Here is a 72,089-nt window from a genome sequence, read left to right on the forward strand (position 1 = left end):
AAGAGTACTCAACAATTGGAAGAATGTAGGTCTTATACGCTCTCTCCTTTATGCTAGCTGGGTATTTCCTCAGGTTGCGTTGAAGGAAGCCGAGAGTGCTGTTACTCTTTTTACAGATTGTCACAAAACAATCACTATGTTTTATTTAGAAAAGAATTCAATTTACTTTAGAGCAAAGTTATATAATAAATAACTGTAATGGAAACTGTCAGTGTGAAAATATCAAGCATTTATCCCCAAGAACAAGAGAAAATAAGCCAAACATTGCATACATGTAGACTAAAAGCTTCAGTCTCTGTATTTGGTTGTTCCTCTGAACTGCGTTGGCTCCACTCACCAATACATAGACTGAAGTGCTGTTGGCCTGTAAGTTAAGACAACGTATTAGCAGTAAGGTTAGATCTAACATTCGGGGGAAACCCGATTTTCGGATCGTTTTTTTGTACATATTAATGTCACATTATGAAAAAGATATTACACCCGACTTGACAAGAAAATATATAAAATTCAGAAATATTGTACCGCAGACCACAGTTACCGTTACGTTAGTTCCTTTCAAATGATGCAGTCATCCTTGATCCTTTCATTGGTCATCGTAAGTTGACATCTTTATAGATGACGTTATCATCCTTACCTTTACCAGTCGTCATATCGCGATTGGTGCCACTGCGTTGCGCTTGTCTGTGCGTGCGCTTGGAACTTGTAACTCACATTGATTGGCCAGGATAATCAGAAAGCCTTCATAAAAATCTAACTCAAAGAACGTAATATCTCATAGATCTACGATCAACAACCTTATCGTTTTCGGGAAGTTATCCCCCTAATGTTTGTTGATATCTTCTTCCTCAAATGTTGGATTGTTTGTTTGTTTTTGTTTTTTTTTTCATAGAAAAAAGGAATGAATATAAAAGAAATAATTAAAAAAAATAATAAAAGATAATAATACTAAAAATTGTTATCCTACTTTTCATACATTGGGTGGCAAGAATAGTCAATCATGACTTATTGCCAAATAAAAACAAGGAATGGAATGGAATGGAATGAGGGCAGCAACACATGGCTGCCATTATTCCTGTCTACTCGGCCCCTAAATTTCAGGAAGGCCAAGTTGTCTGGTGGGTGTTTCATAAAGCTCTTTGTATTAAGTTAAGACATTAGACATTTGTCAGTGGTGATTATTTAACGCAAGGTTCTACATTCATTCTTAAAGTAGTTCTCAACTTACGAACGAACAGCTTTATGAAACACCCACTAGAAGTGCTGATCAAGTTGACCTGTTGAGCTGTCCAGAACCCCACCTTATTTAAGCTTAAGTTTTAATCAAAAAGTTTATGAAATAAGGGAAGAGAGTAGTGCATGCATTGCCCGGGGGCCAGTCAATGTATAGCTGTACACACGCGTGGCCAAATTATTTCCATACACCCCCTAAACGAGTTTTTCTCTGTGTGTGAAATAACCCCCTAAACAAGTTTTTCACGGGCTTTATGGTACACATTTTGGCCCCTATACAAGTTGTCGCCAGAATATAACCCCGGGAAAAAAAAAACATACCCTAAACACGTTTGGCTAGTCTTAAAAAAAAAGCTTTGGAAGAAACATACCCTAAATACGTTTCACCCTATGATTGACCATTGACCAGTCTTTCAAAACTACCCCTTTTTTTTTTTAATCTGTGTTTATGATACCCTTAACGAGTGCACGCGCGGCCAACATCCAAAACTGAAAAAACACCCCTTTAAACGCGTTTTTTGGTCACGCGTGTGTACAGCAATATATTTGACTGGCCCCCCCCGGGTGCATTGGATGTCTGTAACCCGCCTCCACTCACACGTATTGCGAGGTTAGTATTAGTATACTAACCTCGCACCATGAACCGCGTTTGGCGGTGGATTTCTAACTAGTGGGTCGCGCGTGCTGCGATCCCACTTCTGGTGTCCACAACACATGACTTCTATGGTTTGATTTTTCTGTGCGCGGCGGCATGTAATGAACCCTGGCTTGAAGTTGAGGCTTGAGTGACCCGGCTCTGTCTCCAATCATCAGACAGAGAGCTAGGGCGCAATCGTAAGCCATAGCAACGTTTGCACACTAAATTACAGCTCCACCCCCTTCCCCACCCCGTCCAACTGTAACGCTCCAGGCTAGCGCCATCCGAGACCGAGTTCTGAAAATATGTCTCTAAGAGTAAGACTAGAGTAAGACTAAGAAGTAAGATGAAGTCACCCAAGTCCGACAGAGTTCATTAGTTTTTACATGCCGCCGCGCACAGAAAATTCAAGCCATAGAAGTCGTGTGTTGTGGACCCAAGAAGTGAGATCCCAGCACGCGCGACCCACTAGTTAGAAATCCACTGCCAAACGCGGTTCGTGGTGCGAGGTTAGTATACTAATTATATACTAATAGTAACCTCGCAATACGTGTGAGTGAGATGAAGTGAGAGACAGAGAGCATGGATTAAGGCCCAAGCCAAGGGATTGGGGAGGAGAGATGAAGAAAAGACAATAAGAAAAGAGGAAGATGAACAATGCGACATTGTCATTAGATTCGGATCGCAATACTGTCCATTCTGACTGAATTCTTGCACATGTTATTGAAGTTATTCATCAGCCCAATACTCACCAGATCCAGCACGGTGTCTACAATATCACGGTTCTCGATCTCCCCCACCTCAATCAGCCCGATCAGGACCCCAAACTTCATCTTGGCCGTCCCGGTCGAAGGCATGTTTTTAGCTAGAATATCCTTCTTCGAAGTGTCTGCTTCCACTGAAGCCTCTGTTGCCATTGCGTAGGTGGCAAGTTATCACAATCCGAGGGTAGAATTACGATAATTCCTTGCAATATAATAGATATCCACAAAATTCCGAGAGCTAATTTTTACTGCAGTATCACCGAAGATGATACATGCAGAAATGCTAGCAGCTAGCAGCCATTATTTGGTATATTCTGCAGGTGTGTTTTGTTGCCAGTTTGAAAATCTATATTTGTGATTAGGTAAAGAAAATAAAATGATAGTTTTTCATTATTTTTGTCAAATATTTTTGTTTGAAAATATACTAAATAAAAACAATTTATTTTTGATAGTTTATTAATATTCAATAATATATCTATTGATTAAAAAATAAGTTGTATAAACGAGAAGAATTACTGAGGAAAATCATTAGATTGGCATCATACACAGAGCACGAGAGCAAAAAAATTCATCGTTTGATCCTCAAAATCAAGACAAGGGGTGCAGGGCAAAGTGGAATTACCCCACTTACGTTATCGTACCATATAAATAATCTTTTTTTATGTTTTTTTTTAAAGGTTTTTTTTTCGATCAGATTTGCAGTTTACTTCAAGATTTTATTTAAGGCTTAACTGCATATTAAAGGTCCATGAAAAATATCAAGAGGTACAACAGGTATCAACAGTAATTGCAGACAGTTATTAATAATTTATTTTTATTGTTCATGTAAAGTATTTCAATAATGTTATGATATACTTTACTTTTCATCTTTGTGTATACTTATTGTTCAAGCAATTGGAAACCGAACTTCTTTGTATTGGTACATTGACCAATAAAGAAATTTCAATGATATTCTTAAGTGCAAATAATGATAATAATACATAACATGTATAAGGTGCTTACTACGGGCGTTTCTAAGCACACTGTGTTCTGTTCATGGTTTATACTTGGGGAAAAAGACACAACTAAAAGATAGACCTGGAAGCTCGACTGCTAATTCAGCATTCTTCCAGTATTTGCGGTAAGGTAAGGTAATACAAATAATCAAAGCTGGTGTGAACCTCCAAACAATGATAAATAATCATAGTTATAAGAGAAACCAAATGAAATGTTAATATTTTGAATTTTATTATCATTCATTTCATTTATCAAGTCTGCAAAGAAGTATTGTTCTAATCAATAATTTTTCATCTTATTTTATTCATTTACTGGTACAAAAGCAAATAAAATAGTCTCTTAAAATTTTACGAAACTTAAAGTGTAAACGGGTGTGAGTATTTAATAGTAGTATTTCAAAAAAAGTGGCCAAAAATTTGAAGAGACATATGGAAGCGAAAGTTCTAATAAAATACGAGCGGGCGAGCCAAAATGTTGATCTACATGTACTCTAATACAAACTTCTTTTTTTTGGATAGATTTTGACATAACATTCAGAATAGGATAACTGGGACCATATCTCAAACCCCCTCCAATATGTAGCCAGTAGAGTGTTCACAAAGATTTTCACAGCAACACAAAGGCTTCCTGTTTTCCCCCTTTTCTTCTTTTTTCCTTTCATCTGCATGCTACATTTTTTATTTATTTAGAAATCCCACAAATGCGTATATGACTATTCCTATATTGATTACTAAATTATAATTGAGTTTATGTGTATGTCTTAAAACGGTAACGTTGTGGAAGATTATGAAAATTTACAGGAATTTTGCGATTTTACATTTTTAAAATTATTTTTATCGGTTACATCAAAATATCTGCGTGTTGTTTGTATATATAAATAATGAATAATAAAAACTATTCTTCTGAATAGAACTGCCTGCAATTTCCTGGTGAGTGTTTCATAAAGCTGCTCGTAAAGAATGACTGGTAAACCTTTCTTCAGCGTTAAACTCACCAATGAACATTAATGGAATATCATTCACAAGAAAGGGCCACACGTCGTTAAGTCACTCTTAACTTACGAACAGCTTTATTAAACGGCCCCAGGATATAATCTTTAATTGTCTGTATATAGCTTTCTTATATCCTTTCGATACAAGATAAGTTATCAAAGAGCCCTAACAAAAAAAATCCTCCATGCAGAAAGGGATCTAGATACGAAACAATTCCACATATAAATTGTATTTATAATGGTTTAAAAGATATGCAATGGCCACTTCACATATCTGTGATTAGACTTTTAGATTGTACTCCATTTATAACTCACACTGTTAAAGGTCAAGTCCACTCCAACAAAAAATTAGCTTGAATGTAAAATAAGAAATTTATGACATTTTAAAGATTCGCTTAATTTCACAGAACAGTTATATGCACATCCTGGTCTGTATGCAAATGGGGGGACTGATGAAGTCATCCACTCACTATTTCTTTTGTATTTTATGATATGAAATATGAAATACTTCCATTTCTTCCTCATTGCCACGTGAAAAAAAATTGTATTCCTCCCTGAACATATGGATTACAATTGTCTGAACATAATGTGGTTAAGTCAAATTGGTCTTTATTGCCAAATCTGAAAAAAAATGAAATATTGTATAATCAAACAATAAAAAAAAAGATTTAGTGAGTGGAGGACATCACCGACTCTCGCATTATTTTGTATATCACTGAGTTGTGCATAGAACTGTCTTGTGAAAAATAAGCGAAAATTTAAAATGTCATAACTTTCTTATTTTACATCGGATTTTGATAAAATTTTCTGTGCTGTGCTTGTTTGATTTTTCTCTATTTATTCAAATACACATTTCCTGGGATGGACTTGACCTTTACTGATGCTACCAAAATAACCAAACTTAAGCCAGGCTTTTCGGGACTTTAACAAAAATGTGATTTCATTTAATTTCTGTGTTGTAAAAAATGTTGAATCATGTCAAATGATTTGAAATAGAATAACTAAAAATAAACAGTGCATTGAAATTCAGACCCCCCCCCCCAAAAAAAATGAAGAATTATCTATAACAAATGACTTATTGCAAATCTAAGAGTATCTTTTTTTTTTTTGGGGGGGGGGGGCAATTCATAGTGTCTTCAACGCATACCATCAAGAGTCATTTTGCTGGTGGCATTATTTCAATTAAAGAAAAAAAAGAAAAGCAGCTGTTTCGAAAGTTCCATGGCCTTTGATATATGGTACCAAGATAAATAAAAGTAACAAACTAATTCTATAGAGTTATGTTGTTTTATAAGTAAATTCTGTTTGGATAAATACATAGTAGTTTTGGTGATACGCCAGGTAATATAGCTCTTCTGAACTTTCAACCGACGGCTTGGGCCTTGCATGGGGAGGGTTCTTGAGAAGAGTTATGGCCTATATGGCTTCTTCAACTGGTTTTCACATTCCAGACCTCTCCCTGTGAAAAGGCTCTGATACTGTGGGCAAACATGAACCATCCAATGTCAACTGCATCCCTTTGGCATTTCCCCCACAAAAATACGGTAGTTACCCCCACCTTTCTTTTGTTCTTGGTGCCACGCCCATTTATATTGCGCAATTCTTTGATCATGTGACAGGTATCACGACCTTGTAAACAATTGACGATCACATGACACCGTGAACGAACCTGCAGAAGTCGTTGAATTTGAAGATCATCAAGATGGACGCAAAAATTGTATTATTAGTGAAATTTATCATTCTGTTCTTACTGTATATCAGCCCGACGAAGGCCCAAGAATTCCCACCGGTAAGTATCTATGTTTTGTGCATTTCACTTTAAGATTACTCTGCAGATGCAGAGTTTAAACTGTAAACGTGCATGCATGCTCACTCACGACCGCGACCGACCGGTGAACGGGACTTGCAGGCCGCCCGCCCCGTCCCAGGCCGGAGCGCGGGATCTGAGCGGAGCTGAGGTGTGGCGAACTTCGCACTTCCCATGGTACTCAACAGTCTGTGCAGTAGTGCCTAGTGTAGACAGCTGGCAGCCGTCTGTTTCGAGGAGTTTTTTAACATTTTATTTTTTTTTAATTTCTCCTCATACACAGACGGCTCGCTAGCGTGCAGCCACCATTAGGGGACTTGCAATGCAAAATCCCCCCGTCGGGGCTCTTCAATTTTTGTCTTTAATGAGTAAAAATTTTGAAAATTCATGCGACCAAAATGCAAATTAATATTCCCTCTTGGCATCAATTTCCAAAAAACTGAGAAAAATCAAGTTAAAAGGAACAAAAACAGTGACTTACCTCGGCTGTCGCGCAAATTCACTTCCCCGTTTTATCTGATCTTAAGTACATAAACATATGGCCATTGAGTCCCCTGTACAGATCGCGCTAGAACTTCGGTCTCTGTATTTGGTGAGTGAAGCCAACGGAGTTCAGCTGAACAACCAACATAACAGAGACCGAAGCTTTTGGTCTATGCCTAGTGGTACTTGCTGAGTTTGAACTTTGAAATGTGTCAGAGAGAATGGTTTAATGTTCTGTTAGTATTGTCATGAAAATATCCATTTGCGCAAGACAAAAAATGTCACTGTTTTTGTTCCTTTTAACTTGATTTTTCTCAGTTTTTTGGAAATTGATGCCAAGAGGGAATATTAATTTGCATTTTGGTCGCGTGAATTTTCAAAATTTTTACTCCCTCCCCAACAGCACAGTTAATTGTACCTCTCTACACAGCTTTAAACAAGAGGTACAAAAGACCCAGCTCCGTTAATAACGGTGGTTGTTTTTACTTGCACGCTGTAAGCAATTTTTTATCAAATAATGTACATACACTTGCACGCTGCACTTCACCAGTACGACAATACACCAGACGGTGGACTGTACTGTTTCCAGAAGAAGAAGAACATATCGAGATAAAAGGTATTCTGAAAATTCTTTTATCTTTGCATTGTTATTAGTTTTATTACTTCCGTGCAAAATACAAGAAAATTTACAAGAGGTAGTAGTAGACTTGTTAAGAGGTTGAACGCTGCATTTTTTAGTACAAATGTCCCACTTGGCACAAATGTTCCTTGAGTCAAAAGAAAAAGATTCATCCAAAGAGACACGCTGTATCTATGCAAATAAGCAAGTTATTTGCATAAATTTGCATATTATGTCGATATAGTAAAAACAAGTATTTCAGAATATATATTTAACCAGAACTGCCCTAAAATTGGAAATAAAGACTTAGGGTAAGAAAGGGAAGAAAATTGTCATAAAATAATTGGGATATCCTTGTTTATTATTACCTAATTTACATAAATTATGCAAATTATAATTTAAAACAGAGTATTTTTTCATGAATCCTGAACTGCTTTTAAAAAACAGCAACTAATACACAATGTCAACATTCTACATGAAAGAGAATATATTAGCGAAAACATTGATATGCTTCATGACAGTATTATAGTGTCTTAATTTGCTTAGAAAGAGGGCAAATATGTCAAAATGTATGACGTGATATTGCGCTAAACGAGACCAAAACAATCTCTATGTCACAGTCACACTCACGAATCGGACAATAAAGCGATCAATGGTATGTCATTCGAGATAACACAATCTCAACACAATAGCTTCCATCGGCTTCTCGTATCGCTTTTGTTGGTGTGTCTGCCACACCGTAATCTATGATACATACGGACAAAATGCATTTCGGTATCGGTAAAACACTATTAATTTTGTTTTATTTGTTTCTAATTTGTTTCTCTTGGAAAATTTACAGGAGACATTGCTTTGCAGGTTACTGCTTTAATGAAACTCTGGCACATGAATCATGATGAATGTATCCTACCTCAATCCATATTTTAACTTTATTAAAATATATATCTTTTTGGAGACCCCGAGGTGGCAAAACTGCATCCCCCTGCATTCCCGCCACTTTACAAAACCAGTTTGACTTGTATAATCGACTTGGAAAAGACAAATGTATGAGACATCAGTCAACATGTTTCCTGAAGAAATTTTTTTTGGTTTATTTAAGCCTACGCCCACAAGAGCCCTCCGAATTTACCCCATCCCCTCTCCGTATTTCGACTTTAAATTAAAAAAATATCGTGTTTTAAAACCATCGGCAAGGCAAATTGCGTTTTTTGGTATAATAAAGCAACTTTTATATCTATATTTTTATATTTATATTCATCATTATTGATATTATTATTGTTCTGCCATTTGTAATAGTGCTCTAGCACAGTAAAGGCTATAACCCAACAGCATGTCTAGGATACCCTCTCCCTTTTTGGTTTCATGTATTCAAAAATAGTTTATTGTCTTTAGAACTCTTAAAAGATTACTTTTGTTTGTATTGATATCTTGGAATAGATTGAGGAGAAAATACTCTACAACTGACATGTAGAGGACCTGTGGTACATTGAAGAACAGCCACACAGCCCTTTATTGATTCCACTCTTATGTTAAATTTGAATATTTTTAGAGCCCAATCGGAACAAAGATGCATTTCTACTACACAAAGTAAAGCCTCTGCATTCTCCTCTTGAAAAAAAACAAAAAAACATAGAAGGCATTGTTTTATATCTCATAAAATAAGTTCGTGTACGTGACGGTGGCCTGTCGAAGTTGCCCAACCGTTTATTTTGTTTTGACAATATATATTTAGAATATCGTCTAAATGAAGCCCTCATCTGGAAGAGGGCACTTATTAAAGGCAGCATCTACATTATATAGAGGAGGCCCTGGCACTGGGAAGAGGGGGCTGAAGCTTGTTAAATTTCTTCGGACCAAAATTTTACATTGAAACTTTTTTGCTTTTCAAATTTACATCAAGAAATTTAACAAGCAAATAAACAAAATGGTTTGCACTACAAAATGAAGGGTTTTTTTTTTACAAGGGTTTCTTTTTTTCGTTTTGTCATATCTGCCGGAATTCCAGGGGGTGCTGTCTATGGAGAATAACACACGCAGCACAGCCCCCCCCCCCTTCAGAAAAATATTGCGGGTGCTTCAGCCCCCGCTTCCAAGTACCAGGGCCTCCTCTATATAATGTAGATGCTGCCTTCAATAAGTGCCCTTTTCCAGATGAGGGCTTCATTTAGACGATATTCTAAATATATATTGTCAAAACAAAATAAAGGGTTGGGCAACTTCGACAGGCCACCGTCATGTACACAAACTTATTTTATGCGATATAAAACAATGCCTTCTATGTTTTTTTTTTCAAGAGGAGAAAGTAAAGAGGCTTTACTGTGTGTAGTAGAAATGTATCTTTCTTCCGAATGGACTCTAAAAATATTTAAATTTTACATAGAGTGGAATCAATAAAGGGGTACTTTAGAGCTTACGTGTGGCTTTTCTTCAATGTACCACAGCTCTTCTACATGTCAATTGTAGAGTATTTTCACCTCATCTATTCCAAGATATGAGTTCTAAAGACGATAAACTATTTTTGAATACATAAAACCAAAAGGTGAAAGGGTATCCTAGGCATGCTCCTGTTGGGTTATAGCCTTTACTGTGCTAGAGCATTATTACAAACTGCAAAACAACAACAATAATAATAATAATAACAATAATAATAATAATAATAATAATATTAATGATAATAATAATATTAATATAGATAAATATGAAATATAGATATAAAAGTTGCTTTATTATACCAAAAACGCAATTTGCCTTGCCGGTGGCTTTAAAACACGATATTTTTTTTAATTTAGTGTCGAAATACAGAGAGGGGATGGGGTAAATTCGGAGGGCTCCCATGGACGTAGGCTTAAATAAAATAAAAAAACTATCTTCTGGAAACATGTTAACTGATGTCTCATACATCTGTCTTTTCCAAGTCGATAATACAAGTCAAACTGGTTTTGTAAAGTAGCGGGAATGTCGCGGGGAATGCAGTTTTGCCACTTCGGGGTCTCCAAAAGATATACATTTTAATAAAGTTAAAATATGGATTGAGGTGGGGTACATTCGTCATGATTCATGTGCCAGAGCTTCATTAAAGCAGTAACCTGCAAAGCAATGTCTCCTGTAAATTTTCCAAGAGAAACAAATTAGAAACAAATAAAACAAAATTAATAGTGTTTTACCGATACCGAAATGCATTTTGCCCGTATATACCATAGATTACGGTGTGGCAGACACACCAACAAAAGCGATACGAGAAGCCGATGGAAGCTATTGTGTTGAGATTGTGTTATCTCGAATGACATACAATTGATCGCTTTATTGTCCGATTCGTGAGTGTGACTGTGACATAGAGGTTGTTTTGGTCTCGTTTTAGCGCAATATCACGTCATACATTTTGACGTAATTGCCCTCTTTCTAAGCAAATTAAGACACTAATACTGTCATGAAGCATATCGATGTTTTCGCTAATATATTCTCTTCCATGTAGAATGTTGACATTGTGTATTAATTGCTGTTATTTATAAAACAGTTCAGGATTCATGAAAAAATACTTTGTTTTAAATTATAATTTGCATAATTTATGTAAATTAGGTAATAATAAACAAGGATATCCCAATTATTTTATGACAATTTTCTTCCCTTTCTTACCCTAAGTCTTTATTTCCAATTTTAGGGCAGTTCTGGTTAAAAATATATTCTGAAATACTTTTTTACTATATCAACATAATATGCAAATTTATGCAAATTACTTGCTTATTTGCATAGATACAGCGTGTCTCTTTGGATGAATCCTTTTCTTTTGACTCAAGGAACATTTGTGCCAAGTGGGACATTTGTACTAAAAAATGCAGCGTTCACCCCTTTTTTTGCAGTTAACAAGTCTACTATAGGGGGCTATTGTAACTTATTGTTACATGCGATATTTGTCCGTCTGCAATGATTATTTCTTGCTGCATCGTGCAAGAACATCATGTTTTACAAAAGGAGACATTTCAAAGACATTATAACGACGGATTGGTAGACTTATTATAAGTTGGTGTTCGAGGTGATGAATCTTTTCCGAGAAAATATGTCTCTGAGAAGAGAGCCACATGTATTTTTAGCACAGAAGCGTACAAGCATAAGCGTCGGGGGAGCAAGGAAATTACGCCTCATATCACCAATGCGCTTCATTATTTTTCAAAAGAGACTCTTCTATTGGTTGACCTAAGCATATAACCACTCTAGGCACCATGCCTATTAATTCCTGTGTTAAAAAAGTGAGTGCACGCGAATTTAAAGTTGGACTTAAATTACTAGATCTTACCATGGAGCTCCATGACGAAATCTATTTTTAAATTAGACCCTAGATATTACTTATGGAATATAATGTATAAATAGTACTCGCCTGGTCTTTTCTTGGGGTATTGAAGCCTTTTTGTCCAGAACTTGCTCAACTTTTGCGACTAACCTTGTCGCCATAGGGTTGTGCACATCCTTGTTTAATACTGGTTGTCACGTGACACGGCAATGTCGTTAGGCTGTTTGGCCTGTATTCAAGGCGTTCTGTCCGTTATGATTATATATTGAAGCAAATTACATCAGGTATAGGCCCCTATCAAGTCAAAATCGATACAGGGATCGAGAGAGGGGGGGGGGGTGGAGCCAAAAATTTCCCAGTCACATGGTATGAAAATGATATTTTTTATGATTGTCCATGATCATTAGGGCAAACCAGTGTGTGGCAGTAGCGTGATGAGTAAAAAAAAATAAATAAAAGAAAGATACCTCTGGCTCTGGATATTTAGCAATTAGACCTAATTATAGAAAAACATAACGTTAAGGTTTTGACCCCTTCCCCCAAAAAAGGAAAAACAGTTATAAACTAAGTTATACACCCCCCTTTCTCATTTCGCTTTTTCTTTTCTCTTTTCCCTCCTTATTTTTTTTTGGGGGGAGGGACCTTTTCGGGGGGCACCGCCCCTAGCTACGCACCTACCAGATGAAGAGGCGAGCGAGCAAAATTTGTGTCACTTTTATTACAAATATAAATTTTGCGATAGATTTTGACATAACATTCGGGATGATTCTCGCATGCATTTTTCTTTCCTTTTGCTTTTTTATGGCCTTTTATTTCTCTTCCCTTTCTCTTTCTTTCTTTCTTTCTGTCTTTCTTTCTTTCTTTTCCTTCCTTCATTCCTTTTCTCTTATCCCGTTTTTTTTCCGGTGAAATCCACTGGGGATCAAGGGCCAGCCTGCATGCCCCCGGCGGTTTACGCCTCTGCCGTTGATGTAAGCTATATATACGCATGATCTTAATCTTCATTATGATTCAAACTAGAGGCGCATCCAAGATTTTCCAAATTAAGTAGGGGGGGGGGCCCGGGGTGAATTTTCTCAAGTAGAATTTGACAACTCCCAAAAAAGGTTCTTACTAAAAAAAAAAACGGTCATTATTGTCTCGCGTAATATTCAGCGAGAAAAAAAAATGGTCACTCAAAATGAAAGTTATTTTGTCTGCGTAATATTCAGCAAGCCCCCCCCCCACAAAAAAAAAGAAAAGAAAAAAGGGAAAGTCATTTTGTCCACGCGATATTTGGCAACCCCCCCCCTAAAAAAAAGAAGAAAAAAAAAGGTTTTAACTATAGCAATGATCGAAGGTAATTTTGTCTCGCGTAAAATTTGACAAATGAAAAAAAAAGATTGTCACTAAAAAAATGAAGGTAATTTTGTCCCACATAAAATTTGGCAAGCCCCCCCCAAAAAAAAAATGGAAAATGGTTTTTAACTAATAATGATCAAAGGTCATTTTGTCTCTTGTAAAATTTGACAAATAAAAAAAAAAAGGTTGGCACTAAAAAAATGAATTTCATTTTGTCCCGCGTAAAATTTGGCAAGCCCCCCCCCCAAAAAAAAAAATAAAAAAGGTTCTAACTATAATAAGGATCGAAGGTTATTTTGTGTTGCATAAAATTTGGCAAATTAAAAAAAAGGTTGTCACTGAAAAATAATAATAATAATAAAAAATAGAGGTATATTTACCCAGGGTAACCACTTCAGTTCTGAAAACTGTTCTCCCAGCGGGCCCTGCTATTATTACCCGGGCTTTAGCTGGGCTAAAAATGAAGGTCATTTTGTCCCACGTAAAATATGGCAAGCCCCCCCCCAAAAAAAAAAAGAAGGAAAATGGTGTTTAACTAATAGTGATCGAAGGTCATTTTGTCTCGCGTAAAATTTGACAATTTAAAAAAAAAAAAGTTGTCACTAAAAAGAAGTTCATTTTTTCCACCATTATATTTGGCAAGCCCCCAACCCCCACCCCCATAAAAAGTTTTTCCCTAAAAGTGATGTATAGAAAGTCATATTGTTAATTTGTTCCCAGTAAAATTGGGAATTTGACAAGCAAAAAAAAAAAAGGCCAAAAAGAGAAAAGAATATGAACGAAATATCCCCATTACAAATAATGCTGTACGTGATTCTCATAAGGGAGGGGGGGCACATAACTAGTATTAACAACATATTTAATTCCAAAATGTTTACTATAAATCTCAAAAGGGGGAACGGGCAGAAATGCTCACCCACAACCCCCCCCCCCCCCCCCCGATCCGCCACTGATTCCAATCAATAATGACTTTTCTCTGCAATACTGATGCTTTGAAATCAAGATACTGAAGATTGATACGCTTAACATAAATTATGAACGTCTGACAAAAAGATAACCAACCGATCACCTGACCGATCAGCTGACCAGTACGCGTATCACTTCGGAGTTGATCACTCGTCGCATGTGTGTGGAACGCTCACCGAAAATCAACAAAAAGGGCCTGAAATGTAAGTTTAACAATAATCCATTTTAATTTCAACTATCTACGTTAAACCATTGACCAGGCTGAGGTAAATGATATTTGTATCATTTTCTTTAAAAAAATGAAAATTTATCATGGAGGGGAGTCATTTCTCAAATATTTCCTTTTTTAATACAGTGTTTATTAGACCAATATTTGGAAAATATTTCTTCAGTTATCGACCTTTCAACTTTGAGCATTCATGGAAAGACAAGGCATAATTCCTATGTTTTTTTTTATCTTCCAGTTTACTGAGGACTGTCGTACTGATGCCTACCCACCACCGGTCAACACCAAGGTTGGGACTTATGTTCTGAATCTGGACCAAGCACCAGAAGACAGATGGACTGGACTCGTCAAACCAATGGCAGACAAGGTATCATCATCTCAAATTATTCCAAGGCTATCCAAGGTCGTAACCTCCGATACCACCACAAATGGTCTTGATGCCCTCCATATATTTGTAGACTTAAGACCAAAATAAGATGCTATTTTTGCATGTGGCCTTGGTACCCTGTGGTATTCCAGTGCATGTGTCCCATTGAAGTACATTTCAAAGGAACATTTTACTGTTGATGTCCTTGTTTAATGGCCTTTGACCCCCCCCCCCCCCCCCCCCGTAAGCACCGCCTTCTCCTTCTTTTACATAAAAAAAAAATGGCCTAGCCCTTTTGATTTCTTAACTGGAGCTCTGGATAAAGCTTGTTTTAAAAAACCATCCCCAAGGAGGCCACTCAACTATATATCAACTTACACACACAGAGTTTTTCGAACCCCCCCCCCCCATCCTTTCAAAATGCATATTAATGTATTGTAATATATTACACATACTTTCTGTGAATGTTTACTCCCCCTCCAACTTTTTAATCTTTTAGTTGAGATAAATGTGTTGTTGAAAATACTTGGATCGGGGGGGGGGGGGGGGACATTAGGCTGTAACCTACCCCCTGTATTCATTAATAAAATAGCTCCTAAAATTTGGGTACAATATAGAATGTAATGCAATGTAGCAACTTTTGGGCAGTTGAGCTAAAAAAAGAGGAAGCCATGGAAAGAAAATACCCTGATGTGAAAGATGTGTTTGTATTTCAAAACATAATTTTACTCATGGCTGCAAAGTTTTGGTAATAAGACCTTTTCAGATAGGCTATTTGCAACCATTTTACTTGCAGGGTATTGGGTATACATTGTTATGAATGCATATTTTCACATTAATTTCCCTTTTAGATGAAAATAATGATTCAAGACATCAAGGATTTGGTTGGAATCTTCGTCAATGAGACAAAGGCTATAAATCTGGTGGATGAACTTTTAGTAAGTTGACATATTTTTTTCAGCTTACAAATTGTGTTTTACCACTTGATTATTCCAACATAGCTGCTCTGTTAAACCCAGGGTTATTATTCTGCATTATTTTTTTTATTTTTTTGGTGGTGATTTTTTTACCTGATTGCTAAGAAAGCATTAATGCTTGTAAGCAAGCAACCAGAGGACCGACGGCTTATACTGAGGATTAATGCCTTACCAAAGGGCACTAGCGCACCAAGTGGGAATCGAACCCGGGTCACCGGAATATGAGTCCCCCGCTCTACCGACTGAGCTAACGCGCTACTTTAGTACATAATTTTTGTAGAATGCTAAGGGACTTCGATTAAGTATGAGATACTGTATAAGCAGGTATGATTATCATTATTATCATCAATATTATATTATTATTATTGTTGTTGTTTTTGTATTACCAACTTGACAAAAAACTTATCATTCAAATAACAAAATGTGCATATAATGCATGAATTGTGTATTCTTGTCATCTATTCATACACTGTATTTTACACAAACCTCATGTGTGTTGTAAATACATTCTTTTGGGTTCTTGAATTTGAATAATGAAATATATTGATGAAGATCAATAAGTACAATGTTATGAGATTCAACATTGATAAATACAAATAAGATATAAATTCCTATAATATTTTATAAAGTTTTATAAAGTTATTTGAATGTGTTTACTTAAGTACTCTTTAGTACAACCATGAAATGTTATCTGTTTTGGTAAAAGATATTAAAGGATATAAGATTCTCTCAGCAAGAACAAGCTTTCAAATGTCTGCAACCCATTCATTGATTGATAAGTAAGAAAGTTCAAATCAGGTAATTTTGTAAATGTTTTTTTTTTTTTATATTTACAAAATTCATGAAAAACTTTCTAGTGTGTTGAGAACGAAAGCTGGATTTTGAGGATATTCCTCAGTGTAAACCGATTGTGTTTCTTGGTAGTATTGATAACAAAACATTTACAGACTTATTTTTCACTCTTTTTTTATTAACTAATCACCGAAGGCTCCTCTTACTGATACCTTTCCTGAACCATACCAAGGAGAGCTCAGAGGTATTGCTAATGCTACAGGTATCCCACTAGGTAATATATGTTGTCTATATTAATATTATTGTGTAAATTAAACTGTATAATTGTGATCATGTACCTTACAAAGAATGGATGTGAGATACAGTGTTTTATTAAACCACATTTGATTGGGGTTTTTTTATCTAAAAAGTGATACACATTATGAATGAAACTCACAAAGGAGGTTCAATCCTTTGGAAGAGTCAGATATCATCAAACCTCATTTAACAAACACAAATATATTTAAAAAAACAAATGATAAGACCAGATGTATGCCTGTGTGTTAATAAGTTAGGAAAGAAAGATTTAGTCATGAAGATGAGAGTAAATTCATCAACTTTTGTAAATGGGGCATAATGAAACATTATCTACGTATAATGTACATACATGTGTATTTTGATATCCAACATATATGAAGAGTTTGGTTGCAAAAGGGGTTAGGTCCACTTTGGACCATTCCGAGAAAAAACGTCTTTTATTCTCACTTATTTCAATATTCTTATGAGAAATTAAATTGTCATGATGTACTACCCTATCATGTGAACATAAAATTGGGTATAAAATAAATCTACCTGTCTTCAATTTTTTTCTATATATTCTTAAAAAAATTATCATTGTGGACATAACCCCTTTTGCAAGCAAACTGAAATGAATCAAATCTCTTTTGATTAAAAATTGATATTTGTTTGCCACTTTTATTCACGTTTTCATTTGAATTTCAAATTTTCTTTGGTATCATCAGAGCAACAAAAAATATAGAGGTTTTGAGACAAGAAAACAATAAAATTTATGAAAAATGGACATAACCCCTTTTGACAAATGAGCTCCTACCATGAGAACATAAAATTGGGTATAAAATAAATCTACCTTCATGTTTTTTTAAATATTCCTTTCCAAAAACATTCTGTGTGGACCTAACCCCTTTTGAAAAAAAGTTATTTTTCTCTGCCATTTTAGTTCACTTTTTAATGAGAATTTCAACCAATCTCTTATAAAGAGCTCATTTGTCAAAAGGGGTTAGGTCCATTTTTTATAAATTTTACTGTTTTCTTGTCTCAAAACCTCTACATTTTTTGTCGCTCTTATGATACCAAAGAAAATTTGAAATTCACATGAAAACATGAATAAGTGGCAAACAAATATCACTTTTTTAATCACAAGAGATTGGATTCATTTCAGTTTGCTTGCAAAAGGGGTTAGATCCACAATGATAATCACTTTTCCTTGGTATCATCTTATAGAAGTACTAAAAATCTTTACATTGAGACAATAAAATCAAATTTGATGAAAAATGGACCTAACCCCTTTTGCAAGTGAGCTCTTCATATGCTGCAACTGATGCACCAATTCATAGCATTCACCCCCCATAATATGAAGATTGCTTTGTTTTTTCTTAAAATAACAGGTGAAGTTGTTCTCTATAATATATTCTATGAAGTCTTCACTGTGTGCACTTCATTAGTAGCCCAGGATAAAACAGGTATGCATAGTCTATTCATATATATGTTTTCTATCTATTTTTTTTCTCTGTTCATGAAAGAGCGTATAGTTTCCTTTTTTTTTTTTTTTTTTTTGTATCTCTTTCATTTCTCTTTGTTGCACTTTTCTCTCTCATTGTATCACCAGTTTCCATACCCACTTACACTTTACAGCTGTTATGAAAATGACACTGTTGTGTTTTCACATGCTATCCATTTTATTTGCAATTCTGTCATCTTAAATATTTAATATTCAGGATTTGATTATATTGCATATTTTATTATTTATATGATGATTATATAATTATATTGTGATCCCATTTTAGCACAGTATGTGTTAGTGTTTATTTCAACTCATTTTCCACTTTATTTGATTCCTGGAACGTAGAGTACAATAGGCTTTGACTTTGACTCAAGTAAATGGCATCTCAAAAACAAAGGTAATTCATATCCAGGCAGCACATGCACATGAGCTAGTTTATGTGCGCCAAAAGGGCAACTTTGTGGTAACACATTAACAGTGAGATACAATGATGCGTGTCATCGCCTATTATCAGGATGTTAATAAAATCAGGTTTAAATACTTCATCTTGTTCAATGTACCAATAAGATCCCCTAAAAAATCGAAACAGAGAAAATGTAACCGTAAACAATGATTTTCTTCTTAAAGGTATTGTTTAACTTTGTGAGCAGCCGATTTAAAAAATTCTCAAACCAAGATGAAACATGTGTACAAGTGCATGTATTTGAACTAATAAACCCTGAAAACAACCATTATTTAGAAAGAAAAGCTAAAACTACAAGGCAAACCCCAATTTAGTAAATAGGCGTCTAATAGACGCCTAAATAGTACACATAAGTGTATGGGATGAAATTAAGATGGTGTTTTCGGTCACTTTATATTTCAATTTTTGAAGCACTAAATAATGATTTTCGAACGCAATTTTTTCTGGGCTTAATTTTTGTAACATATCACAGACACAGGTGACAAGTGTGACCTTCTAGCTCAGATTTTTTTAAAGTCAAACCAATGTTAACCAATCACTTTAAGTATTCATGCCTTGTTAGTCATTTAATTTATAGTGGCATGTAGTTAGGAGTTATATTTTTGTATTCCCACCATCACAATAAGATTATGAATTACTCTTTTATGCCATTCAGCATTTTATGTCATTTCATTATTTTATCAGTATGAAGATCACAGATTACCAGTTTCTTTGATGAGTACATGTACTTAATCAAACATGCATACCTGTGATTTCAACATATTAATGATTTTAACCTACCTTTGTTCTGTTTATCTTTTCTGTGTCAAAAGGAGATTTATTTCATGCCAGGAATTTGGACTTTGGACTCTTCCTTGGGTATGTTATTGCTGTGCAATCTGACTTGATTAAGTTTATTTTGATAATATTTGCATCGCTTTGATTTGGAATGTAGTCAATTGTTGCAAATTCATGATTGACCAAAGTGTACAGCTATATAGCAATAGATTTCCTGATATGAAATGCAGCTGTTACTTACTCAAGATCGCTATATTTTATATCAAAATATGTTACAAATTGAAATTATATGCAACATGCAAAAAGGTACTATTTAAAGGTGATTAAATAACTGTACTGTTCAAATAATTGCTCTGTTCATTTATCTTGAATCTAGATAGATAAAATTGCTGATTTCATATACTGTTACAAATAACCAAGCATTTTTTAGGTTCAATGTATTTTATAAGTGTTACATTTTCACTTTTCATTTTTATAGTCATGTATATACATGTACTAGTTTATATATATGTACATGTAGTTGAATATGTTGCTTTTAACTTCACTCTGATGGCACAAGCGTTATAATTTTAATCACAACTCTTTAATTATCTATAATTATACTTGAATCTTGTTAGCACAACGTTTTGCAAATTAAAAACTAAAACTATGATCGGTGACTAGCCTTTTGAAGAAAATATTACCAAAATATGAGAGCAAGGGTGATCTTGATTTACCGTCAGGAGATTTGTGATTAATGATACAATGATTAATCAGTACTTATTGTGTAAAGGAAGCTGCAGTGATACCAGTAGCTAATTCATGTATATAAGAATTCATTTACACACATACTTATTTCTACTTCATTTTTTCTTTGAAGCTGGGATGTGAAGAACCAAACCTGGGCCTTGACAGAGCGTCTACGACCCTTGATCATCAACGTAGAATATCAGCAGGGAGGAAAGACGGTTGCCAAGGGGGTTCACTTTGCCGGTTATATAGGAGTCATCACCGGCATGAAACCCGTAAGAAAACAATTCTTTTTAACTCCATAAGTAATGTTTAAAATATACTTAATTCTTATGTCTGTGAGCAAAAATACAGTCAGTATTTCTCTGTTGAATTGAGCAAGAGTATATTCGAAACAATTAGTGAACTAGGATACTTTCTATTAGCAGAAAAATGCAATGTTCACTGAATATAGGAAAGTTATTTATGCAGTGTACTGGACATATTACCTCTAGATTAATGTGCAAGTATTTAATGTTTATGAGTGCAATGAGGTGAAAGATGAAATGATCCATTCAACTCGGCTACGCCTCGTTCATTCATTTTATCTTTCTCTGAATAAAAACATTATTATCATTAAAAATAGATCCTTGTCAATTTAAAATTTATGAATTTTGATGCAAAGTATGCACGTGCAGTGTGAGTTAGTCTGTTAATTGTTTTCATACATATAATACGTGCGCCGCAAACAAGTGTTTTTACTTTTGGTGCCTGGGGTTTTGGTGCACGCGTGCAATTGACAAAAATTGTATGGATCCAAAATTGCACGATGAAAATGGATCTAAAATTGCACAGATGGTGACGACATTGTAAAATGGGTTTAATTATCGATATCAAACAACCAATGAAGGATCTATCTAGGTGTCATAAATGATAATAATAATAATTATACTAATAATAATAAATGATGATGATGATGATGATAATAATAATAATAATAATAATGATATACCATATATTTATAAGGCAAATAATATAATAGAAATCAGGTCTAGAATATATAAATATAACTAAGATGGCTTGTCATACTTCCTCCTGTTAACAATGGAAATAAACAGGGTTCCAAAAGAAACTTATCAAACTTCACAAGCGCGCTACACAAATTCCGCTCAATTGACACAGGCTGGCTTCAATAATATTTACTTAGCACATGTCAATAATTAAAGATTGGTTTAATAACAAAGAGGTTGTAGCACCTCAAATTAATTGGTTCCAGAATCCAAAGTCATAAAATGGCAAAAAGAAGACCAATGAAAATGAGATGGGATTAAACAAACTTACCTGTTTCTAAAAGTTTGCAGTATGACCATTGGCATTTTTAATTGATTGCCTTAATAACTAAGAAGTTACAGGAAGTTAAAATTAACATTTAAAACACACCTATTGAGATTAAAAAAAAACATAATGCATGAATGGACTCAATCATGTCAACAGCAATCAAGCAAAGAATAACCATCTGGTTGAGACTGAAATTAAGACTTTGTGACTTTGGCTCCGGAACCAATTGATTTGAGGGGCTACAGCCTCTTTATTATTAAACCAATCTCTTAATTATTGACATGTGCTTAGTAAAGATTATTGAAGCTAGCCTGTGTCAAAATTTTGTTCATTTTGACTGAGTGGAATTTGTGTAGTGTGCTTGTGAAGTTTGATAAGTTTCTTTTGAAACTCAGTTTATGTTTGATGATGAAAGTTTTAAGATGGATCTCAACATTGTCAACAGTATCTCATTTAGAAAAAAAAGATTGTCCAGTATTTTTCTTTTTTCCTGCTGCTTTTGCTGTTGTAAGTACTAATTCTTATAAGCGACATTTGATGCCTTATTGATAGGAAATATATGAACACCAGTACTTTAAGCAAACATTGACATTAATTGGCAATATTGCCATACTATAGCAAGCACATATTCATATTACATGTACTATAACAATAAACCATTATTAATGTGCATTTTTTCCTCTCCTTTCTTAGGGTGTTCTGTCACTGTCCATGAATGAGAGATTCCAGCTTGACGGAGGTTTCATTGGTATTATTGAGTGGATCATTGGTCAGCGTGATGGTCAGTGGATGGGGTTCGTGCTCCGGGATGCAGTCGTCAAGGCAACAGAGTAAGTTACAAGTTGATCTGTTCATGCAGCAGGAAAATATATTCATTAGAATAAGAATATGAGAATTCCAATAACTATGTTATTTAGTTTGATTTAGAATATTTTGGTATAAATAATATTGACTATGGTTCATACTTTGAAGGATAACTGTTGAATTTGTTTCGTCCTCTTTTTCTTGAAATCCCTGAATAACAAACCCTTTTATTTATTACATGAGGTGAAATGTTTTATGTCATTGCTTTCAGTTTCATAATCTCTAAAAGTCCATCATTGTAAAAGTGATCACTTCTGTGCATGATCATTGCTTGATGTGAAAGTGAAACTAAAATCATTTATATGCTGATTCATTTTATTTACTGCTAAATGTATACAACAGTTGTCACTGCATTATTACTTTTTTAGGCTTTAGTAGATCTGTCATCATCAACAAAATAAATTCATGTTTACTGATGGACTTGCTTCTCAAATATCCAGTTTAGACCCTATAATAAAATGAACTATTGATTCATGTGTTACCACTCATTTTAATTGAACAGCTTTAATTCAACCCTGCAATACCTGACATCAGTTGATTTGCTTGCTCCTGGTTACATCATTCTTGGTGGAAACTCATCTGGAGAGGGCGCTATCATTACAAGATCTATTGGCACAAAGGCAGATAATGTCAAAATGTAAAGATACTGAAGAGAATATTTCCCCCATCTAGAGTTGAAATTGATATGTTATTCCTATTATTATGATTTCTCAATACTTTAGGGTTTTTTGTAACTGTAGATGGCAGAATGAGAAAACTGTTTTTTTTTTTAACTGGCTGTAAGTTTCATTCATGATAGTATCCTACTTAATGAATTTTTATGCATCTCATGAAAAGACACATTTGTTAATTTTCTTGTATTTATGCTAGAATATTTTCAAAGTAATCAAGATTCTCACTACACAGTCAAGTTTCATAAAACTTGTTATCAAAGGCAAGTGCAAGCTATTGTCATTTAGCTACTAAAATCCTGTGATTTGATTGGTCAAGAGCAAATATTCCATAGATTTCTATCCTACGTAATTAAAAAAAAAAAGTTTCATGAAACATGGCTCAGATCTTTGTACTTATATGAAGTTACATGTATATATCTCTTTTTTTACTGATAGGTTGGACCCTGCTCATGGCACGTGGTATCTTGTGGAAACAAATTATGACAACTGGAAGAACCCACCTTTCTTTGATGACAGAAGAGCACCAGCCACAAAATGCATGAACACAATGAGTCAAGCAGTAAGATTATTATATTTCTTACCATAAGTTTACTTTCAGTTCAGTTTATTGTTTGTCTTTATAATAAATGAGAACATAAAGCACCTTATGGCATGTTAATTTCATTGCGACATACAGGGTACCGGTATTAAAAGTAAAAAAAAAATAATTTAAAAAAAATTTACATGTACATCTTGAGAACATTTTTTAGTAGAAGGGCCAGATATTCAATGATATTCATTTATATTCCGCATACTAAAAATTTTGCAATTGGATTGGTCAAAAGTCAGTTACATGATAGAGGATAGTTTCCCCATCAATTGTCACTTGTAGGAATGGAACTTACGTGTTTCACTGATCACTTCAGCCCATAGGGTCATAACGCATTATAAATTTGTCTGAGACACGCAAAATGGAGAGGTCATTGCCCTTCAATTTCTTTTGGTCCATCATTCTCCATCACATGCATGGACAATCGTGCAAGATCTAGATGTGCATTGTACATACGCGCTAGCAGTCAAACTTTGCACAATGGTGATTATTTGCTTAATAACAACTTGATAAATTTAAAGCCGTCGGGACCATACAGAGATATCTAAAGTGTTGTTTGGATTGATGTTTTGAGAGAGTGGCCAATACCAGGCTTTGTGGGTGCGTCATGGTCTAGTGGTTCTGACTCTCGCCTTTCAAACAGAGGGTCATGGGTTTGAATCCTAGCCATGGCGTGTTTTCCTTTCGTAAAAAATTTATCCACACTGTGCTGCACTTGACCAAGGTGAGGTAAATGGGTACCGGCAGGAAGTAATTCCTCAAAAATCTGTGCGCACCAGAATCGGTAGACCAGCTTAGCCGGGATAATATAGGAGCACCTTGAGCACCTAGCAAGGTGGATACGTGAGCTATACAAATCCTATATTATTATTATGTGAAGATGCAAGCATTAAATTGGCTCCACTAGCATCAGTTATTCAGCAATTAAAATCCGGATATACAGTCATTGCAAATGTGAAGAGAATATGGATTGACTATTCTTTTATACACTGTCTTGATATTGATGAGCATTTGCCAAGGAAGACTTAAAGGGATGGTCCGGGCTGAAAGTATTTATAGCTTAATAAAAAGATTAGAATTCACTGAGCAAAATGCCGAAAATTTCATCAAAATTGGGTAACAAATAACAAAGTTATTGAATTTTAAAAGTTAGCAATATTTTGTGAAAAAACAGTCGTCATGAATATTCATTAGGGGGCTGATGATGTCACATCCCCACTTGTTCTTTTGTATTTTATTATATGAAATTAGGTTTATTCAAATTTTTTCCTCAAGAACTAGAAAAATTGGATTGACAACTGATTTAGTGCACTAGATATTTATTGCTGCAACTTATTTTAAGGGAGACATTATAAGGGAGACATATTATTCACACAAGTATGAAATAATGAAAAAAATATGATTTTATGTAATAACATAAGAAAACGGAAAGTGGGGATGTGACATCAACAGCTCACCTAATGAATATTCATGATGGCTGTTTTTACAAAATATTGCTAAACTTTAAACTTAAAAAATTTATTATTTGTTATCCGATTTTGATGAAATTTTTGGCATTTTGCTCAGTGAATTCTACTCTATGTATTAAGATCTAAATATTTTCAGCCCGGACCATCCCTTTAAAGATCCATTATTAATTTTCATTCATTGGTCTCTTCAATACTTTTATTGTTGTATAACTCTTCGAATAATCTTGAGAAAGCAAGTGCGTCACTTTTAGATTTAGATGTTAAATTATGAGAAATGACTTGTACGTGTAAGCTTATACAGGATGAAACATTAAGATATTCGCTTTAAATGTTTGAGATATAAATTTTGAAAAGAGTTAAAGTGTAATTTTATCAGAGAAATCACTATATCCTGTATTTTTTTTAATTGACAATTACACTAAAATAAGTGAAGACTAGTGTATCACATGACACAGGATGGTTATGGAATTCCTTTATTATTCCATCAGGTTAGGCATTTTTTAAAACCAAGAATTGCATATTCTATCAGAAAATCTACTTGTTTTCATGTTTTATATTGTTATGGGGGAGGGTGTGGGGAGTTTCAACTATGCTCTAATATTTGTGTCATTTTTATTTCACAGAATGTGGGAATAAAAGGAATTTTCAATGTACTTTCCACCAAACCTGTCAGAAATCTTGTAAGTACCATATTTAATCTTTAAAGTTGCATATCATTACATTTTATTCTACAAATTCCCAGGGTGTTTCATGAAGTGTTTTTTTTTACAATAGTGGTATATGGCAAGTGACTTTCTGAATGACTTTAAGTGTACCAACTACGGTTGATATGTCAAAATGTTAGCTGATATATGTACTATTAATATGAATACAGATTCAGATTACTGTATTGTCCATAAGACATAAAATATTTTCTAGTAAGAATCTAGGCTTTACCCTAATTCAATATTTAATATTGTAACTTCATGACAAAGTGGGCCTCAACATTGGCCTTTCATATTTCAGTCTTTTTTAAAGTCATACATCACTCTAGGAGTAGCTTTGTGTCAATCAATAGTAATTTGATATTTAATATCAATTCTGGCACTTATATGCATAATCATTTATTTACATTTACATTAGCATTAGATTAGATCATTATGTTGTATTTCATATTCACTTTAATAATATGGGTCCTTGCTCTATATCATCAATAGTATTTTGGACCAAAATGTGCATTACTGGTTACTTAACTCTAATCTCGATCATCATGGAAAATTTGTTTAAGAGGGTAAATTCACTTTAAAATTAGGGAATAGTTTACATAGAATATTCATGTATTTCAATATTTCATGACCCAAATACAAATTGCATTTTTTGCTTGTAACTGCACTACAGGCCACTCTACTGTAAATTGTTGTACACAAACTTTATGCCATTAGGTCAAAGTCTGTTTATCAATCAGTATGGGCATTGCTCTATGCTGTTATTCACATCAGATACAGGTCTACACATATCATTTTTCATCAGAATACATTATCTTGGATCATTCACCTCCTTCACCTTTCTACCTAATTGTATCATACATTTTTTTTTTTCTTTTCAAGCTTTTTTTATTTCCCTCCGATAGGGCATATATTTGCATAAACATTTTAACAATGATATAAATGACATAACATATCATACACACATAGCATAATTTTGTACAAAGTATAGGCCTACAGGGCGTTTTAAGCAAAAGGCAACCGATACTAGAGTGGCCATGTCCTACACCCATCCGTTCCGCCGCAGACACTTGCAGCAGCAAAGAACAAATGAGCACCGAACAAGGCCACTCCAACAATAATTGATCACCTCTCACCCGAAACACACTGCACATTCATCATGAAAATATGTTTACATTAAACAGAAATACATATAAAGGTCCGGAAATCTTATTACAAAATGACAAGAATTCTTTCGAAATTTACAAATTTTTTATCAAATTTATGTGTTTTGTTTTCCATAATACCGATTTGCCTCTCATTTTTGTAACATTTTCTTATATATTGTTTAATTTTCTCAAAATTAGGTATGGTCTTTTCCACACGAGCAGAGTATACTTGTTGTTTCGTCCAAATTATTAAACAATTTAAAGCATCGTTTCTTTTTTCTGTGAAACCAAGCAAAACATGTACAGCAGAAAGATTTATTCTAAAGCTTGTTAAACTGTATAACCAGTCTGTAAATCGTACCCAGATAAGATTTACCACATGACATTGATAAAAAAAATGTAAAGCGTTTTGTTCTTCCCTTCCACAAAAAGAGCATTTTGCATCTGCAGTTATTTTCATCTTTACAAGATCCTTATTCAAATATAATATCTTATTTAGCAGTCGGTACTGAAAGTACCTCATTGTAGTATTAGTTGTACATCGAAACATCGTTTTAAAATAATTTTTCATATCTCTGGTGTCCATCGAAATGCCATTGACAAACCATCTATTACACAATTTAGTCAAGTTATCATCATTTTCTTTTAACATGATATAATATACATGTCTACATCCTTTTTTGTCCTTCAGTAAATGAGAGATATAAGCAGGGCAAATGGTTCATTAGATTTCATATTACACGTATTCAACTGAGCTTTATACTTACATTTAATAATCTGACATAAGACATAATAATGAAGAAACTGAATTTTGATTGAAAATCTTTTTTCACACTCTTCTCTTTCCAGAAGTTTTCCATTTTCATCTAATAAATCGTTAATAAATCTAATGCCTTTGTCCCACCATTCCTTTAAGAATATACCTTTTCCACCAATTTTTACATCAGAATTGTACCATAAAGGAATAGCCGGCCAAAAAAGAGAAGTACACTGAACATTTCGAATAAAGGAGGAAACTATAATAAAAATTTCCTATAATTGTATCATACATGCTTTCTCATAAAACAAATTAATATATTTATTTATCCACAGTTAACAACCTACACAGCGATGATGCATGTAAGAAACGGAACGTTGGACACCTATCTGCAATACTGCCCTCAACCATGCTTCCCCTGGTAAACTATCATGATGGATGAGAATTAACGGACAAGTCCACCCCCCAAAAATGTTGATTTGAATAAATAGAGAAAAATCAAACTAGCATAACACTGAAAATTTTATCAAAATCGGATGTAAAATAAGAAAGTTATGACATTTTAAAGTTTCGCTTATTTTTCACAAAACAGTGATATGCACAACTCAGTGACATGCAAATGAGTCAGTCGATGATGTCTATCACTCACTATTTCTTTTGTTTTCTATTGTTTGAATTATACAATATTTCATTTTTTACAGATTTGACCATAGGGACCGACTTGACTGAACCATATAGTATTAAACAATGCTAATAGGGAGGAATTAATCAATTTTTCACTTGACAATGAAGAGAAAATGAGAATATTTCATATTTCATATAATAAAATACAAAAGAAATAGTGAGTGGATGACGTCATCAGTCTCCTCATTTGCATACTGACCAGGATGTGCATATAACTGTTTTGTGAAATTAAGTGAAATTTTAAAATGTCATAACTTTCTTATTTTACATCCGATTTTGATGAAATTTTCAGTGTTACGCTTGTTGGATTTTTCTCTTTTTATTCAAATAAATTTTTTGTTGGGGTGGACTTGTCCTTTAACGTAATTTGAAATACACTCTTTATCAAGAAGCATTGCACACACCAAAGAAAAAGATATTGACTTATTTTCAATTTATTTGATGTTTGAAACCATTTTATTCATGAGGAGTGAATTTCCTGCATGTATTATTTCTTGCAAAACCACAATCAGTCAGGTATAACGATTGTAGTGTCATAAATGATTATGTTACACTAGAATCACATTTAAATCCTTGTTGTGTGCAATATGACTTATCATGACATAAGTAAGATTATTATGCTCCAGGGATGCATACAATTCTGTCAACAAGATTGCAAATTATGTAAAGCACATAATATGCACACCAATGCATATGCATTTCTTTAACCCTTCTGTGTATGAGCAGAAAATCCCATCTGTATAGAATTTTGTCTTACACTCAAAGTGGCATGAAAAGTAATTCCTCATGCATAATCATGTGCCTTTGATGCAATCTTTATTCTGGAGCATAATATCTACATTTTGTACGTAATAGAATTGTTTTAATAAGTTAATATTACATCTTGAAGGTTCATTTTGGACAGTGTCTCGCCTGAGGAGCATGAATGGGATTAAGTACACATTGTCTGTATGTGAAACAGTCTGCAATATATAGGTATTGTTGCATCAGTACTTATTAGGCTTACTTACATATCTTCATATATTCTTAATAGAATATGAACAGAAATGGGTTTATGATGAATATATGTTATCTTTAAGTATGTTAAATGATCTTGTCTTTCAAATTTCACAAATCTCTGCCACTTGAGCGTTGATTTTGTAATGATCATGTGATTTTTCAATGTGCCATAGCCTTTATATGCCATTGCATAGTGTTAACACTAACTAGGTCAGGATGGGTGTCCCTACCCTCTTCTTAGGGTGCACGAGTTCTAAAGTAGACCTGCCTAGTCAGGGTTAACATTGAAATGAATTCAAATCAAGTTAAATTTTGTTCTTTTTATTACTGTCTTTGTAGTGTTATCATGCAATTTTGTATACTTCATATTTGAATTGTATAATGTGTTTGAATTTTAGGACTTTGTAGCTGTTTATGGAAGAAGTGGATAATTTGAATAGAATTATGTATAATAGCAAGGTCTGTTTGGAAAGGTCTTATTTGAAAATAATATATAGCTTTATGCTAATGTACTATTTGTGAATGATTTAATAGTTGAATTATTATTCCTTGTTTCAATATTTTTTCACTCGTTCTATTACAGACATACAAGGAAATTAATTTAATCCCTCAGATATTTTCTTTGACATGTAGAGATTATTTGATTGTTTTTTTACATAAGGTTTTGGCAAATATCGAGTTTCAAATTATTGGTACATATAGTTTTATGCTGTCTCACCCATCAATATCCATAAGCTGTATGGAGTTTGTTGTGCGCTGCCACTCGCACGGCATTGGGGCAAAGGAAAGGTACCCGAAGTACAAAATTAACAGTACATGGGGCCGTACTGGATTGTAACTTTAAAAATCTAGCCCCAAGGAAGCTGCTTTTGTGGATTAAGGCAACAAGTAAAGCAGTGAATATTAAAGCATAATTCTGAAGTCTGTATATTATCACTCATACCTTGTAATCGATGGGTCCTGGTTTGAATCAGTACTAATCTCTGTATCTTTCAATCCACAGCTTAAACATATAACAAAAAAACACAGAGGTAAATCTTTCAAACTAAATATCTCATGATCATTGTTTATCTTATTCACTCAATATTCCACTATGTTATTAAATTTAAGTAAGTTTCTAAGGATCTGTGTCTTGAAAATGTTCATTCTATTTTATCAGAAATTATTTTAAAGTGATAATATGATAGAAGGATACATTTAAGAATTTTAACTATTTTTATTGTGATATTTTCATGTTGTTTGGTTTTAAAATGTACATTAGTTAACTTATTGATGTCAGTTAGCTCTGTGATTATGAAAAAAAAAAGAAAAAAAGTATATAATATATTGATAGTATCTATCTATATGATCACATAAATTGCCATTTGGGAATGGTAGTTAACATGACAATTTTCATGTTCAATTGTTAGATATGTTTTTATGATTATCCATAGTGCAAATCTGATGTAATGTATAATTGATATATTTTATCGGATAATATTGATTAATATCCCTGATAATCAATGTATTAAATGTTAGTATGCTTTGGTAATCATATCATGACTGTCAATATTTTGAATAATTCAATTAAATTGAAACAATGCTGCATTGATGTCCATTTTTATGTATATCTTTGTCATATTGAAGTGCAAGCAAATTAAACCAGTTTGATAATTTTTTAATTGAACATTTACCGATTTTGGACCTTATATTATGGGATATGAGTTGCATGTATCCTTGTCAAGAAGTGATTGTTAACATAGGCGGCGGAAGCGGGGGGGGGGGACGGTCCCCCCTAAATTTTTTGGTGATAACTTTTTTTTTTTTTTTTTTTTTTTTTTTTTTTTTTTCCCAGCGTTCCCCCTAAAATTTGTTGTTGATGACCCTTTTTTTTTTTTTTTTGCTTGTCAAAAAAATTTTGTGGTCCCCCCCTAAAATTGTTGGCTTCCGCCGCCAATGATTGTTAATACATCCATGTTTTACAGATATGCATTTTTAGTAGACATCTATCTAATTAGATTCCAGAATGTATGATTAAATGAAATGATATTGATTTCATCAAATTAACCATTAAAGAAATGAATCAGGTGAGATGGGGTAAAAGATCAAACTTAAAGAGAGTAGTTGGGTGAGAAGATAGAGATGAAAGTAACAGAAAGGGAAGTAATGGCAGTGACACTATGTAAGATTTCAGGTGGCAGATGTGGCAATAAGTAACCAGAACGCATGTTATTTTAGGAGAGAAGGAGTGGACCATTGGCGGATCGGGGGGGGGGGCAAAATTTGTAATGTAAAATGCCATGGAAACAGAAATGTGCCCCCTCCTCCCTTTTGAAAATGAAGACCTTTTTTTTGCTTGTTAGATTTTTCCTTGGACGAAATCTAATTTTTTGGTTGAAAACCCTTTTTTTTTGCTTGTCAAATTTTTCCTCGGAAAAATGTGCCCCCCCCCCTTTGGAAAATCCTGGATCCGCCCCTGGAGTGGACATTACTTATTTATTCATTTATTCATAAATGACAGTTGGATTATTTACAGTATAAAAATGATGTACAAATTAAGACACATAGGAATAGGAAGGAGGATAAGAGATATAACAAGAAGAAATATGAGGGGGAAAAAGAGAAGTAGAAAAGGAGGGGAATCAATAAGACAAAGGTTTTCGTGCTTTCTCGGTGTGTGCCCCTGCTCTCTGGAATAATCTCCCTGCCCACATTCAGAATTCTCCCACAGTTGATATATTAAAAAATCGACTAAAAACCTTTCTCCTCAACAAAACAAGTAAGATGTTGCAATGACCAATTATCTGTTATAATCTTGCTATTTCATTTATTGATTTGTTGTTATATGTTTGATATTTAATTGCCTCTTAATGTTGTACACTTATAATTCATACTTTGTTTCTATTTAAATTTATTATATTGTACTGGTTTTGTTTGCCTTCAATTTAAGTTGTAAAGCGCTTAGAAACTATATAAAAGCTCCATAATGTTATTATTTCAGACCGGCAAAAAAAAAAGATGAGAGAAGAACGAAAGGCAGAAATAAATAAAGGGGAAGAAAGAAATGGAAAATTGAGACGAAGGGGTGGAAGTTTTTATTAATTAGCTTAGATCAATTTTGTTACCTTTAATTCGGCGCCCATGATGTTCACAAGCTAATCTGGATCATGATATCTGTAGAAAATATCAAAGTCATCAGCAAAGAGATGATAATAAGAGATTATATGGCTTACATGGATTTTCATATCATTCAAATAAATAACCGAGGGCCAAGGGTGCTACATTGTGGAACCGCACAGATAACTGGATTAGTTAAAATTTGATTCATTTACGGTTTTCAAAGTGAACTCTATATCAGTAAAGCGGCTCATAAACCTTCTGAAATGTATTCCCTCTCATATTGTGATTAGAAAGTTTTATTTCGTAGTCAAATTTAACGCTTTCGAGAAGTCAATTAAAAGTTTGGAACAACCCGGTAGTGTGAAAAGAGTTATCAAACTAATTCTATCAATGTAAATGGACATATTGCATGATTTATATCATACTTTGCCTTTATCCAAATCGATGATGTTAATTAGCAAAGATTATTGACTTTTATAATATGAGGGAAACAACTTTTCCCTGTAAACTACCCCTTCGATAATTTACAAGAATGCAGATAATTAAGGTATTGAGTCGTAGTTACTACATGTTCACATCAATGTCATAATTTTTCTCCCTTACTGGTATAGGATTTTATTTCCAATGGGAAGGATCGGAAAGGCAATTTATAATCCTTTTGTCACCCTTGGTCTTGGTAAAAGCACCCTAACCAAAAGTCTTGTTTGCCTTCATAAGTATACAATCTCGATGAATTCCTGCTCAGGAGTTGTTTTAGGAAAATCACTGTGTTTTGTCCAAAAAGGATTTTATGAAATCAGAAATAATTATGTCCACCTTTTGGAAAATTCTTTTTTTGTGTACTGGAAATGTTTAAAGGGGAATCCAACCCAAAGAAAAACTTGGTTGGTAGAGGAAAAAGAAAAATCAGACAAGTTGATAAGTGAAAGTTTGAGCAATATCGGACAAACAATAAGAAAGTTATGAATTTTTAAAAGTTGTAAATTTAGGTCATCACTCTACCCATGGAGACTTCAAATTGGCCACATATGTGATGTCATAGTGATGTAAGGCAAGGACTGCTCATCCAAGTACTCAAATACATAAAATGGCTAAAATGTCATTTTTTTCAAAGGTTTTACTTCAAATTATATTTTTCTTTTATGAGGATATAAAACAATATACTATTTGGGTTATATTTAGATTACTGCACCGGGGAATAGGAGAAAACCACAAATCCCTGATAAGTAAGTACATGGCCTATATATGGGAAAGTTGTCCTTGTCCCTTGTCATAACTTTCTTATATTGCTAGTCCGATTTCTTTCAAACTTTCACCATTCTGTTTCATTTATTTTGCTCCTTTCCAACGCAACAGTTTATGACCAAGGCTTGATTCCCCTTTAAACGTAAGGAATATCAGTTTGCTTTGTACAAAGAGGTTTTTTATCCTGGGATAAACATATCAAGCGAAATTTTGTTAGAAAAATTGTTTTTGTAGTGGAAATTTTTAAATTTAAGGAATATCACTTTGTTTTCTCCAAAACTTTTTTCTTAACCCGGAATAATATGTCCAGAAAATTCGTTTTTAATTTTTTTTGGAATAAATTTTTTATTGTGCCTGGAGGACGAAACTTCTTTGGTCACTATGATATCGCTTATGTAATCAGGAAACAAGTGAAAGCGTTGTTTGCCTACGAACAAATAGTCCCTATAGTATTTGTCGCATGCGTGTTGTTTTGCATTGACAATGTATACTCCAATAACTTTTAGCGACCGACATAAATGAACTGATCTTACCCCAGGCAAGTCTTTGGATATGCCAAGGACCTTCTCTACTGGAACGCTCTGTGTTTTATAGCTCCAGTATGCTCTAATTTATCCGACTAACAACGCGAAGATGGCACCCGGACGATGACCCAGTCAATTTTGTTTTAATTTTGTACCAGCAAGAAGATCAAATCGATTTACATGTATCTTACGAATAGATGTCTACACAGAATGACAGTTAACAGTATCTTCGGCGAAAGGAAACCTCATGTTTCATCGATTTGTGGTTTACTTGGTAACTTGGACAGCGATTCTTGCTTTGACATCTCTTAATGTTTCATAAACATCAGGGACATAAGTCAGAACAGTAAGATGGACAGGACGGTACAATTGTTATTTTCTACATTATTCCTCATGACAAGTAAGTATATTTACATTATAGGCCTATACATGATGAGCGTAGGTTAAGGGGTTTCAGTGGTACAGGTTACTTATTGGAATACACAATAGACGCTCTGCAGTGATCCTATTCTATTACTATCAGCAAACAGAAGTATAGGCCTAGTTGAAGTAACATTGAAAGTCCTCGTCGTAATATATATATATATTTGGAATTCAAAATAAACTGTTGGAACAAAGTACAATGCATTACCACTTTGCCTCATTAATATCTTCTATGTCCAACACGCGGAACGTAATATCGTTATATGTATATATATATATGTAAAAGTAGTTGCATATATAGTAGTAGTATAGTAGTAGTAAAAGTATCACGACTAGAAGTGGTAGAAGCAATATAGTCACAATTTGTGGTTGACATTTACTTGATATGAAAACTTAATTGAAATGATACGAATTAATCGCTGTTTGAGTAACTTTGCTCTTCCTATATAGTGGTGCTATGGAATAATATTCAAGAGTATCGTAATATTTGATTGGTCAACTGAAAGTTCTTTTTATCAACAAAGAAATTAATGTTTGCACGATATTGCTTTCAATTTTCAGGTTAATTCAATAATAGAGCACATGTGTGGAATCCAACCTTGGTATAAAATACATGAAGTTATGTACCGCTTGTGATTTAAACGACCTTCAGTACCCACTGCCAATAAATTTTTATCCTCTCAAATTTAGAACACCCCCCCCCCCTCCTCTTCCCCCTCCTCGAAATATCCTTGTGAATGTGAAGTTTTGAATAATGTAAACCTAGAATTAGGAGTAAAAGCCAAATTTAAATAACAGAACTGATATAATGGGGAGGTGGATCAAATCGTGATAACCAAATAAATAATACACATTGAGAATTTATTTGATTTTTTTTCTTCTTGTTATACATTCCCTTGATCTCTGCTATATAGGTATTCAAAGTTCATGCGGACTGAATGGAACCGTGATAAGATCGCCGAATTTTCCAAACCCTTATCCTTCCGATAGCTGTGAGAGTTGGACGATTGCCACTACTTCAAGAAAACAGGTCAGTCAGTGTGGATGAAATACATATGAATGAATGATGATTAAATCAAGTCATAAAATTGACAAGTGTGTGAAAAGATCTTTCAACAGATAATATCAATACATGAGTTTTAAGATGAGCGAATGAATCGATAAATGAATTAAAAATGCTTTCGTGAATGTTACCCCTGCTAGAAATAGTGATTTCGATATATACGTTTTCTTTGTCAGCCTTATTGTTGCATGCTTACCCAAGTTGTTTCACAAGTTGTGAAAATTGGGATTGTTTGTTTTAATTCAAGTAAAGGCTTCTTAGCAAAGGTCTTAATGGTTGAAGTTAGTGATATGAGGCAATTCAATTATTCAATTTATTGTTTAACCATCAAATACAAAAACAATACAAACAAATTGACAACAAAATTATGGGAAAATACAGTGATGGCAAGGTGTCCCCGGGAAGCAAGGCCACCAGGTAACAACATTATCAACAATAATAAAAAAATATACATAACTATCTATAAATAAAACACACTCATGCAGACAAAAAGTACATTAGTAATTTAGGGAGGTTAAGAGGTTAACACGCCCTGCATAACTGTTTTAAATCTAGAAAAGTAGAGCTGTTTTTTATGTCATTGGGAAGTTTATTCCATAATTTGGAGTAATTCATTTTAAAAGAATTAGAAACAACAGAAGTTCGAAGTTGAGAGAGGCGAATGAGATCACTCTGACGAGTATTGTAAGTATGAATTGATGAATTTGGGACCAAAATATCTTTTAAGGTAGGAGGTAAAATTTTAGTATGGAACTTGTATATGAAAGCAAGAGAATTAAGTGATATTAAGTCTTTTAATGGTAAAATTTTTAATTGGGTAAATAGCAATTTGGAATGACAGCATTAAATACATGTAATTCGGATTGCTTTCATTAGTAGAATGCATAACTTATCTAAGTGGGTTTTAATTGTGTGACCTCAGACAATATTACAATAGTTTAAGTGTGGAAGAACAATACTGTTATATAAAGTATATTAGTCAAAATAGTCTGAGGCATAAAAGGTCTAAGTCTGCAGAGAACCCCAATAGATCTTGATACTTTAGTACAAACTGAGTTGGGATGGGGTTTCCAAGATAAATATTCATTTAAACAGACACCTAAAAATTTGATATTATCAACTTTAGAGTATATTTCCACCAATGATAAAATTTGTAATATTTAAAGAAACCGTCCTGTCTCTTCCTCAGAAAAATACTTGGTCTTATCAAAATTCAAGAACAGTATATTACAAACAAACAATTTATGTAGTTTATCCAATTCATTATTTGCTGATGACATATCGTTAATTTTGTTCTGAGGAAGTGTAACAGTGGTATCATCAGTAAATAATGAAAAGCGTAAAACTGAATAGCGATTAATTATATCATTTATATTTTAAAAAAAAAAAGAGGAGGGGGCCTAACACAGACCCCTGAGGAATTCCACAAGATATATAACTTAAATTGGATTTGACACCATCGACCACCACTTGACGCCTTATATATATTAAATAACTGGTGAAACACTGTACTGTAGTGTAACCTCTCTGATCGATTTCATGGATGAGAAAACATTAAGTATTTCAGTATGGGAAGTTGGTACACGGTTGAATAAATAGTCATGAAAATGAGACGAGGAAATGGGTATATTTTCTTGTGTAATCTTACCGACAACAACAATCGAATATTTCATTACAGTACCTGCAGAATATGCACTTTCCATTATATCTTGCGCATTTTCATATTTTTTAATAATAATTATACTTAAAGTACCGCGGTTCACCATCATTAACTAAGGATCCACAAGATTTATCATATCTATAAAATAGATTCACATACCAATACTCTTCTTGTAATATCAAAGTACAATTTGTAGGGTTTCATCCAACTGTACACTTCTCAACAGTCCACGTAAATCGTAAAATATATGAAAACATATTCTTGAAATTTAATATGAGACGATCAGGGTTAAGTCATACGACTTGATCACTAGTGTTGGCAATGGATGATGTGAATATACGGGTACCTGTAATAACAAATAATAATCGGGATGTAAAAGTCAAAAGAATTACTTATATTATTAAACATATACGCCTGCTTGTTTACTATTGTCTTCGGCAGCTTGTGTGTACACTGTTATTACAAACAGATGATTTTACAGTAAAAAGATAAAAACATATAGGACTTTATGAAATAACATAATAATTCTGTATAACGGGAGTTTTTCTGCAATTTAACAGAACGGGTCTGTTAAAAAATGATAGAATATGTTTTATTACAGGAAATTTGTTGTAATATTTCAGACACCAAGTACAATTCTTTGTTAATTCTACACTGTGCTTTTAAGATTACACTGTTCTGAAGACTCTGCTGCATCAAATTTTTTGAAGAAGGAATTTTCTAACAGTGTATGTGTGTTTATTCGAGGGGTTATTTAAAGATGTTTGTAAATATGTATTTATTCCTTTCATCATTGGAGTTGGTTTACTTTTAGTGTAAAAGTTTATAATCGCTCAGACCAGTCACTGTGAAATTTTATCGCCCTTGTCTGAGTGATTATATGACAACTTTCAAGGTGATAGCAAACCAACCAATCCCAATGGGGTAATTTTAAATGAAATTTCACACGCTTCTCTGAGCAATTTAAAAACTCATTATGTTGAAAGCAGCCTTTTTACCGCAATACCAATGAAAAACATAAATAAATACATACGCCTATATAATTACACACATATTGAAATAACCAATCGAATAAACCATACACACACACGCAAATACCAGGTTTAATTTTTTTAAGGACTTCGGGGTTGTACGGATGTTTTAATATGCTAACGTCTTGATGCGGAAAAGGCGAGATATTAATTTTGCCAGGTTGACTTTTAAAAAGTTGCATGTCAGTATGACGTGGACATGGACGAATCTCGTCATATTGCAACTTTGTAGAAGTAGAGTCGGCAAGATAACATGTTTCATCTGTCCAAGTTGACATAATTAGACAAGACATATCTCACTTTCTCGTTGATTCGATGGTGCTTTAATTCTATCTGATCCCCGATTTAGGTACATTATAAAAAAAAGAAGAAATGAGTGGTCAGTGAACATTAGGTCCGTTTTGAAACTAACGCAGAAAAGCATGAATATACTACGAGAGAAAATACGCCCACCTCATTTTTTGACATTGACATTGTTTGATGAGATTCATATCCCATTGAAGAGTAACAATTTGTTCTTACAATATCCTGTTTTGAAGTCAATATACAAAAATATATTTCATTATTTTATTCAATGATATACGCATCATGTTCAGTATTACAAAAACGCGCTTAAAATGACCCGTTTTCCAGATCTGAATATCAAACGTTTTCACCTCGCTATTCACGCTCGCATTAAGCCTATTTGAACAATGAGATACATATCCTCTTTAATTCTTCTCAGTATAGTCTACTTTCGGCTCCCGCTTCGCGTTCGCATTCATGTTAAGTTATAGTACGTAAATTTTCATGATTACAAAAATTGATCAAAAGTACCCAGTTTTCGGTTGTGATAACAATTTTTTTAATTTTCCATTAGGCCTATTTAATTTATGAGATATTATCCTTCCAATGAGTCCCTTTACAAACAGACCTTTAATCATTAACTTCCCAGGAAAAGGTCACTGAGGTCATTTGATGAAAATTTTAGAAGTGTTAATCTGGCCATGATGGGGGGGGGGTCTATTTCGACTACACGCGATCGAGATTGCGTCTGCATGTATCTTATGTAATGATGATATTGTTATCTATATTTCATTACAATGTAGCTTTTGATAGTCGTCAAGACATTGGTTTTGGAGGAGCTATGGGATACTCTCACCATCAACCATACCTCCCCCGACATCCAGGCACCCTTCACATCTCGTATTCGTAGAGGGGTCGAGGGGTTCGCCTTCGCAGGTGTTGGGGTGACCAATATTTCGTTCTGCAGTGATACCAGACGAGAGTTTACCGGCTTTGAACTCGAATATACCATCTCAGAAATCAAAGGTAAATAAAATATTTCAGTGCTTTATACTTTTGAAGGTGTTCAATGGTACGTCCCCCTTTATCATAATATGATTTCATGTAAATTTGTAATTCATAACATTTAGGCACTTTGCGTGGTGATTATGCTACCATTTTTTTTCAAATAATATTATTATGCCATATATTATTTTCTTTTTAATATTTCATATCAAGACACGAGTAGTATTAATGACATTAATTAAAGTTGGGGATGTTACAATGTAGTACTTCCAAGTGTAATCATGTAATATCTGCATTATGTTTAATAATTTGGAATTAAATAATACAGCCTAATACAGTCATTATATCATAGTCTTAACGAAATAATAATGTAATAACGATGGACAAGGATAAAATTGTATGCTTGATTAACATAATTTCACATTGTTTGTAGTTCAGTCAGTTAAGATTTCACACTAAGTGCTAATGTTGTTTAATTTTCTTGGTTCATTATTGTTCACCGTGTGAAGATGACTCGCTGACTCAACTCAGAACATTGATAGGGAAACCTACATACACATGCCGATCTCAGATGCAACTTGTCGCAGCCGACGCTCAGTGTAATGGCGTCTTCGATTGCGCAGATTATTCAGATGACATAGATTGCTACGGTAAGTCACGTGCTCATTTCGTATTGTCCAATCAGATTATGACCTGAAACAATAAAGGGATGAGAAGACAGGTTTTGATTACTTTGTCTGTGTTTCTAATTTTATGGATCTAGGATGACTTCGAAAAACATGACAGTTTTGGTATGTTTAATTTTTTTGGGCGATGATGACAAAGACGTTCTCGACAGCATTTAACCTGCAGCCGTTGTGCAAACGCACTGGTTTGAACAAAAATGACATAAAATCCATAATGAATCACCGAGGTTATTTTAGAAAACACAAGATTAATTCAACTGACTGCATTGAGAAAGAATTGAATGATACTGAAACATCAGTCCCCTGGATAAAGGTAAAGTCAATATATTTTATAAAGATGTATTTTTTTCCAAAATATTCTACAGATGAGGTTTTTGGCGGGATGTGTGGGCCAGGCTACTATCAATGTGAGGGGTTGGTAGAGGAGTTGTGTTTATCATCAAACCGAGTTTGTGATGGCTGGAATGATTGCCCACTAGGAGATGATGAAAACAATTGCGGTAAGACTCCAAGGGAACGTTTCATCAACATTTTTGTCTGACAAGTTGTCAGATCTGACAACTTTAATTGATTCTGATTGGCTGAGAGGCACTGTTACAATAGTAACTGTCTGATAAAACAGTACTTGTCAGATAAAACGCCCGACTAGACAAGTCCTTTCATGAAACGCTCTCCTGATATTCTTGTTAATCCCACCGTCATTTTTTTTTCGGTCAACCAATGCAACTGTCAAACTGGTCTTGTGCATCATTTCACTTATCTATCGTTTGATTTATACTTCATTATATACTTACATGAGTGTACAACGTTACGTTCGCTAGGTGACTAATTTCATTTATTATGTAAATTAAGGTCACCTATCGCTCGACCGCCATTTATAACCACGGCCTCATAATTTGATTTATCCTTGGTCCAGCCATGGACCTATTAGGTCTATGGTCCAGCAGAGCAACGTGATTTAATGCCAGGTTCGTTGGCTAAATTTTGTAAATGAAATCTTTACATATAATATATTTTCATAATGTAATTATAATTTTATAGTATGATTCTTCATTACCAGCAGAAGGAACACAAAAACGTTAATCATTTTCGGGAAGACATTGTATATGATATTTGTGTGGGATGGAGCAGGAAGCGGGTCTTTTTTTTCGATTCTCGTCATTTTTCTCATGGTTCGCAGCTTGGTTAGCTGGGTTAAAAATGAAATGGAGAGCGAGCACGAGGGAGGGGGGGGGGGGCATAAGCATGGGTCTGTAAGATATATCAGTAGTTAGTTTTCCTACTATTTCATTTGTTCAATTATGAGATTTTCTAATGTTTTTATCATTCTGCTCAATAATGACAGTATCTTTTAAAATAATTTTTGGAGATGTGCTTTTACAATAAAATTACCTCTCCCCTCCCCAAAACGAAAGTCAAAATAATTGCCCTTACTCTAAATTATATATTTGTACATCCCTTCCTGACTTCTATTCACTATTGGATTGAAATACTTTTTGATATTCATGTAGGCATAACTTTTTTTTTTTAGAAACTTTGATGTGTCATTCGAACTGTTCCTGCGGCGAATCGGCTTACTACGGACGGTTTGGCCCAGACCAGCCACAATGCAACGATCCAAATTGGTTGCCATTCTGGGTCAATTGTACCAGCGGATGGAATAATGAATATACAATAAATACAGCTACTAAGACAATAATGCTGTAAGTATTGTGCATACAGAGTAGTGATGTTGTGCCATATCATGAACGATTATACATCGCCGTATACGAAGTGAGATGGCCCAAACCACCCCACCTCTAGAATTTTTCAAAAACTCTTATTTTTACTGCATATTTTTCACAAGAAAGGTCCTCTTAAAATTATGCATCAGATTCTTTCCTGTCACATTTTAAAAATAACAAAAAATCCATTATACGAGCATTATTTAGCATTTCTGCTTCCTTTTGGGGAAAAATACTTCTCCATATAAATACGACAAAGTGCATTTAATAAAAACAGGAATTTAAGACTAATTTTGTATCGTTGAAATATATCAACTGAATATTTTAGCTCTAGATAATTAATTCGTGCAGATGAAAACAAGCTAAGCATCACGCCAGGCTAACAAATGGCTACATTTTATTTATTTGACCGGAGATCAATGAAAGTATTTCCATCTCGAAATTGTGTTTTGATGATAAATGTTTGTTCTTTTTATGTGAATAATAGAAATCTAAACGGAGCGCCGATCAAAGATTTACAGCCTGGTACTTTCCATGGGCTAGAGAATGTGCAAACATTGTAAGTAATCATCTTCATTTGTCAATGAATTCACAAAAAGTGGGGAGGTTTGAGGATTTTGCATTGAATTGTTTAAAAAGAGGTTATTGTAATGCACTATTTAATCAAAATGAATGTATTAGTGATTAGCATCCACCCCAAAGAAAAAGCTCGAAATCGACCAAAATTATGATGGTAGGCCTATCGTATTAACCATTTCATTTTTTTTGGGGGGGGAGGGGGAATAATTACCTTCAGTCGATCTTAACCCACATTAATTGGTACAGACTATTTTACCTTCATGATGGTCAATTTAATCCTTACTTTTAAAAGAATGTAAGTTTGGAATGTGTGTTGTATTCTTCACCTTTTTGCTTATATAAAAAAGCAACAACAAAAAATAATGAAAATAAATAAATATATGATATTTTATTTTTTCAATTAAAGTCTTGTGAAATGTACTAGTACACACTAAGAAATAAAGGTTCAAAAATTGAACCCCTGGTTGGGGTTCATTTTTGCACCCTGCGGGTTCAAAACTGCATCCGTAGGGGTTCAATTTAAAATTTAGGGGTGGAGTTTTGAACCCGTAGGGTGCAAAAATAAACCCCAACCAGGGGTTCAATTTTCACCCATAGGGTGCTGATTTTGCATCAACCTTTCGGGGTTCAATTTTGAACCTTTATTTCTTAGTGTGTAATACAGTAAAATATTTCCTTGAAATTTCGGTATTAATGTACTTGTTCACATTATAGTGTTTCAATAATTTTAAATTGATAAATTTCAGGGACGTATCATCAGCTCAATTAAAAAGGTTCCCGCCAGGAATCTTTGTTGGAATGCATCGGCTTGTTAAAATGTAAGTAATAATGATTATAATAAAGCAAAGTTTTAGATAGAGTTGCCAGGGTGAGATCGCCCTTTAATTCAATCATAAATGTTTACTATATATTTTCCTCGAAAATTGATTTTTTTTTTTAGAGTGAAAACATGAAATGACGCTTTTGGATAAAGTGTCAATTTATTTAGTATTAGAAAATAATGATAAAGATAGAACTTACATTTACAACGTGTTTAATTTACCTGATATTTAACCTTGCAAATTATAATAATGGTATGAATCGTCACTTTTGAGGTCTTCTGGAATTTCTGTTCTATTAGTGAATAGGCATATCTTTATAAGTGTGCATGACATCAAATCATTAGTAGGCTATATACATAAACAGAAAAGAAACAGAGAAAGGGCTTTATATCTTTTGTGAACGATGGGAAAGAAGTTTATATTGAAAATATACATACTGGAAACTTAAGTAAAATTTTCGATTACAATATTATATTTAGATTTAACTTGTAACATGAAGCTCTCAAGAGCTGTCATGTACCCAACATACTTTTCACCATTTCCTTTCCTTTCATTCATTCATTCATTCGTTCGTTCGTTCATTCATTCGTTCTATCGTTCATTCACTCATTCATTCATTCATTTATCATTCAGTCATTCAATTATTCGTTCTTATTTCCGTTGATTTTATAAATTCAGTCGTTCATTCGTTCAGCCATAATCTTTTATTCCAGAATTGCAGAGAATAACAGCTTGACGTACTTGGAAAGAAATGCATTTCAAGGACTCTACCACTTACGGCTCCTGTAAGTAGTATCTGTCAAAATTCGAAAAAGGAGACTGAGAAAGAGAGTTAAATAAACACATATTGAATGAAACTACAAAGATAAAATAATTAGTTCTGTATAAGATGTTATCAATGCTATGGTATACGATAATTCACTCTTTCACATTCTTTACTCTTTAAAGGTACTTAGATTTCAACCATATAGCCAGACTTGATGAGGGATGCTTTTTAGATCTCCACAATCTATTCTTCATGTAAGTTCTTGTTTTCTTTGGTCATTTACATGTTCTATTGATAATAATAAAATTACATTTCTATAGCGCATATATACACGAAGTCTCTTTATGCGCTTCATAGACACCATAAAAGACGGCTTTTAAGATCATTGATTCTCAAAGTGACATTGAATATAGATGAACACTTGGATTAAGTAATTTCACTGCATAGGCTTCTTATCTGGAATATCCGGTATACGAGACCACTTTGTCCCGATTTAGGCATATATTGCTTTACGTCAATGTGTTAATCTAATTGACAAAACGACTTTCCTTTCCACGACTCCGTACTTCTTTTTGGTGGAAGTAAACATTTCCGCAAGCTGATAAAATCAAATGTGTTTTTCCAGATATATGCTGAATTTGTTTACCTAGATCGAATTACATGTTAAGATTGCGTCCACAAACATATCTTGCAGAGGCATTATGAGCCAGATACATTGAGTCGGCTGAAGTTGTTCGGTGTCTGCGCATGAATTAAAATAATAATAATGATAAGCAGAAGGGGTGAACCAAGCGACCCCCCCCCCTCCCAACTAAATTTCTTGAAATAAATGGTCAGCTCTTTTATAAATTAAGTATATATTGAAACACTTTTTCACATTATATCAAAATGAAGGCATTTTAGCAAAAAGTAAAAGAAAACAAGCCCCATATTTTCTTAATATATAATACAGTGATGTTATGATTTAAAAGGGGGAGGGGGGGGGTTGTCGTTTGGGTCTCGAGCTCCTCCCCTTCCTTGCTCACGCAAGTGAAAAAAATGAAATGGAAGGAAGCAGATATTTATTTGAATGAATGGATGATGAATAAATTAATTGATGGATGAAGGAATGGATGGATGAATGAATGAATGAATGAAAGAAAGAAAGAAAGAAAGAAAGAAAGAAAGAAAGAAAGAAAGAAAGAAAGAAAGAAAGAAAGAAAGAAAGAAAGAAAGAAAGAAAGAAAGAAAGAAAGAAAGAAAGAAAGAAAGAAAGAAAGAAAGAAAGAAAGAAAGAAAGAAAGAAAGAATGAACGAACGAATGAATGAATAAATCTATGATTGAGGCGCGATAACTCAGTCGGTAGAGCGGGGGACTCGTATTCCGGTGACCCGGGTTCGATTCCCACTTGGTGCGCTAGGGCCCTTTGGTAAGGCATTAATCCTCAGTACCAGGGCCTTCGGAGAGGACCTTAAGCCGTCGGTCCTCTGGTTGCTTGCTTACAAGCATTCATGCTTTCTTAGCAATCAGGTAAAAAATCACCACCAATACCAATACTATATGATTTCGGATGTTGTGTTCCTTTTAGGCTGTGAGAAATATATTCCAAATATACATGAACTGTTAAACATGGTGAATGTCGGTGGTGAAATAAAATTGCTTTATTCAATCTGTTGTTTCTAATTCCATTTAATGCATAACTTTTCTTCTGTTTTAGAGGGCTTGATAACAATGCACTTGGAAACTTTCGACCTGGTGCCTTTAGAGATCTCGGAGGTTCCCTAGAACGATTGTAAGTTCGAAATCCCAAATTACATTTTAATTTGATGGATAAAACATTATTGCTTTTGTTATTCATTGTATGACCAACAGACAATGAGGGTCGGGGGCGGGGGGGGGGGGCTAGCGTCAGAACAGGGGTACATGAATATTTTGTCCAAAAGTATATATATATTTTCAATATCTTGTCACTGTGAGCTTTGTATCCCTGACGAAGACGTGAGGTTTGCGTCGAAAATTTGGAGAATACTTGGAAATAAACTTTTTTTGGAACTGCAATGCATTACTTCTTTGTTGTGTGTATGTGTGTATGTGTGGGGGGGATTCGAGAAATTATGTGACCGATTTCTGGAGTAATCACACTTTCTCATCCCTGCCCCCCCCCCCCCCTATTCTTAAATCCATGATCTGTCCTAGATGATTTAATGTCAATCTTACATTTTTTTACAGAGTTATACCAGACAACAACATAACATCAGTCAATTCAAGTATGTTTGACGGCATCAGAGAGAATCTATTAATTCTGTAAGATATGGTTGACCTTTTTATAAGGAGTAGCTACTGTGCGATAACGGTATCTGAAAATCAGATTTGTCATAGAAAATTCATTGATATTCCTCATACCGCGTCAAATTATTGCACTTTTACCTTAAATTTGATAAGTTGTATAATACGGGTCAGGACAGTAGGTGACTATATATCTTTTTCAATTTTTTGTCTCACCTGCATAGCAGAGTGAGACTATAGGCGCCGCTTTTCCGACGGCGACGGCGGCGGCGGCGGCGGCCAACACCAAATCTTAACCTGAGGTTAAGTTTTTGAAATGACAGCATAACTTAGAAAGTATATGGACCTAGTTCATGAAACTTGGCCATAAGGTTAATCAAGTATTACCGAACATCCTGCCTGAGTTTCATGTCACATGACCAAGGTCAAAGGTCATTTAGGGTCAATGAACTTAGACCATGTTGGGGGAATCAACATCAAAATCTTAACCTAAGGTTAAGTTTTTGAAATGTCATCATAACTTAGAAAATATATGGACCTAGTTCATGAAACTTATACATAAGGTTAATCAAGTATCACTGAACATCCTGCATGAGTTTCACATCACATGACCAAGGTCAAAGGTCATTTAGGGTCAATGAACTTTGGCCGAATTGGGGGTATCTGTTGAATTACCATCATAACTTTGAAAGTTTATGGATCTGATTCATGAAACTTGGACATAATAGTAATCAAGTATTACTGAACATCCTGTGCAAGTTTCAGGTCACATGATCAAGGTCAAAGGTCATTTAGGGTCAATGAACTTTGGCCAAATTGGGGTATTTGTTGAATTACAGCCATAAATTTGAAAGTGTGTTGGTCTAGTTCATAAAACTTGGACATAATAGTAATCAAGTATCACTGAACATCCTGTGCGAGTTTCAGGTCACATGATCAAGGTCAAAGGTCATGTAAGGTCAAAGAACTTTGGCCACGTTGGGGGTATTTGTTGAATTGCCATCATATCTCTATAAGTGTATTGGTCTAGTTCATAAAACTTGGAAATAAGAGTAACCAAGTATCACTGAACATCTTGTGCGAGTTATAGTAGTTTTCAAAATCAGCACTGCTGCTATATTGAATCGCGTGATGCAGGTGAGACGGCCAGAGGCATTCCACTTGTTTATAAATGATATAACAAAATAATGGGGTATAGATATGTAGATAAAATAAATGTCGCTCATTGTATATTTTACCGTCTATGGCAACAGACTCTTTTTTTATAGAATAATTTTTGATAAACAAAATTCGAAAGAAGCTTTGTCATGAAATGACAGGAAACTAAAGTCCCACATCGAATGATTCGATATTTCGTGATTTCTTGATTATTCGTTAGGTTGTTAATTTGTTAATTCGATACTCTAATAACCAGGAACACTTCTCCAATTTCCTCTTCTCCCTGTCTCTTCTCTCATTAGTGATAATTAAGTACTCTCGCTCTTGTTTTAGAATTTATTGACCTCCTTAGGTGACACGACATGATTGTTTTTCATAACTTTTTCTCATGACTTATAACTCGCTCTCTCGGTTTAATAACTCGTTCCCTCGACCTATAGTTATAAATCATTGAAATGAGTTATAAGTTTAGGGAACGATTTACAGTAAGTCATAGGAACTACAATAAAAATTGCTATACTTCTTCTACTACTACTACTACTACTATACCATTATTATTACTATACCATTATTATTATTATTTGTCTTCTTCAGTCTTTTTTGCATAAAACGCAAAACTTGGATCTTTATATGGTAAATAGCTATTTTTTTTAGACTGGCACACGAAATTAAAAATCCTTTTTGGAAAGAAATGTTCTTAGCGTATAGCACACTGTTATCTATGCACTGTAATGATATACCTTGCCAACCCTTATGGAACAATGATTTTATCAAAATAGGTAATAGCTCAATTCACAGTAGATCTCTAAATAATAGGGGTGTTCGTTTTGTTAATGATATTTTAGATGTACATGGCAATTTCCTCTCTTTGAATGACCTTAAGGAAAAATACAATGTTCAAATAAATTTTCTTTTTTACCGTGGATTATGTGATGCTATAAGAGACGGTTTTAGCAATGGCACACACTTTAGCAAGTTCCAAGAACCTATTATCCCTGATACAATAGCACTTGTTATGAAATATAATAAAGGTTGTTCACACATCTATACGATTCTTAAAAAGAAAAGAAAAGTGGAATGTAAAAGTTTTCTTAAGTGGAAGTGTATATTCGATATGAATGACAAGCAATGGCAATCGTATTGCTCTATTGGATTCAGTTGTACTACCGATGTGAATTTACGTTGGTTTCAGTTAAAAATAATGCAACATATTTTATATACAAATGAAATATTGTTTAAAATTAATTTAGCTCAACAAAAAGAATGTACTTTTTGTAATGTACACCGTGAAACAGTTACTCATCTACTTTGTGAATGTACATGTATTAAACATATATGGGACAGGTTTGAACAATGGATATTTCTTAAAACTGGAAATAGAATTTTTTTCTCTAATAAAGAAAAATTATTTGGTTTAAGAGGTTCAAGTAATTATGCATTAAATTGTTTATTGATAGTGATACGACAGATGATCTATACTTCCAGAGTAAAACATCAATTACCTGTTTTTTGATAATATCAAATTTGCACTTCAGAATTATTTCAAGAATGAAAAATATATCGCAGAGTTAAATTGTAAAATGGTAAAGTTTACAAAGAAATGGTTCCAATTACGTGCCATGTTTACATGAAGTGATCTGTTCAGTTCCCTTTCCATGTACAATGATACATATGAATATTATTGTTCATTTACTCCTTGCTTGTTCCTTAAATTGTTTACTATTATGTAAACCTGACAGTTCAATTTATATATTTGTTACAATTACTGTTGTATTGTATTTCGTTGTTATTAATTTGATTTGTCATTGAAAAGATATCTTGTTATGTTTTGAATAATAATAAAATCCCTGTGGAGGGGAAACAAATTGAAAAAAAAAATTATTATTACTATTACTACTACTACTACTTCTACTACTCCTCCTCCTCCTCCTCCTACTACTACTACTACTACTACTATACTCCTACAGTCGATGAAACGAGTTTTAAGTTGAGGGAACGAGTTATATGTGAACTACAATTACTACTTCTTCTATACTACTACTACGGCAACGGCGATGACTATTATTTCTCCTCCTCCTCCTCCTCCTCCTACTACTACTACTACTACTACTACTACTACTACTTTGCCTACTTATACTTCTAAATATGATGGCAATGGTATAGTACAGCTTTCATTATTATTGCTATATAAGTCAAAGCAAGTTTTTAAAACACCTATATTTATTTAATTTGTTTTTGCTTTGTTTTTATTTTAGGAGTCTTGAGAATAATCCCGTGTCAATGATCGCTCCAGGTACATTTATCAACATGAGCAGTGTCAATGATTTGTACGTAAAACAAACCTTACCATTATCAAATATTTTGAGACATATGGTCTGGCTAAATTATTGATTATAATTATTCATAAAGTTAACAACATTATTGTTTTCATTACCAGTATTGTTGTCATCACATTACTTATATATTAAGAAAAAATGATATGTTGATTTGAGTCAACACATGACTGAAAATCGAGTAGGCCTATAAGAACAAAATCATTGACAATGACACAATTTAAGCCATGACCCTGTTTTTATCAAAATTTTCAAAACAGATATCTCCTCCTGCGACCAGAAATTCCTCTCACATTATATCCTGCATTCTATGATGGGTTGGAAAGTCTGAAAACAGTGTAAGTATATTGTTCTTTAATAGAATATCTGGGAACCATTTTAATTACGTAGATTGTCAGCACCAAAAAAAAAAGCTTCTTTGACAGTTGCTATAGAAACTGTCAGAGGCCACTGCTTTACAGTCAATTAATTATCTCGAATTTAGCCAGCGCTAATTATTGTCGGTGGACAAAAGTTGATGAACCATCCCTATTTTATCATTACCATATTAATGATTCATTTCATAGGGTATGAACGTTCCGTAACAGAGGCAAAGTATGAATACATCTCAAAAGTGTCCATATGAGAAATGCCAGGTTAGACATGTTATTAAAACAGAGAGAAAATAACCGGAAAATACTTAATGTCTGCAAGTTCTCTTTACAATACAATATTTCTAATGCCGATAAAAAAAATCTCACTTTGATATCACAATGAATTTCATTGGTTTGCACTTTAAGGTTTGCTTATGACCCAAGGATGTGTTGCATCGTCCCATCGAATGTCAAGTGTAATCTTCGAGAACCTTCAGAACCCCTCTTCACCTGCCGCATGACGTTCCTCCACAACAGCGCCATCAAAATCTTCACATGGTTTCTTGCCTTCGCTTCTTTATTTGGGAACGTCTACGTATTTGTGAGTCGAATAACCACGAAGCACACAAACTCAATTGCTCAAATACAGTCCATCTTTATCGCCAACCTAGCCATATCCGACTTTCTGATGGGAGTCTATCTGTTAATTCTGGCAATCGCCGATGCGGACATTGGGGAAACCTACTTCTGGGAAGGACTGGCTCAAGATTGGCGCAGGAGCCCGATGTGTCGCTTTGCAGGATTCATCTCGTTCTTGAGCAGTGAGACATCGGTCTTCCTCATCGTACTTATCAGCGTTGATCGTTTTATCTGCATTGTCTTCACATTCTCTAAGAGAAGACTCACCGTCTTCTCTGCTCGGGTCTGTACAGGAGTCATCTGGGTGGTGTCCATAATCCTCAGTGTGGTATCTGTGTTGCTGGCTGTTCTAGACCCTGATTCTTATGACCTCAGCGATGTGTGTGTCGGTCTACCTCTGATTCGAAAGAACGTCAACCTCCAATCGACTGTTGACGCCGACACGCTAAACAGCATCGGCATCGAGGTCAATAAGATAGTCGCTGCGTCATCGGCGTCCACATGGCAGTATTCCGTCGCCATCTTTCTCGGCGTCAACTTCATTTGCTTCGCCATCATCCTGGTCGCATACGTGGCGATCTTTATTACGGTTCGCTTCAGTAGCTCTGCCGTCGGCCGAAAGGGTTATTCATCCAAGGAAGTCAGGATGGCGTTAAAACTCTCCTTCATTGTCGCCACGGATTTCTTTTGTTGGATGCCCATTGTCATCCTCGGCATCATCGTCCAAGTCGACGATGTGTACATATCACCCGATGTCTACGCCTGGCTTGTAGCCCTTGTCCTCCCAATCAATTCAGCAATCAACCCTTATCTCTACACCATCGTGGATAGGTACAGGTCTTCTTTGAAGGTCAAGTCTTCTATTTATTCTTCAGGTATGAATAAAATTTAAGATTGGAGCCTCAACCTTGAAATATAATATATTTCAGATTGTAGCGACTGATTAATACAAATCAATTTGAAGATCCCAATTTATATCTATAATACATTTTTTACTCAAATTGTCCCTACCCACAAAATTACAAATTGATTTCTAATCTTAACAATTTAAAAAGTGAATTGTTTGTATAAAAAAAGTTACACATTTATCCTAGGTTTCCAGGACTAGAGTTATCTTTGCTCATATAGTCCCTATTCTGCAATTTTATATAAGTTATATTCGGTATCAATAAGTGATTTATAATTTACTAGTGAACTATTTATTTCATATCATGCGCGATTAATGAAAATTATTACACCTGAATGCAAAAACGGAATCGTTGAAATACATAATTATTTCAACAACAGAAATAAAGTTGTTTTATCATTATCATTGATAATTGTTTTCTTGAGATTTGAAATGTACTGCGAAAAATATGATATAACACAAGTCATTACTTCATGCTTCTTTGTCTTCTTCAATCGCTTTCTTCTTTTTCACCTTATTTCCAACCATTTTCTTATAATTTAATTTTACTTAATTTCTTCTACTTTGTATCTCCTTTCATTTTCTTTTTCATTTTCCTCTTTCTTCTCTAAGATCTCCGCCTCTTTATGTTTGTTACGCTCTCAGTCTACGTTTTCCTTCATTTGCTTGCCTTTCATTCCTCTATAATAACTTTTACTTTCTGTTTCGTTTTTCTTTCAGGTCTAGCACTCAAAGGTTCGATTCCAAGTAGCTAGAGTCTTCTGGAAATATTGGAGTTCTATTTTTATACGTTTATTTCTGTTTTAAAGTAGATGAATGTTATTTATAGATTTAAATTCATATTTATATACTTAGCGTGACCATAAAAATTATTAGATTCTTGTTTTGTTTGGATTTTTCTACAAATTAGTCTCGCTCATTGCTTGATATGCTTAAACATGTAGGTCCATGCATGGCTTAAGCAAGGGCAACGCCCTAAGAGGTATGGAGTGAATATCACTGTGATATTTTCAAAATCAATTAAAAAAAAAAAAGAAAGCTGGGAAGCAAAAACCTTAAAAACAAAGAAGGAGAAAGGGGAAAAATGTGAATATTGAAAATATGAAGTATAGTGTATAATATTCGTTTGAATTTTTTTCCTATACGTCGACCTTATCTAATTTATAATAATAAATAATTATCATTTTCAACTCTTTGTACGAATTTATTCTCGGCTTGAATTTCAAGCATACAGTGAGTATTACAATTTTGATGGTTTCTAGAAAAGGGAGAATTTCATGATCTGTCTTATTCGTGTTTTATTTCAAAGCATTATAGTCTGCCAATAGGTAGGTAGCTTCTACAGAACAGATGGATCATGGATAGAAGGGGAGGGAGGAGAGAGAAGGAGAGGTAGAGACAGATAAGGAAGAGGGCGAGAGAGTCAGAAGGAGAGGGGGGTTGGGAGGAGGGAGAGAGAAGGACAGAGAGAGGGATAGAGGTGGAGAGAGCGCCAGAGAGGGGGCAGAGAGAGTTAGACTTTTTTTATTTTCCTAGTTCAGAGTTACATTATTCTTCATATTTAACATTTCATATTGACTGGATTCTATAATTGCACTTAGAAACAAACACTCTTTATTATTACGTTCTGTTGTCACTGTTTGTTTTAATTAGTAATGCGTCTAAACATTTGTTTTTGCCATTTTATGCCGATTTTATTTATGTATATTTGTTAACCCCGAATAGTGAGGAGAGCTTTATAACAGAAACTAGTTTTTCTTTTAGTCATCCTCAGGCACTAGTCGGTTCTAATTTCTTCCTCTTGTACATATTCTTCTTGTCTTTTGCCTGGAAATAGAATAAATAAAAATAAATATATAATCCTTTCTCATTTTAACAGCTTCTTTCGAGACACATTGTGTGTAGAGTTACAAAAGAAGTTACATATTCACATAGAGTGATCATCAACTAATTAATCTGAAATGACATAAAGATGAAATAAATTTACTCTATCGGTTTGAACACCTTGAACTATTATGATTATTGGATTTAAAGCGGCATTTTACATTAGAACAATATCTCGTTCTTGAACTCATAGCAAATTCAATATACATTAAACGCTCTTATATTGCATACTGTCCTTTTTTTAAACAGCTGGTCAGATGGTCATTATTCCGTTTTTGTGCACGGTTTACGAAAAAAGTGGTGGGGGCTGATGCCCACCAAGCCCCTCCCCCACCCCTTCTGCTGCCCCTGGGAACCAGAGTTGGTTGATTGTAATGATGAAGACATTCAGATTTTCATATAAATGAAGTATTATGTGCATTGCACGAATGAAAAGAACATTAATTATTTGTTTTATATGACACCTAAAAATAGATCATTGGCATAAATTTGAATGTAAAAGTGCACTCAGTATGAACACGATCTTTTGATTGTCACATACATATAAGCACACGCACTGTAAACATGAGTGGTCTTGGTGCGCGCGTGCAATGGAAAAAATAGTATGGAAAATTGTAAAATGGGATGAATGGTCGACTTCAATTTAGCTATCTAGGTCTCACAGGCCTAATTCATTCCCCATAGACACGTGTGTTAAATTGGCACTTTAAAAAATTCATAAAAAATAAGGATGAAATTCGGGGGTCGAATGTTTACTACCAGTGGATAGGATATAAATCTGGCAATCCATATCTGACCAGAAAAGGGTTCGTCGACCGGCTCATTTTAAAAATAAATTGGCGTGTTTAAAGACACCGTCGGGGGGAGCAGATTCATCACCTCAAACAGCAAAATAGCCCTAATCCTTCCGCCAGTCAAAATATAGTCCAAAATTGGTGATATTTCTTCCCAATTTGGGAAAAGGAAGTTCAGTAATTACCAAAAATAGAATCAGTGTTAGATGGACAATCATATGCATACAATTTGTCAATCGGCCATATCAAAATAAAAAAAATAGCAATAAGTTGGCTCGAATGAATATCTCTTGCTTTCCCAATGTTAATAGGCCCGTGTAGCCTGTAGGTGTCATATAATTAGGTGTATGGTTTAGTGGTTGATTCTCGTGGGATGAGAGCTATATGTTCACAGGACGGGTGTTCCAGACATTATGATTTATCTACATAAAAAAAGATTTTCCACTTAGTCTGATATTCAATATAAAAACTGAAATAGGGCCTATACACTAGAAAACATTTTAACCACAAAAAGTCAACTATTCTGGGGCATGTTTTGAAAATGAAAGTAAGATGTGCAAGGTTGGGGTAAGCAGAAAATAATTTTGGTGTAGAACAGCCTCGTGCGAAGAACTCACTCTGCAGTGTGGATACCAACACTATATAGTGGCAATATTTTTATTTTTATTAATAAAAAAAGGAATTAAGAGAGAGTATGTACGAGAGGAATAAATGGAATATTCTACTGTATCATTGGTGGATCTACAGGGGGGCGGTCCTTAAAGGACAAGTCCACCCCAGCAAAAAGTTAATTTGAATAAAGAGAGAATATCCAACAAGTATAACACTAAAAATTTCATCAAAATCGGATGTAAAATAAGAAAGTTATGACATTTTAAAGTTTCGCTTTATTTCACAAAACAGTTATATGCACATCCTGGTCCACATGCAAATTAGGAGACTGATGACATCATCCACTCACTATTTCTTTTGTATTTCATTATATGAAATAATCTAATTTTCTCCTCTTTGTCAAGTGTAACAACGATTAATTCCTCCGTGAACATGTGGAATTAGCATTGTTTAATACTATATGGTTCAGTCAAGTTGGTCCTTACTGTCAAATCTTAAAAAAATGAAATATTGTATATTTCAAACAATAGAAAACAAAAGAAATAGTGAGTGAGGGACATCATCGACCATCTCATTTGCAGGTCACTGAGATGTGCATATCACTGTTTTGTGAAATATAAGCGAAACTTTAAAATGTCATAACTTTCTTATTTTACATCCGATTTTGATGAAATTTTCAGCATTATGCTAGTTTGATTTTTCTCTAGTTATTAAAATCAACATTTTCTGGGGTGGACTTGACCTTTAAACGTGAGGAAAGGAAAAAACAAGGATATAAGGGAGATTTTTTTAGAAAAAATGGAAAATAAGAAAATTTTTAGGTCAGATTAAATATAATGAAAATTTTCCTTGGTATTTCTACTTGCCTGTTGGATGAGATAATCTGCTAGAGAGGATATCAGGGGCAAATTTACGGGAAGGAGGGGGGGGGGTGGTAAGGGGTTAACTTCACCTTGGTGCCCTTAATAAGGGAGGGAGTGGTGATCATCATTGGGTCCAAGGGTGCTGGAAAGGGGGAGGCATAGGGGCGCCACATGGGGGCCCACACGTGCATGCCTCATAGGGGCTCCACATAAAATTTTACCCCCTTAAAGTTAGAAAACAACAATTAAAGAAAAAGGAATAAACGAGAAACTTCCAGTCTAAATATACTAATTAGTAACACTTGACTAGTTACATGTAGTTACACTAATAAGTAAATTGAGTGTAAAGGTGGTAGCCTGCATCCTACAACAAGTAGGCCTTTCTTACTAAATTTTCTAGCAAATAAGAATTTTTGAATTGCTCATACTGTGCATTCCATTAGGAGCGGCGATCCTGGGGCCGGGGGATGGTGCCCCCAAGGTTGAGCACTAAAAATTTCCCTTTCTACCAAAAAATACCCCCTTGCAAATGTATTCAGTGCCCATTTCATCTTAGAGTGCCCATTCTCACATCAGATGAGTTGACCTTTTCAAAAATCACTCTTTTAATTCCCATTCAGTGCCCCTTCTGCTCTGCAAGTGCATCTTTTACCCTTTCGAAATTAGTCGAGTAGAAATTTTTCATACCTCGAAAAGTTGTTAAGTACAAGGTTTTTTTGGTTGATTCGTGTTCTAGATGGGTATTGAAGTAAATTCTGCTTGATTGGCAACCTTGAGCAATTTTTTTTATTAGCCTAATTAGCATAATCATCTAATTAGCATAATATGCAATACGTAACATACTACTATATATTAAACCAGAAAGACTGAAAAAAATAAAGAGTATCATTTTTCTAATGGCTTCTGTGACAAGGAATTGATTGACAGTTGTTTTAATTTTCATGTAACGCAATCATCGTAATCAACATAGCATAATGAGCTAAATAGCGTAAGTGTAATATGTACCTAGATGTTAATGTCTAGAAAACGCTCAAAACATGGACAATGCAGTTCTAGGGTTTCTATGGCGAGGAATTCATTTGTGACACTAGTTTTCATTTTAACCAAAGTAATTGTTCTAATAAGCATAATGCGCTAATTAACATTTGTGCAATATATGGATGTATTTGTCATAGCCAGAAAAGTCACTCAAATTCATAATATGCTCGTGCAAATGGAAATTTGCTTGCATTAGTTTCAGTTCAGTCATGCATTCATTGTGAAAGTTGTGGTGGGCTTCAAATGAAAGGGGGAAGTGTATCTTTTCATTGATGTTCATCTCATGAAGCAGATTTATAATTACGATGGTAAAAATTACACTGAACTCCGGTTTCCTTATTTCTGGGATGCACTGTATATTAATCATAGTGCATTATGCTAATTATTCTAATTAAGACATTGTCATTGGTTAGTAGGGAGATTTAATAGCATAAAAAAATTCCTCAACATGTATCATTTAGTTGTTAAGCCGTTGTGCCCCCCCCCCCCTTAACCGCCACCCCTACGCTGTCTTTAACCACTTAATGAATACATTACAGACTAAAATGTATATAAATTATATAGATGCTTTTGAAATGATATTGTTGCATTATAAATGTGACTGCTGATATTTTGAGTTGATAAAAGAATTATGCACAATTCGATTGATATTCTGAAGACTTGAAACGCTCGCTCTGTGCGTAATTGATAGTAATTGAAATTAATAGTTTTCACAAGTTATGACAGTTTTAGTTCTTCGCATTGAACTTATTCACTTAATTCCCCTATTCTTAAATGCTTCAGTTTAATATTCAGTGGGCGCATCCTGGTCTAGTGGTTCTGACTCTGGTCTTTTAAACAGAGGGTCGTGGGTTCAAATCCTCGTAATGGCGTGTTCTCCTTCAGCAAGAAATTTATCCACACTGTGCTGCACTCGACCCAGGTGAGGTGAATGGATACCCGGCAGGATTAATTCCTTAAATGCTTGAGTGCCTAGGCAGCCCAGCTAAAGCCGGGGTAATAATAGCAGGGCCCGCTGGGAGATTAGTTTTCGGAACTGAAGTGGCTACCCTGGGTAAATATACCGCTATTATTAGTATTACACTATGCTGCACTCGACCCAGGTGAGGTAGATGGGTACCGGCAGGAAATAATTCCTGAAAAAGCTGTGCCCACCAGAATTGGTAGACTAGCTTAGCCGGGGTAATATACGCTCTGTGCGTAATTGATAGTAATTGAAATTAATAGTTTTCACAAGTTATGACAGTTTTAGTTCTTCGCATTGAACTTATTCACTTAATTCCCCTATTCTTAAATGCTTCAGTTTAATATTCAGTGGGCGCATCCTGGTCTAGTGGTTCTGACTCTGGTCTTTTAAACAGAGGGTCGTGGGTTCAAATCCTAGCCATGGCGTGTTCTTCTTCAGCAAGAAATTTATCCACACTGTGCTGCACTCGACCCAGGTGAGGTGAATGGATACCCGGCAGGATTAATTCCTTAAATGCTTGAGTGCCTAGGCAGGCCAGCTAAAGCCGGGGTAATAATAGCAGGGCCCGCTGGGAGAACAGTTTTCGGAACTGAAGTGGCTACCCTGGGTAAATATACCGCTATTATTATTATTACACTATGCTGCACTCGACCCAGTTGAGGTAGATGGGTACCGGCAGGAAATAATTCCTGAAAAAGCTGTGCGCACCAGAATTGGTAGACTAGCTTAGCCGGGGTAATATTATAGGAGCGCATTGAGCACCTAGCAAGGTGGATACGTGCGCTATACAAATCCTATATTATTATTATTATTATTAATATAGAGGCAAATGTCATAGTCTATTAAAACAAAAAGTCTACACCCTCCTCCTGGGTGGGTCACTTCGCTCACTCGCTAAGGATCTCACACTCGTAAAAATTGAAAATTATCCCCTTCAAGATTCCCCCCCCCAAAAAAAAAAAAATTATATATATATATATATATATATATATATATATGTTGACACAGATGAGATAAAAGAGACCAAGAGGTAATGCATTGTAGTTCCAAATGAAAGTTTATTTCCAAGTCAAATTTTCGACGCAAACCTTACATCGTCATGCAAGGATACAAAGCTGAGTGTGAGCTTTGTATCCCTGACGAAGACGTGAGTTTTGCGTCGAAAATTTGACTTGGAAATAAACTTTGTGTATATATATATATGGATGAAGAGAAAAATGGTAGGCGTAGCTTAAGTCAAGGTTCCCCAGAGCTATCTGCCCTTTGGAAAAACTCGGGTTCCCTGGATCGAACCCGGGCCCCCAGCTTTGAATGCCGGTGCCTTAACCAGGCGCGGATCCAGGATTTCGTAGGGAGGGGGGCCCAAATTCAACCTGATTTTGGCGCCCCTGTGTACTTTTCAGAAAAATGGCGGCCCCTCCCTCCCCCTCCCTCCCCCTCCCTCCGCCCAGGCAATCATAAGTGCCTTAAATGCATGTTAAATTATCTTATTTCATAGGCACATGAAGAAGAGGCAATTGAATAATGGTTTCATAATGATGTGTTCATGAATAAATGTAATATCACTTTAAAAAAGAATCAATGCGAGCAGAGAATAATGACGGCGATATGGCCATTCTAAAGGTTCACTCAAGCGTGACGCGCGCACAAAAGAATATGACGTAATATCATTAGCATAACAATGAAGAGTTGAATAGGGGTAATTAGCATAACAATGGAAGAGTAGTCGGGAAAGATAGCCATTGAATAGGGGGTTGATTAGCATAACAATAGAAGAGTAGTCTGGAAAGATAGCCATTGAATAGAGATGATTACCATAACAATGGAGAATACGAAGAGATAGGATGGCCATTGAATAGGGATAATTAGCATAACAATAGCGAGTGCGGAAAGATCGGATGGCCCTTGAATAGGGGATCATTTAAATAACAATAATCGCAGTGACGTAGTAATGTTACGTATAACAAAGGAAGAGTAGTCTGGAAAGATGGGAATTCAATGGAGGATAATTTAAATAAAAAGAGGTAGGACTACGAGGAAGATGGGTTTTCAATGGGGGATCATTTAAATAACAATGAGCGCAGTGACGTAGTAATGTTATGTTACGTATCGGTTGGAAGGGACGGAAGAGTCTCCCTGGAAACGAATCAACAAACAAAAAATTGAATGGAAGGATTGAAAATGCTATCGTTACATAATATATTTTAGGCAGAATACTAACAATGTAGAAATAACAAAGATTAGTTATTGCATTCCTCACTTTGTTAGAAAATCAAAGGTTGTTTTCGACCATGACATCTTGAATAGCTCACTTTCTTTCATCTATTATAATATAGATAGAAAAGAAGATGCAGTGAATAGTTCTTGCAGTCTTTGCTTTCATTTTTTTCGATTTTTTCTTGGTCTGACATAGTTTTGTAGTGATTGGAGATGATACACCCTGGTATCGCTACGCAACGATTTTCCATCGACGCCATCCCTGGAACACAATCCTTCTCAAACCTGTCCAGCATGTCTTTGTGATCTCCCCAAATTACTTCGTTTGCAACTCCTTGATTTTCCATCGCTTCCATCGATTTTCCTCTTATTTTTGGATCTTCCCCCTTATAGTGAAACCCTTCTCCCTCTATCATCATGTTCTCTAACATACTCGCGATAAAGAAAGGATAATAAATCCAGCTATTGTAAAATGCTTTATGTGACGAATATCCTCGTAGATCAAGGATATCTTCGTTAAGAGGCGAGGTTGTCTCGAATTTACGGAAACTAAATACCTCTGAAGATCGAGCGATTTTATCTCTATTAAATTTATCGAAAATGAATGTAAAAAAAAACTAACAAAGACTGATATGTTTCCCTCTTCGCTTCAATCGGTTATTTTGCTAAATGGTAGAAAGTGAACTATACATATATACCTTGTTGGTCGAATACAACTTTTGATTTTTCAATCTATTTCAATCGGTATTTTGTTAAATGAAAGCAAAGAATGCAATAACTATTCACTGCATCTTCTTTTCTATCTATATTATAATAGATGAAAGAAAGCGATCTATTCAAGATGTCATGGTCGAAAACAACCTTTGATTTTCTAACAAAGCGAGGAATGCAATAACTAATCTTTGTATCTTCGCTCCAATCGGTTATTTCGCTAAATGGTAGAAAGCAAACGACTTAACGATGTCTTGGTCGAATAAACTTTTGATTTTTCGAACAAAGCGAGGAATGAAAGAAACTAACCTTTGCATCTTCGCTCCAATCGGTTACTTCATACTTGCATAGTTTTCATTTTGACCCACATACACGACTCTCTTTATTGGCTTTCTGACTCACACAAATTGTACTACATAGAATCCAGTAGATGGCACTAGCTTCAGGTCAACTCCATTCACCCACATGGTGATAACATAGAACACTGTACCATTGAAATTGTACATGATAAACGATGTGTTTTATAGGTGTCGGTCAAATTTTGAAATTGGTTCCTAACTTCGTGTTATATATATATATATATATATATATATATTTTTTTTTTTTTTTTAATCTTTGAGTTTTAATTTGATCCACTTTTGAAGAATAAAAAAAAAATCTTTACTGATCATAATCATAAGTGTACATTGCTGTTTTAAGGTCAAAAGAGGAAAGAACTTTGTAATTGTAATGTAGGTTTACTCTGTTCACTGAGGACGTATATAGGACATGATTATTTGTAAAAGCAGTAACCATTCTACATAAGAAAAAGATAGCTTTAGTTAATTTGTTTTTGACAAATCAACTATGATTAATGTACAGTGTAACATGATCTGGATCTCAGACGATCATTCTTTTTATTCATCAATTCAGCGGTATTTCGATCAAGCCAAACAAATTGTATACCAGGTGTAAGAGTAGAAGTTTTATTTAAATGTACGAACACCATAACTACATTCGAATGCCTTTTCACCTTCTTTCAGTTTTCTGGGAAGCATGCCCTGAGTAATTTGAATTTGTGTCATTCCTTATTCTATTCTTTATATGGGAGGCTTCCCAGCTTGTTTTATTCACGGGAGCTCACCCAACTCTTTTATGCTTATTTAGTACAAAATATTTACGATGCAATTGACATCGTATATAATTGCCAATGTTAACCTGATGACTTTTCATGTGTTTGCGCTCCTTTTCTTCATAGGAATGTGTATACCGGTAACCAGTTTTTCTTTGTCCAATTATTATTCTCTCCAGGTCCTTGCCTCGCTGACACTCAGAGCACGCGGTCTCGTCGGTCTCTTCAGGAAGCGACTCTTTTCCATTTCGTGTTTTTCTCTTTCAATTCCCAGTGATTGAAAATTTCCCCTTTTCAGTGTTGAATGATGATGAGTTTTACAATTTGTTTAGGCCGAACAACGAAACCCAAAATACTAACAACAATTCTTCTTTTGAAAATCTTGTATCAATGGAAATGAATTTAGCTGCAGATTTAAATGAAAATAACGACAATAATTATCCAAGTTCGAATTACTTTACAATAAATCAATTTAATTCTCTTGATAAATCTACAAATACACTTTCAATAATGCACATGAATATAAGGAGCTTGAGCTCTAATTTCGACAATTTACGCCTTTTATCCGATTCATCTTCACAAACCAAAATGTCCATAATCGCGCTAACTGAGACATGGTTATCACAGGAATCTGATGGTTTAAACTCACTTCCTGGTTACACATTTGTAGAAAACCATAGGGGTAATAGACGGGGAGGAGGGGTAGGTATCTATATCAATGAACAACTAGAATATTTTACTCACAATGATCTTAATTGTATGAATGAAATTGCTGAATCTCTTATCATTGAACTTCGGGTACCAAACTCTAAAAACATAATGATCGCAGTATTTTATAGACCTCCTAACTCCAACACAAATAATTTTTTTGAATACTTGCAAGACTTTCTACAAAATCCGTTTTTTTATAATAAAGATTGTTATGTGGTAGGTGACTTTAATATAGACATATCTAAATCTAATCACAATAGGTCACATGAATTTTTGGATATCATGCTTTCATCATCCTTTTTACCATTGATAACAAAACCCACTAGGGTTACTAACCAATCTGCAACCCTTATTGATAATATTTTTTGTAATGTTTCTCCTTTACCCGAGTCTGGAATAATTTTATCTGATATTTCTGACCATTTCCCGATATTTTCAAGAACTCCGTTTAGGTTAGCAAAAAAAGATACCCCGCAACATAAATTCCGACGACTAACACCAAATAATTTACAGAGCTTAAAAGATGGTCTTGAAGACGCGGATTGGTCTGAGGCATTCAGTTCTCAAGATACAAATACAGCATATAATATATTTATGAAAACTTTTACTTCAAATTTAGATAGACATGTACCATTGGTCAGTAAATGTAATAATTATAAAAAGAGTCCAAGACTTCCTTGGATATCGAAATCTATATTACGATCAATAAATCGCAAAAATAACTTATACTATGCCGATAAAATTAATCGCTCAGAAAAGTCACATCGTAAATATACTACATATAAAAATACCCTCACTAAATTATTGCGGAGTGAAAAACGAAAATATTTCACAAATCAATTAATTCGTTTCAAACACGACATCAATAAAACATGGAAAACAATAAACACTGCCATAAATAAACAAAGCACAAAAGCACGCATAAAAACAATAAAGCACAATAATGTTGAAATTCATGATTCTTTTCGTATAGCTGATATATTTAATCAATACTTTACACAAATTGGAAAAAGTCTTGCAGACAATATACCATTAACACAAAAAATTTTACGGATTTCATTCACCAACCAAACCCTAATTCTTTATTTTTAGTACCAGTACATAGAAATGAAATAATAGATATAGTGAACAACTTAAAAAACAAAAAAAGCTGTGGTCACGATGGTATTGACAATATTTTATTAAAGAATGTTATAGAATATATTGTTGATCCATTAGTATACATATTTAACCTTTCTTTAAGTAATGGCGTCGTGCCTTACAATATGAAAATATCAAAGATAATACCAGTGCACAAAAAAGGAGAAAAGATTAATGTATGTAACTATAGACCGATAGCTTTATTACCTACTTTGTCTAAAGTTATGGAAAGGGTGATCTACACAAGATTATTAAATTTTTTGAATAAATATAATATAATCTCTGATTTTCAATTTGGATTTCGCCAAAAACATAGTACATCTCATGCCACTCTCTCATTTATTGACAAAATCACAAAAGCTATTGACAACTTTGAACATACAATAGGTGTTTTTCTGGACCTCTCCAAGGCCTTTGACACTATAAATCATGAAATACTGCTCTACAAACTTGAAAATTACGGAGTTCGTGGGAAGGCCTTGGAGTGGTTCAGAAACTACCTCGTAAATCGTAAACAATTCGTAAGCATAAATGAACAAAATTCTGGGGTTAACTGGGGTGTTCCCCAAGGCAGCCTCCTGGGCCCTCTTTTATTTATAATCTATATAAATGACATCCAGAACTCCTCTGAAATATTATCTTATGTCCTTTTTGCAGATGATTCAAATGTACTATACTCTCATCCTAACCCCGATATTTTAATAAATGTACTGAACACTGAACTGGATAAATTGGTACAATGGATTAGGGCTAACAAATTGTCAATTAATGTACAAAAAACGAAATGCATGCTTTTTAGCAATTCTTTAGAACAATTGCCATTTAATATCAAATTGGACAATAAAGACATTGAAGTTGTTACTACAACAAAATTTTTAGGTCTCATAATAGACAACAAATTATCTTGGAAAACACACATTGACTTTATATGTCGTACAATTTCACGCAATATTGGTGTTATTAACAAAGTTAAGTTTTTTCTTCCAACTTCCTCCCTAAAAATGCTTTATTCAACATTAATTTTACCATATTTAAATTATGGAGCAATTGTTTGGGGAAATACACACTCAACCTACCTTGATAGAATATTACTTTTACAAAAGAAGGCATTGCGTGTTATTTTCAACTTGTCCTGGAGATCTCACACAGATGAGTTGTTTTTTAACAATAACATTCTAAAAATAAAAACACTGTACCAATATAACTTAGGTAAATTCATGTATCAGTTAAACAATAATATGTTACCATTCATATTTAATTCTTCATTTAACAAAAACAAAACTCTTCACAAATATCCCACACGTCAATCAGATGAATTCCATTTACCACTACCCCGGACCATCCTTGCAAAATCTATTTTTACTTTTGAAGGCCCTAGACTCTGGGGAACTATTAATAAAAACATCAAAGAATCACCAAGCCTTAATTCTTTCAAATATAAGTTCAAAAAATTTCTCCAAGATAACCATTGAATTTAACTCTTCATCACTCAAACTTTTGTCTTTTTTTTAAAAAATCAAACATGATTATCATGTCACGTACGCTTTTCCATCTCTTTCGTTTTCCTGTTGATCGACGAGGTCCGTCTGTGAGTGCTGGGGCTGGATTCTGGAGACCTTTAATCTCTCTTTTTCTTATTTCCTTTTCTATTTTAATTTCCCCTATTTCCTTTTAATTTAACTGGTTCATGCTCTAGTTGTTATTTTGATTTTTATATGTTATGCAACTACAAGAATATTTATTAGGAGGCTGCACTCTACAAGCTCCGCTTTTTAGCAGCCTCCTCCATTTCCAACCTGATATGTAATAATCTTGAATATAATTTTTGTACAGGAATACTTGAAATATGTTTTGTTATTTATATGTTAAAATGTACAAAATAAACTGTAATTGTTGAAAATGGAAATAAACGAAATGAAAGTATGAATGAAAATGAAATATATGTTATTATTATTCATTTTTATTCCATTTTAAGTCCAGACATATACACAAAGCAGATTTTGATACAAAGGTAAAAGTAATCGAAGTTATGTAGTAAACGTATGTTGTAGACAAAATAATTGCTAACTGTTATATCTTCGCTGTAACACAATCCATGTATAGACCTATGGCTGGTATGAATATTGACGATGTAAATAATATAGAGTTCAATCTGTCATTTATGTTGACGGAGTTTTCAAGTTCTTGGATTATTTTGTTGACAAGGTGGTGCTGTGCCTTTAGTTGTAGACTCCATCCTCACTCTCTAATTCTTCATCATCGTCGTCATCGTCACCTCCATCTGGGAACTGGAATAAACCATCAAATTGTGGACCATGCCTGGCTAAGACTCTGTGTACGGCTTTCTGGAATTCCATGCCATTTTCTAATCTTTCCTCGAGATCAGAAACGATCTCGTGATTGATGCCTGCTTCTCCTAGGCTAACGTTCTGCTGCAAGAACTTGGAGTAAATATCGAAAAAGATGCGTTTGACGGCCCACAGTAGTTTCACGTGAGCCTTTTCTTTAGCGTCTTCTTCCATTCCCTCTGAGATATATTTCTGATATTTTTCGTCTCTCAAGTCCTTGGTGGCTGTCATGGCCTGCTTTAATCATACTCGGTAAGCAATGTTGTCTTCAATTTCATCTACGTTATCTGTCTCTGACATTGACGATTCATCCTCTCCTTCGTTTTCTGAATCACTAGATTCTTCAACTCCCTGCGTTTGAGAGGATGGTTCGGAGTAATCATCCTCACTTGTACCTTCTTCAGCGTAGGAAGATTCAATTTTGCCTTCATCTTCTGTATCAGTGTGAGCTTTTTGTTCATGCCTCTGCATATAAAACTTCCGACTATAGGTCCTCTGGCATTGGGAACATGCGTAACGCCGGTTGGACAAATCAAGAGCGTTCATGTTGACTCGATGCTGTTTAGGTCAGAATTGAAGCAAAGTGATATCAATCGTATCTTTATACATGATGTCAACATCCACAAACGAATCCGTAGATCCGTAATGGAATCCGTAGATCCGTTTAACGAATCCGTAATTCCGTTAAACGATTCCGTAAATCCGCTAAACGAATCCGTAGATCCGTAAACGGATTCGAAATTCTTTGAATCATATTGATAGAATTGACAAAGTTTAATCGTTTTAAATCAAGGAACGACCAATGACATTGCTATTGGAGTACATATTTTATTACTACATGTAGGTCAAATATCAATTTGGCGCCCCTAGTTCGAATATCATTTCGCCCCTCCCCCCCTAGCTCGAGTATTAATTTGGCGCCCCCCCTAGTTCGAACATCAATTTGGCGCCCCTACGTCGAACATCAATTCGCCCCCCTCCCCCCCCCCCGTTCGAACATCAATTCGGCCCCCAATTCGAACATCATTTTGACATTCCTTCGAACATCATTTCGGCGCCCTTTTGGTTCGAACATCATTTTCTTTCCTGCTCTTCCTCTTTTTTTCTCTTTCTTTCCCCTCTTCTTTTTTCTTCTTTTCTTTCCTCCCTCTTCCTCTCTCCCCTTTTCTTCTCTTCCTTTTTTTTCTCCTTTTCTTTCCTCTTTTTCCTCTCTCTCTTTTTCTTCTTCCTTTCCCCTCTCTCTTTTTTCTCCTTTTCCTTTCCCTCTCTTTTCCTTCTCTTTCTTTCCCCTTTTCCTCTCCCTTTTCCTTCCCTTCCTTCCCTTCCTTCCCCCTCTTCCCTTTTTCTTCTTTTCTCTCCTCCTTTCCCCTCTTCCTCTCTCTTTTCCCCTTTCTCTCTCTTCTCTACTTTCCTCCTTCCTCTCTCTTTTTTTCTCCTTTTCCTTTCCCCCTCTCCCCTTTCCTCGTTTCTTTCCCCCTTTTCCTCTCTCTTTTTTCTTCCCTTCTTCTTTTTCTTCTGTTCTTTTCCCTCTTCCCCTCTTTTTTCTCTTTCTTTCCCTCTTCTTTTTTTTGGGCCAAAGGGGGGGGGGGGGCAAGGCCCCCTCGGCCCCCCCATGGATCCGCGCCTGGCCTTAACCACTAGACCAAAGAAACGGGTTAGTGGCTAGGGCGACCCCGATCCGATTGACCGTCAGATAGACAGATTTTCGACACTATACCAATTATAATTTCGTTTGTCGGGTGTAGGTAGGTTTTGAATAATGATAGCAGATATCTATTTGGCAGCTATCTGCCAAAGGGGAGATAGCTCGGGGGAACCTTGATTTAAAAAACATTGTTCTCTTAATCCTTTCACAATACTGCAGTGCGTCCCACAAAAAACGAAACCGAGATTTATCGATGATTTATCATAACTTAATCGCAAATACAATAAACAAATGACCTACCATTTTAAAGCTTAGATTCTCCTCTTTCATCTGAAATTACTTAAATTATTTCTCATTCACGCATGAGTGGGCAAAACAATTTGAAAAGGGGATACCCAAAAGTCACTTGGCGGGCCGTATCTGGGTTTTAAAAAGAAAACCACATTTTTAAAAAGTTAAATATCTGCTCTTTAATTTGATACCTCAATTACAGAAAATGGTCAAGAAATAACAAAGTTCTGGTTATTTGAAATAAGGCTTGAATTTCAATAATTTCATAAAATGAAGAGGTTTTACAGGCTAGCGTTCAAACTCACTCGACACTCCGTTTTATTGACGATCAGCCATGCATTAAGTCTTTTGTTACCATGCGATAGCTTCAGTGGGAAACCGGAGAAAACACGTTTATTTAATGAAATTATGGAAATACAAGCATTGTTTCGAGGGATCATAACTTTTTTACTACTTGACCATTTTCTGTGATTTAGGTATCAAAGAAAAGAGAAGATATTGAACTTTTTAGTCATGTGATTTTCTTTTTGAAATTCATATACCCCCCGCCAAATGAGTTTTTGGCATCCTTTCTTCGAATTGTTTTTGCTCAGTCATGCGTGAATGAGGAATAATCTAAGTAATACCAGATGAAAGAGGAGATTCTAAGCTTTACATTGGTAGGTCATTTGTCTATTTTATTTATGATTAAGATATGATAAATCATCGCTAAATCTCGGTTTCGTTTTTTCTGGGACGCACTGTATATATATATGAAGAACTCACTTGCAAAAGGGGTTAGGTCAAATTTGATTTTGTTTAAATCTCAATGTATATATTTTTAGTAGCTTATTAAGATGATACCAAAGAAAAGTTGAAATTCTCATTAAAAAGTGATCTAAAATGGCAAAGAAAAATCGCCTTTTTTCAAAAGGGGTTAGGTCAATTTCAGTTTAGTTGCAAAAGGGGTTAGGTCCACACAGATTTCTTTTGGAAAAGAATATTTTAAAAAATATGAAGACAGGTAGATTTCTTTTATACCCAACTTTATGTACTCATGGTAGGGTATGATGAAAATTTAGTTTCGCATAAGAATATTGCAATATAGGAGAATAAAAAAAAAATGATTTTCTTGGAGTGGACCTAACCCCTTTTGCAAACAAACTCTTCTGAAGAGCCTATTTGTCAAAAGGGGTTAGGTCCATTGTTCATAAATTTTATTGTTTTCTGTCTCAAAACCTCTAAATTTTTAGTCGCTCTGATGAAAAAAAAATGAAATTCACATGAAAAAGTGAATAAAAGTGGCAAAGAAAAATCACCTTTTTAATCAAAATAGATTGGATTCATTTCAGTTTACTTGCAAAAGGGGTTAGGTCCACAATGATAATTCTTAAAAGAATATATAGAAAAAAAATTGAAGACAGGTAGAATTCTTTTATACCCAATTTTATGTTGACATGATAGGGTATAGTACATTATGACAATTTAGTTTCTCATAAGAATATTGCAGTAAGTGAGAATAAAAAACATGTTTATTCTCGGAATGGTCCAAAGTAGACCTAATCCCGTGACTGCACTTCCATTGAAACGTCTGTTCAATGCTTCCTATTCTTAATTGTTCCTTAATTTATCTTTGTATTTGTATATACTGTTCTCTCTCTCTCTCTCTCTTTCTTTTACTGCGCCTTGGGCACTCTGCAGAGTGGATTTGGCGCATTACAAATCACATTTATTATTATTTATTATTATATATATATATATATTGTCATTTTTTTCTTTGGGGGGGGGGGGGACACTGCCAATGGGGGAGGGAGAGGGCTTCGGCCCCTTGGATCCGCCTATGCATTATTATATCTGCCATTTTTACATCTGTCAATTATTACCCGGCCTGCCATTTTTACACCGAATCTAATCAGGGGCGGCACTTTAGGGGGCAGGGGCGACTACAAATTGTACATGTAATTCAACTACTTGTGTATTGTAAATTTTGCGTGAATCATGTATATACCTGAGTTAAAATAATTTCCTTATGTTGACATGTTATCACCATTTGTTGTTTTGTGTTGTGTATAGCCTACATTGTATTTACTTGTGTGTAAACCAGTGAAAAGAGAATTTCCTTTATGGACAATAAATTTTAATATTCAATTTAATATTAAAGGGGAATGAAACCTTTGGATCACGTAGGCTTGTGACGGAACATAAAAAAACCAAAGAATAAGAACAAAGAAAGTTTGAGAAAAATCTGACAAATAATGAGAAAATTATGAGCATTTGAATATTGCAATCACTAATGCTATGGAGATCCTCTCATTGGCAATGCAACAAGGATGTGTGATGTCACATGTGAACAACTTTCCCTTTGATGGACTATAAAATACCCCCAAAATGTCTCCTTTTGCTTTTTGCATAATGTGTTCTTTAATAATCTGTACTACATGCCCTCCTCCCCCTCCTATAGAAAGAACACATGATCAACTGATAGATGTGATGAAAGAGGCAATTTAAGTGAAATATATACTAAAGTAAGGGGGAGAGTTGTTCACATGTAAGTGACATCACACATCCATAGCATTAGTGATCGCTATATTCAAATGCTCATAACTTTCTCAATATTTGTTCGATTTTTCTCAAACTTTCGTTGATCTGTTTCTTTGATTTTTCTGTTTTCACACAAGCTATCTTGTTCAAAAGGTTTTATTCTCCTTTAAATCAATATTCAATTCAATAAAATCTTCACATCCCTAGCTAGACTCACGTACGTGAACCGCCTATAGGCTATGTATCAACTCAGTGGAGCCCGCCATTATAAAAGCCCTCTCGCGGTAGGTCGCCTAACAGTCTTGTTAGCGACGCTTACGAGCATCTTCTTGCTCACTCTCCAAATTGTCTGCGATATTAAAATCCTAAAAACTAATAAAATCGTTTAAATTTAGTAAGACTATGAATGTTTATCATTTATATTGACTATCGGTGTATCAACCTATATCGAAATTATAAGCAAGTGTGTGTAAGAAAGCGAATTACCAGTCATTTTGATGAGTGATACAATATGCCAAAATTTATGAAAATATAGCGTAAATTTTATATAGCATTTCAAAATCCTTATTTTCAATATCCCCATAATTTTTTGTTGTTTTAAAAAATATCTTAATACATTAAATAGAATTTTCCCGACCTGATAACGTTGGTAGCTTATTTTCTCCATCATTCATAAGAAAATTTTAGGCCTTCAAAATCAGGTTGTTTTTTGTTATATTTCTAAAAGAAAATAGTTAGATTCGAACTACTATACCATTGTTCTCCCGAAGAAGGGTTATCATCTCATAATTTTGTGTATATCGTACATAACATTAAATATTACGAGTGTAGCAATAAATGTTGGATAACATTTTTCACGATGAGTTACGTAATGAACAGACAAATCAAGTTCATTCTTAGCACGCGAGCCGCATAATGCTAAATTTTAGCGTGTGCAGACGAGGCTGATCGCCCTGGCTGTCCGTTCAGATTATCCAGTCCGATACTGGAGTCAGGTTGTATATTTTACGTACCTTTTCCCCTCGCGATGACCACTGTGCAGTTTAAGTGTTTTATTTTGATACTCAGTCTATGAAATTCATACTTTACCGATGTCTAAAAATGCTTGGAATATACCTGACACATAAATTATTTCATTTTCGGTGATTATTATTTCTTTCCTTAATTACAATAAGTCAACTTGATGTCAAGAACATTGACTGTATAGTTAAAATATAGGTTTGGAAAATATCGTG

General features: G+C 34.5%; 2 protein-coding genes and 1 long non-coding RNA gene across 5 annotated transcripts; 2 read left to right on the top strand and 1 right to left on the bottom strand.

The window, feature by feature from the left end:
• Positions 1-6,249: 6,249 nt before the first annotated feature.
• On the top strand, positions 6,250-31,101 carry LOC129262054 (acid ceramidase-like). Of its 2 annotated transcripts, XR_010293737.1 has the most exons (13): positions 6,250-6,407; positions 14,584-14,712; positions 15,564-15,650; positions 16,677-16,755; positions 18,146-18,220; positions 19,537-19,582; positions 20,361-20,505; positions 22,241-22,377; positions 22,914-23,048; positions 23,521-23,644; positions 25,767-25,823; positions 28,088-29,042; positions 29,264-31,101. XR_010293737.1 is itself a non-coding variant. In XM_064100304.1 (12 exons), the coding sequence occupies exons 1-12, from the start codon at positions 6,321-6,323 to the stop codon at positions 28,175-28,177; spliced, it is 1,191 nt and encodes a 396-aa protein (XP_063956374.1). In that variant the 5' UTR covers positions 6,250-6,320; the 3' UTR covers positions 28,178-31,101. The 2 variants fall into 2 exon arrangements, 1 of the variants encoding a protein (XP_063956374.1); XM_064100304.1 differs by having other exon boundaries at positions 28,088-31,101.
• LOC135154287 (uncharacterized) lies at positions 22,936-34,398 on the bottom strand. The gene is made up of 3 exons (XR_010293738.1): positions 34,313-34,398; positions 32,540-32,588; positions 22,936-23,017 (listed from the first exon to the last, which is right to left on the bottom strand). It is a non-coding gene; the product is annotated as an uncharacterized LOC135154287 (long non-coding RNA).
• On the top strand, positions 33,918-53,280 carry LOC129262053 (G-protein coupled receptor GRL101-like). 2 transcript variants are annotated; one of them, XM_054900092.2, is made up of 16 exons: positions 33,918-34,703; positions 35,641-35,756; positions 39,569-39,791; positions 40,280-40,420; positions 40,822-40,956; positions 41,988-42,159; positions 42,668-42,739; positions 43,506-43,577; positions 44,294-44,365; positions 44,529-44,600; positions 46,044-46,118; positions 46,556-46,630; positions 50,026-50,097; positions 50,364-50,441; positions 50,883-51,970; positions 52,723-53,280. In XM_054900092.2, exons 1-16 carry the CDS (start codon positions 34,655-34,657, stop codon positions 52,755-52,757), a joined length of 2,547 nt encoding a protein of 848 aa, XP_054756067.2. In that variant the 5' UTR covers positions 33,918-34,654; the 3' UTR covers positions 52,758-53,280. The 2 variants fall into 2 exon arrangements, with proteins under 2 accessions (XP_054756067.2, XP_063956373.1); XM_064100303.1 differs by lacking the exon at positions 46,556-46,630 and having other exon boundaries at positions 34,202-34,703.
• Positions 53,281-72,089: the final 18,809 nt, after the last annotated feature.

This window comes from Lytechinus pictus, chromosome 5 (genome assembly GCF_037042905.1).
Source record: "Lytechinus pictus isolate F3 Inbred chromosome 5, Lp3.0, whole genome shotgun sequence".
Lineage (NCBI taxonomy): Eukaryota > Metazoa > Echinodermata > Echinoidea > Temnopleuroida > Toxopneustidae > Lytechinus > Lytechinus pictus.

Excerpts from the sequence above, each read along its gene's own strand:
- LOC129262054 (XM_064100304.1), top strand. The coding sequence starts at position 6,321 with ATGGACGCAAAAATTGTATTATTAGTGAAATTTATCATTCTGTTCTTA. Across the intron at positions 16,756-18,145 it reads TGCTACAGGTATCCCACTAG|GTGAAGTTGTTCTCTATAAT; the intron begins GTAATATATGTT and ends TTAAAATAACAG. Across the intron at positions 22,378-22,913 it reads GCAGTCGTCAAGGCAACAGA|CTTTAATTCAACCCTGCAAT; the intron begins GTAAGTTACAAG and ends TTAATTGAACAG.
- LOC129262053 (XM_054900092.2), top strand. The coding sequence starts at position 34,655 with ATGGACAGGACGGTACAATTGTTATTTTCTACATTATTCCTCATGACA. Across the intron at positions 44,601-46,043 it reads CTCCACAATCTATTCTTCAT|AGGGCTTGATAACAATGCAC; the intron begins GTAAGTTCTTGT and ends CTTCTGTTTTAG. Across the intron at positions 50,442-50,882 it reads TTGGAAAGTCTGAAAACAGT|GTTTGCTTATGACCCAAGGA; the intron begins GTAAGTATATTG and ends TTGCACTTTAAG.